Raw genomic sequence first — 72,089 nt, 5'->3', positions numbered from 1 at the left:
TACCTTACCCCTTCTAGAACTGTTACGGTAACCTACTGTGTTAGGGGGGTCCCTACCCTAGGTTTCACTGACAACACATTACTGCCAAGAACGTATGAAAGAGTTTATTGCTTCCATAATGGAAGTGTCTGGGGAGGGCAGGGAAGGCCTCTTAAGCAGGTGGGAAGTGCCTTGACAGAACAAGGAAAGGAGCCTGGCCTGAGATTTTTGTTTTTTGTTTTTTTAATTTTTATTGGAATATAGTTGATTTATAATGTTGTGTTAGTTTCTGCTGTACAGCAAAGTGAATCAATTATACATAAACGTATATCCACTCTTTTTTAGATTCTTTTCCCATATAGGTCATTACAGAGTGCTGAGTAGTGTTCCCTGTGCTATATAGTAGGTCCTTATTCGTTATCTATTTTATTTATTTTAATCTAAAGAAAAAATTTGGCCGCACCACGCAGCACATGGGATCTTAGTTCCCAGACCAGGGATTGAACCTGTGCCTCCTGCATTGGAAGTGGAGAGTCTTAACCACTGGACCACCAGGGAAGTCCCTCTATTTTATATGTTAGTGTGTATATGTCAATCCCAATCTCCCAATTTAACCTTCCCCACCCTCTTTTCCCTTCAGTAACCATGTTTGTTTTTCACATCTGTGACTCTATTTCTGTTTTGTAAATAAGTTCATTTGTGCCATTTTTTTAGATTCCACATATAAGCGATATAATATGATATTTGTCTTTCTCTGTCTGACTTATTTCACTCAGTATGAGAATCTCTAGGTCCATCCATGTTGCTGCAAATTTTGCCCTGAGGTTTTTGTTTGTTTGTTTGTTTGTTTTAATTGAGATTAGGAGGTGGGCTAGTGTGAGATTTTGCACACAAAGGCAGGGGCTACAAAGAATTTAATCTCTTACCAGCACCAAAGAAGCAAGCACCCAGGGCTTCTTGTCATCTTGTACAGATGTGGGGCACCAGGAGAAGGAAGGATGAGGCTTTAAAAGTTGTCAGCAGTCAAACATTAAAAAATGGAGTCAGACTTCTAGATTCTCATTTGGCATTTAAGAGCTTAGAAGGTCACATTCCTATAATCCTCACCAGAAAAAAGCAAACAAACTTAAAATTAACGACTCGGATCTATCAAACCATTAATCACAGGGCTGACTGTTGTCTCCAAAATTGGAGAGACAGTAAAATAGCGATTTTGAAATATGCCCACAATATTCTGCTCTTAACAATGCCTGTCCTCAAAAGGTTCTGTTTTACCAGTGCCTAACTGACATGGTGGGAGGGTGAAGTAGGAGATAGATGGGCCCCTGGGCCAGACAGCTGGTGTTTGTCAAGTAGAGCAAAACTGAAGTTTTGTCCTCAGCCAGACAAGAATGATGCCCGTTTCCATTCCTCCACTGAGATGGAGGGAATGAACTAGCAGTGGGGAGTTTGTTGCAGCAAAAATAGAAATGAAGTTTTTCCCCTCCTGAGAACAAGGAAAGTAAAGGGAACAGTGATCAGGCTACAGAAGAAACAAACAGGCCTGAAAGAGTTAATCACTCCTAGCTATATTTTAACTGTTACTAATCTGTAGTGTCTGTAACTACATTTGTCTTTCACAAAGCTAACCTATCACTACCTGACACTATGTGAATTACATCCTGCACTTATCACCCCCTAACTCTGTGTGATGTAAATTACATCCCGCACCTGGTGTTTAAGCTCCCTGCACTCCCTTGTAACAAGTCACCACTTGTCGCTTTTTGCATTTCAGAAAGAAGGTCACAGGCCAGTAAACCAGAGACAAACAGGCCCAGTTACTGGGCCGGGCCGCGCCGCCTGATGCCAGCTGTGACTGTTTTGAAATAATGCAAGAAGAAGAAAAATGCAAGACCTTCATGACTTCGATCCTTATCATACACCCCTGGATTTCCCCAGACTTAGAGCCCCACCTATAACATCTCCTCTGATTCCTTGGGAAGTGAGGGCACAGTTCTTGAGGCGCTAGCCTGCTGTGTTTTCCGCTTTGCCTGGCAAAGAATTAAAAGCTATCTTTCTTTTCCTCCAAAAACTGTCTCCATATTCCTGTCCAGCATCAGTGCACAGAGAGCCAAGGTCTTTTGGGCAACAGGGGAAATTGCTAACTTGAGTCCCCTCTAGCCTTTCTGCCTGACCTAAGTTGAGGGAGAGAGAGACCTCAGAAAGACTTTTGAGGTTGAGAGTTTTGTTTTGTTTAAACCCCAACAGCAAACACGTGGTGTTTTTTTCTGAAACCACTTCACCAGCTCTCCAATTCCAACTGGGTGGCTTACAACTCAGTTCTGCCACTAACCAAAGTTAACATCAGATTCCACAGTTGAAGGGCCCAGTCCTGTTGGGGGAACCTCTGACCGTAACTGCCCACCCTGGCTAGACACGATAGTAACCACTTGCAATGAGTTACCTTACAACAGGAGGTTCTGGTAAGGAATGCAGAACTAACAAGCTACCACCAACCGTAAGAATTCGCGAAAGGTCAAAAGGAGAGAAGAGATGCCAGTCCGTATATCTTACCAACCTCCCAGAATCCTTCTCACTGGAATCCATCTTGGCTGAGGGATGGGCGTGCCACCAGGAAGGACCCTGAGTCAGAATGATCGGCCAGAGACAACCCAGAAACGAATCCCATTACTATAAAACATGAGACTTTGAGCCATGTGGAAGAGCAGTTCTTCCGGGTTCCCTTACCCTGCTGCTCTCCAGCTGGGCGCCCCTTCCCAATGAAATCTCTCGCTTTGTCAGCACGTGTGTCTCCTTGGACAATTCATTTCTGAGTGTTAGACAAGAGCCCATTCTCAGGCCCAGGAAGGGCTCCCCCTTCCTGCAACACCACAAGACTGCCCCCATGTCAGATGCCAGCTGCAAATGCAAGGCCCAGGCCACACACATTTCTGGATGGCTGACTACAAATTCAGAAGTTCCCTATAAACCCTCATGTTTGTTAATTTGATAGAACGACTATTAGAACTAAGAAAAATGCTTTACTCATTATTATCAGTTTATTTTAAAAGATACAAGTCAGGAACAGCCAAATGGAAAGGGTGCACAGGGCAAAGTAGGGGAACAGGGGTAGGAAGGTTCCATGCCCTCTCCTGGCATGACAGCCTCCCAGCACAGTGATGTGTTCACCAACTCAGATATCTCTGAATCCCGAAGTTTAGGGGTTTTGATGGAGTTTTCAACACTGGGGGCTTGAGGGTGGGCTGGGCTGAAAGTTCAAAGCCTCTAATCATAGCTTGTTCTTCCTGGTAACCATCCCCCATCATGAAATCATCTATGGGTCTGGAAACAGTTGCCTCATTAGAACGTAAGATGCTACTATCACCCTTATCACATGGGAAATTCCAAGGGCTTTAGGAGGTCTTTGCTAAGAACCATGGACAAAGACCAAATATCTTTCTTATACCACAGAAGGTCACAGTCCATGGTCACATACTGAGACCCAATCATGGGACTATAAAACATTTCCTTTCCACCCAAAACGTACCACCACATCAAGAAGACACCTAGGGCTTCCCTGGTGGCGCAGTGGTTGGGAGTCCGCCTGCTGATGCAGGGGACACGGGTTCGTGCCCCTTTCCCGGAGGATCCCACATGCCGCGGAGCGGCTGGGCCCACGAGCCATCGCCGCGGAGCCTGTGTGTCCGGAGCCTGTGCTCCGCAGCGGGAGAGGCCACAGCAGTGAGAGGCCCGCGTACAGCAAAAAAAAAAAAAAAAAAAAAAAAGAAGAAGACACCTAATAACAGTATAAAACACTGAAAGAACTGTATGTTTCAGGACTTATTTACAAGTCTCTATAGTACTCCTAAAGATGACATGGGAGACAAAAGCAAGGATACCTGAAGATATTTTAGCCTCTGACAGCCACAGCAAATAATAAATCCAAACCCTAGTCAGATAAACCTAAAATCTCATACTACAGGCCTAAAAACCTCAGTTCCTTTTCATGGTACGTCATGTCTGGTATTCAACAAAAGATTAAAAGGCACAATAAAAGACTTAAAAAACACGTCTCCGGGCCTCCCTGGTGGCGCAAGTGGTTGAGAGTCCGCCTGCCGATGCAGGGGATACGGGTTCGTGCCCCGGTCTGGGAGGATCCCATATGCCGCGGAGCGGCTGGGCCCGTGAGCCATGGCCGCTGAGCCTGCGCGTCCGGAGCCTGCGCGTCCGGAGCCTGTGCTCCGCAACGGGGGAGGCCACAACAGTGAGAGGCCCGCATACCGCAAAAAAAAAAAAAAAAAAAAACACGTCTCCTAAAAAAATAACAAAAAAGAGGGAGGGAAGAGAAAAAAAAACACCCCAACACATCTCCAGGATTAGGACAAGCAAAAAAACCTGATTCAGATGTAGCAGATATGCTGGAATTATCAGACCAGTAATTTAAAGCAACCATGATTCATATGCTCAGTGCTCTAATGGAAATAATGGATGACCTGCAAGAACAGATAGGTAACATGTGCAGAGCTGGAAACTCTAAAAAAGAACCAAAGGGAAATCAAAGAAATTTTTTTTCAAAAAAAAACAAAAGAACAGAACAAAAATAAAGAATTCCTTTTGGGGGGACCTTATCATTACAGTGGAAATGTGTGACAAAAAAAGAATCGGCAACCTTGAGGAGCTGTCACTAGAACCGTCAGAACTGAAATGCAAAGATAAGAAAAGGGTAAAAAGACAGAACAGAAATCCAAGGGCTTTGGGACAATTAAAAAAGGTATAACATATACAAAATGGGAATACATGAAGGAGAAGAAATAAACAGGATACGTAAAACAATAATGAGTGGGATTTTCCCCCAGATTAATAATGGATACCAAAATACAGATGTAGGCAGCTCAGAGGTCACCAAACAGGATAAAAACCCTAAAAATGCACCCATAGAAATATATATTCAAATTCAAGAAAAATCAAAAACAAAAAAAATCTTGAAAGAAGTCGGGGGAAAAAAACCTTAGTTACAGAGAAACAAGGATAAGAAGTAAATTGGACTTTTCTTTTCAGAAACCATGCAAGTAGGAAGAGAGTTTTGTGAAACACAGTGTTGAAAGAGAAACCACCCAACTAGAATTTTGTGTCAAGCAAAATTATCTATCAAGTGAGGGAGAAATAAAGACTTCCAAAAAAATTGAGGGAATTTGTCACCAATAACCCTGCTTTGCAAAAAAAGTTAAAAGAAATTCATCAGGAAGAAGGTAAATGATAAAGGTTAAGTGTTAGAGAAGGAACAAATGAGGGTAATAATAAAATCATTAGTTTTTGTTATTCTTAATTAATCTGACATAACATTCTGTTGAAAATAATAATAGCAGCAACATATTCAGTAATTATAGCTTTTGGATGAGTGACAGAAATGTTACAAGGGACAAGGGAGAGAATTTGCACATCTAGTGAAATGCTATGGTATTACTTCAGAGAGGAGTTGCGTTAGTTGTAAATGTATACTACAAACTCAAGGGCAATGACCAAAAATGTAAAAAAAAAAAAAAAAAAGTTATAATGATATGCTAAGAGAAGAGAAAAAATGGAATCAAGTAAAATGTCCCCTAAAAGGTAGAGAAGACAGAAGAGAACTGGAAGACAAAAAAGAAACAAAGAACAAGGGCAACAAAAAATGGTAAAAATATGGCAGATATTAATCCAGCTACATCAATAATCACTTTAAACATCAGTGGTCTAAATACAATAAGTGAAACAAAAAAAACCTGCCACAGTAGATTAAAAAACAAAACAAAACTGGGCTTCCCTGGTGGCGCAGTGGTTAAGAATCCACCTGCCAACGCAGGGGACATGGGTTCAAGCCCTGGTCTGGGAAGATCCTACATGTCATGGAGCAGCTAAGCCCGTGCGCCATAACTACTGAGCCTGCGCTCTAGAGCCCGCAAGCCACAACTACTGAAGTCTCCGTGCCCTAGAGCCAGTGCTCCACAGAAGCCACCGCAATAAGAAGCTCACACACTGCAATGAGGAGTAGCCCCCACTCGCCGCAACTAGAGAAAGCCCGCATGCAGCAAAGAAGACCCAACGCAGCCATAAATAAATAGATAGAGAGATGATAGATAGATAGACAGACAGACAGACAGATAGAGTACCAAGGGGGTCAGCATGGATGAGTGGCTGGAAGGCTGGTACCAGGAAGTCATAAGGACTCACACCAACCAGGGCTTGGAAATCCAAAAAAGGGCTGCAGACCCTACTAATTGCTCGCTGAATCAATCAGGAGCCTTGCACACCAGCTGCTTGGGATACTCTGCCTGAAGACACTTCCAACTGGCCATGGGCACACCCAATGCTCCATATACGTCAACCCCCACCCTATGTCTGGCTCCTCACTTGACCCTCAGATGAGGAGCGCAAGACTGCACAGTAAGCACATACATGTAGCTCATAAGCACACACATGTAGCCTGCTTGACTTGGTGGGATTAGGAGCACATACAAACGTGAGCATTTCAGGGGAAGCAAACACAGCACCCAGCCTGGATGTGAGGGATCAAGGAAAGGCATAGAATTTTAAGAATTCTGTCCAAAAGAGGGAACAAGAGGCAGGAAGTGGGCATCCACAGAAAAAGCCTGAGAGAAGCTCAGAATATCCATCTGGGTTGAATGGTGAAGGTGTTTCTCTCTGAAAGCCAGTCAGTAAAAACTGGAGGAGGTGACTGTTTCTTCAAATGCAAAGACAGCAACACAACAGTTCATGAAAAATGAAGAAGGAAAAAAAAATGAAGATTGTAAGGCATTCTGTTAGCTCAACAAGAAAAGCCACAAGTATCTATTGATTCCAGAAAATAATGATGTTGGTTATTATTTCCATGACAAGAAACTGTTTTGTAAACAATCATACCTGAGCACTTCTGCTCTGCAAGCTTAAGCCCTGGAATTACTGATACATTCGAAAGCATCCAAAAGTAAGCTATAGACTTCAGAAACACCCACTAAGGGCAGGAAAAAAGGGAAACAAATTTGAACACAGGCATTGTACTAATGTTATATTTTACTTTTCTGAAATTCACCTCTTTCTTTAGTTTACAGTTACTGTAAAACGGTGACTAAAAAGTGAATAAAACTTTTTAGGCTGACAAACCCATGGAGAAGCAGGAACATTTCTCAAGCGGTAGCTACACCCAAGGGCTTCCCATGGGATACAGGATGTCTGTGCCCAGGAAAGACTCTGGGGGGAGACACCCAAGGGTTTCACACAGCCTAGATACTGGTGGTTATTCTCTGCTCTCCTCTCATGGTAAAGTATCCACAAACCAAAAACTACACCTTTAAACATGAGCCATTCACTGGCTGTGAGAAAATGACAAAATTCTGCATCCCCCTCTGCCAAAGAGTGGCTGTGGGACCCTGTGTAAGGATTTAAATTCTTGGATCCTTCAATGTTTGCTTCTAAAAACTGAGCTTAATATTTACTACGTGTTAGGATTCAATGAGATCTGTGTAAGGTGTTTGCACAGTCCCTGATATATGGTGAGCATTAAATAACTTTTATTTCCATTAATAATACTATTGATTTTATTATTAAATAAATGAACGCATAAATTTTCTGCCCTGTAAAGAAAAATACCGCGTCTGTTTGACATGCACCACGGAGGACAAATAGTTGATAATGATGTTGTGAATTAGAGACGCAGTTGGCTTTGGGAAGGCGGGGAGGGACCTGGAATTTATGGATTTAATGCCAGCCCTAGGAAGAGCTAGGCTGGGGCGACAGGTTCGTGGATTTGAGACTCTGCTTCCCCAAACATTTGGAAAACTCAGGAGAAAACGGGTCCTCTTGGGGAGAAAGGTAGCACTGGGGTCCCCACAGACTAAAGCTCCACCCACACTTAAAGACCAGACACAGAGTCTGAAGACTCTACACGAGGTCAATGCACAATCTGAGGAGAGACGGGTTGCGGGTGCAGAGCTGCCCAGAGAGGCTCCGGGCCCAAAGTCACCACGCACAGTGATGGGACAGGACGCCCGAAGTCTCGGCTGCTGGCCCAGCCCCCGCGCTGAGAGCTGGAGGGGGCTTAGGTCTGAGCCGAGCCCCGGGCGGACTTGGGTCTGCAGACTCCGGAGTTGACCGCAGCAGGGTCCGGGTCCCACAGTGGCAGGTTCCGACTCAACCCCTCCTCCCCGTCCTGGGACACGTGGCCCCTCAACTCACCATTTCCTGGCTTCTGGGGTCCCCCTGCGGACCTCCGTTCCACTCTTGCCGCCTCTGCGGTTCACAGCATCATATACGCTGCAGAGAGACACCTGGGACCCGGCAGAGCCGATGAAACTTGACGCTGAGCACCTACAGGAGCCTCTAAGTGGTCGGTTACGTGTTGCCCCACCCACCTTCACGTGCTGCGCCCCTGATTGGACAGTTCATGAGACCCCACCCCCTTTCCCTGAGTGACAACAGGCGAGAAGGTCACGTGGTTGAACATAATGAGTTTCAGCCAGTGGGCTGGAACTTGCCCCCTCCAGAGAAGTTTGCTTTTAAACAAGACTGTTTCATAGGTGTTCCTAACCAATATTATGCGTAATCACACAGTGAAAGCCACAGGGCTTATGGGGAAAATGGGATTGGGTGGGGTTCAACACTCAAAACTTGTCACTGACATTAAAAAAAAAAGGAATCTAATAAAACAGCATCTTACATATATTGAACGGTTAAGAAATACAAAAGCACTACAAGAAACAGAGCACTTTACCTTGAAAGAGGCCCGTCCTTTGCTTGTAGAAGTGATCATCAGAAGGATTGACACTTGTGAGTTTTAATGAAGAGTTGGAAGGAGTTACCTAAAATCACACAGAAAGTCAGAACCCGGATGGATATGGGGATCCCTCATAACACCTGAGAGGCACTGAATGAGCTGGCAGTGTCTTGAGCTGTGCGCATGTGTTCTGTGTATTTCTGAGCAGCTAGGTTCACCTGGGTGCAGTTTTCTGCAGTTAACCCCTGTGTCTCTTGTGTGCCTTGCAGATGAAATTGCACATAAGCAAACATGAAATTTACATTATGTTCAAATTGTTTCCAAATTTATCAATACCTAGAAAAATATCATGTTTTCAAACAAGCATTATAGCAGAACTGACTGCATGTTGATGTAGATATAATTTTTTTCTGAACCATTTGAAAGTTGAAAATATCATGACACTTCACCATTAAATATTTCAGCATGAATCACCCAGAATCAGGACATTGTCCTGTGTAATCATAATACCAATATCACGCTTCAAAAGTTGAGACTATTTTGGTATCATCTAATATTCAGTCCATATCAAACCAAGCAGAACCCATGGGGACTTTACAGGGGACAGACCGCTGTATCCCCCACCTGATGTTTATATTGTAGAAAATCTTTAGCCTCCTAGGCCTTCCCGGAGTTCCAAAGAGCAAATTTAATAAGAGAAGGGGGAGAATGCTGAAACAAAGGAAAAGTGTCAAGCAAGACAAAATAATAATAGTTTAGCCAGAAAAAGTCAAGGACCTGAGTTCCTCCTCAAGGGTATATATAATAATCTGAGCTGTATCTTTGAGTTGTTTTTCTGATAATAAAACTCCCAACAGGTGGAAGAAGTTAACTGTATGCTGACCACAAACACATGGACACCAGAGTGGCTGGAACCAGAAAGTTGATGCTGTTAACTCCTGAAATACCACCCTGTTACGTCACCATCCACCAATTAGAGAATTGTGCAGCGTGACCCTCTTCCTCACTTTGTCTATAAAACATTTCCCTTAAAGCCACTGGGGAGTCCAATTTGTTGATAAGTCCAACAAAGTTAGCCTAGGTACCCAACTAACACAATCGGCTATATAGTACTGTACTGTAATAGATTTATAATACTTTTCACACAAATAATACATAAAAAACATCTTTTTGCCTCCACTCTCTCAATTATTTTCATTTTTTTCCCATTTTTATCCCTTGGTGCTTCTTCACTGTACCAGCTACATCACTGCTGCTTTTACGCTTGCTTCCAGACATCTGGGCTTGAAATAAAGATGCTGTGCTACTGTACTCTATACGGTACTGTACAGTAAAGTACACAAAAGCACAACCACTTGTAGAGGATGCACGCACGTGACAATGTATGCCAGACACGTGAACTAACTTACATGATTGGACATGCGAACCCATGTTCGCGTCTTTGAAAGTTCTCAACTTCAAGTTTCGTGTGTAGGGGACTTACTGTATTCCAACTGTCTTCAAATATTTCCTTTTTGTAGGTGGCTTTTTTCAAACTAGGATTCAATCCACTTTCCTATATCAGTTAGGTTATTGACTTTTTACTGTCTTTGATTTAGTCCTACTCAGAACCTCACCTCCCTCCCGCTGTGTTTTTTATTATGACATTGACTCTCAAAGACGCCAGAACAGTATCTGGCTTTGTCTTCTTGCTTTTAATATACTCTTGAATAAAGCTATACTTGAAAGGAATTATTCATAGAGTACGTCTTATTAAATGAGAAAATTGGTAAATTGGAAAAAAATGTTAGTGGGCAAATTGCTCCTTCAGGCAAGTTCTCAAATGAGGCATTGAAGGATAAACGTGCCCAAGAGTGTCCTCAAAGTGCCCTGGTAGGAGGAAGAAACGGGCTCAAGCCAAGACTAGTTTTTCTTCCTGACTACCTATTTCTCACATGTTCCCATGCCAATCCAACCCAGCATGAGGGTTTTGAAAGATTTCAGGGTTGAGCAAGAAAAAAGATATGACCAAACACAAGGTGGCAGTAGCCCACACAAGCTTTACGAGGCAACACTTGGACGAGTATGCATGCGGGGGAGGTACCTGGGAGCACGACATCTTGAAGAGGTTATGGCACGGAAATCACTACTCAGAAGGGTAGAAGGGCAAGGGAACTCTCACTAGAGAGAGGGGAGGTGGTCAGTGAGGAAACGTACATGTCTAGTTGATGTGACTCAGCAGCCTCGTGGGGATCTCTGGTTTAGACTGCTCTAAAGGACATCAGGGATTAAGGCATTTTACAGCCACAGGGTTTATATCTTTTTTATGGCATCACATGTTGTGTGCAGTTTCAAAGGGTATGCAAAGCAGGCAGGTTCTAAACGAAATGGCAACTTTATCAAACAGTAAGCCTCTATATTAACAAGGGATTGATTCTAGAGCCTCTGTATTCTTATTCAATATTTTGGTTTTTTCCTCTGATAATGAACTCTGGAGATTATTTTGGTATATTACTATTTTTCATATTCTCTCTCATGTTCCCCCACCTAAAATGTCTTAGTTCTCCTTGAAAAATTCCCTTCCTTGTGAATTTGAGAATCAACATCTTTACTTTCTAAAAATTACATTATGGTTTTAACTATATTACATTAAATCAAATACTTTGGGTGAAAATCAGCTCTTTCCAATATTGTAACCATTGATAAAGATGGTATGTCTCTACTTAATCAGGGATTTTATTTCCTGTCATATTACTTCATCATAATGTGTTTCCTTTTCTCTATTGTATTAGTTAATTTATTTAAAAAATATTTATTTATTTGGTTGCTGAGTCTTAGTTGCAGCAAGTGGGCTCCTTAGTTGCAGAGGTGGGCTCCTTAGTTGTGGCTCCAGGTCTCCTTAGTTGCAGCTCCAAGTCTCCTCAGTTGCAGCAAATGGGCTCCCCAGTTGTGACATGCAAACTCTTAGCTGTGGCATGCATGTGGGATCTAGTTTCCTGACCAGGGATTGAACCCGGGCTCCCTGCATTGGGAGAACAGAGTCCTTACCTGTTGTGCCACCAGGGAAGTCCCTGTTGTATTTGTTTAGAATTCATTGATTTGTCATTATTTTTATGATTACCTTCCTTCCATTCCTCCAGATTTACTCTCCTCTTCTTTTTAAAATTTCCTGAGGCGGGGCTTCCCTGGTGGCACAGTGGTTGACAGTCCGCCTGCCGATGCAGGGGACATGGGTTCATGCCCCGGTCCGGGAAGATCCCACATGCCACGGAGCGGCAAGGCCCGTGAGCCATGGCCGCTGAGCCTGCGCGTCCGGAGCCTGTGCTCTGCAATGGGAGAGGCCACAACAGTGAGAGGCTCACGTAGCACAAAAAAAAAAAAAAAAATTTCCTGAGGCGGAGCTCAGATTATTGATTTCAGACATTTCTTCTCTTCTAACATAAGCATATAGTGCAATAAGTTTCCCTCTCGGCACTATTTTATTTCCATTCTACAAACTTTGAAGTGCTGTATTTTCATGTTCATTACTTTTGTCTATTTAAAAAAAATTTTGAGGCTTTCAATTTTTACCATACATTATTTATAAGTGTGTTGAATAATTTCCAATTATTTGGAGATTTTCTAGTCATTTTTATGTTATTGCTTTGAAATTGGTTCCATCATGGTCAGTGAACATCCTCCGTATGATTTCAATTCTTTTATATTTCTTGAGTGATTTTTTAATGGCCCAGAATATGTTCTATTTTGGTGGATGTTTTATGGGGGCTTGACAGTAACATGTATTCTGATGTTGAATGGAGTGTAGTATAAATTTCAACCCAGTGTTCTATAAATGTCAACATGATACTGATGTTTGTTAGTTGCTCAGTTTTTCTATATTCTTGCTGACTTTTTGTTGAGTAACACTGTCACTTCCTGAGGGGGGGTACTGAAGTCCCCAGTTATAATTTTGGACTACTCTATTTTTACTTTCAGTTATGTCAGTTATTTTTTTAGATTTTGATTTTATCGTGAATATTTTCATAAGTACAGAAAACCTCAAAGAATTTAGGTGAACACGTGCATACTCACAACATAGATTTTACCATTTTTAATACTTGCTTTGTCTCATAGCTATGAACAATATATCAATGAAACCATGTTATGTTTTGATGTGTCTCACGCTTTTTTTCCAGCTTTATTAAGGTAGGATTGACAAATTAAAATTATAGTACTTAGTTTGTACAATGTGGTTTCTTTTCTCTTTAAGATGCACAATATCACGACGTATTATTTTTTGTTTCATGTATTGGGTTGGCCGTTCGTTCAGGCTTTTCCATAAGAGCATACAGAAACCCGAAGGAACTTTTTGGCCAAACCAATATTTTGATTCTCTGTTGTAATCACTATGTTCTTGGTGGATTGATATTTTATCATCAGGTAATGTGCTTTTTTGTCCCTAGTACTTTTTTGGATACAAAATATACTTTATTTCATGGATACAGATACTCGGGATTTTATTTTTACTATTGGGTTGACCAAAAAGTGACTTCGGTTTTTAAGTAAAAATGAAAGGCACATTTTTCGTTTTCACCAAGGACTTTATTAAACAATGTATTCACCTTTTTGTTCCACTACCCTCTGCCATTTTCAGGCAATTTCATAATTTCATCTTCCCAAAACTTTTTATCGTTTTGAGCAAAGAACTGTTCCAGGTGCATTTTACAGTCTTCCAGGAAATTGAAATTTTTTCCATTAAGAGAATTTTGTAAAGATCGAAATAAATGGAAATCCAAAGGTGTAATGTCTGGTGAATACGGTGGATGAATCAGAACTTCCCAGCCAAGCTGTAACAGTTTTTGCCTGGTCATCAAAGAAACTTGTGGTCTTGCGTTATCCTGATGGAAGATTATGCGTTTACTGTTGACTAATTCTGGATGATTTTCGACAAGTGCTGCTTTAAGTTGGTCTACTTGGGAGCAGTACTTGTTGGAATTAATCGTTTGGTTTTTCAGAAGGAGCTCATAATAGCGGACTCCCTTACAATCCCACCATATGCACAACATCACCTTCTTTGGATGAAGACCAGCTTTTGGTGTGGTTGGTTCATTTCACTTGCTCCATGATCTCTTCCATTCCATGTTATTGTACAGTATCCATTTTTCATCACCTGTCACAATCTGTTTTAAAAACGGAACATTTTCATTATGTTTAAGTAGAGAATCGCATGTGGAAATACTGTCAAGAAGGTTTTTTTGATTAACTTATGTGGAACCCAAACATCAAAGTGATGAATATATAACCAAGCTGGTGCAAATGATTTTCAATGCGTGATTTGGATATTTTGAGTATGTCGGCTATCTCCTGTGTGGTATAACATTGATTGTTCTCAATTAATGTCTTGATTTGATCGCTCTCAACTTCAACTGGTCTACCCAGCCTTGGAGCATCATCCAGTGAGAAATCTCCAGCACAAAACTTTGCAAACCACTTTTGACATGTTCATTCAGTCACAGCACCTTCTCCATATATTGAACAAATCTTTTTTGCATTTCAGTTGCTTTTTTACCTTTCTTGAAATATTAAAGCACAATATGCTGAAAATGTTGCTTTTTTCTTCCATCTTCAATATTAAAATGGCTACACAAAGATTCACCAATTTTGATGTTTTTTTTGAATGCACACTAATATAACAGCTACAATCTAACAAAACTGTTTCAAATGAAGCTAAAGACAACCAAGTGCTACTAGAGCCATCTTATGGAAAAAACAGAATGAACATATTGGTCAATCCAATATTATTATTGTTTACATGTTATAACTTTTCCAATACATACAGTAAATTTACACTTGTTAAAATTGAAATTAGATTTAAAGAAAACCATGTTCCATTTATTTTTGAGGGGTATCCCCCTGTAGTAACGGGTCCTGTTGATTATCCATTCATGCAGTGAAGGATGTTGGAGTACCATCCAGATTTTGGCAATTATAAATTGAGCTTCTAAGAAGCATTTCTACCTGCAGTTTTTCATGAGTGTAAGTTTTTATTCCTGAAAAGCAACTATCTTGGGTGGAAAAGTTGCATCAATTGTTGTGTGATATAATAGTATAAAAGAAAATACTGCACTGATATCTCAAGTGATTGTATTATTTTGCACTCCCACCAGCAATGGATGAGAGATCCAGTTGTTGCACAGCTTAAACAGCCTTTAGTATCATCAGCAATTTTCACTGTGGCCATTTTTATGGGTATGTATTATGAAATTAATGTGCTTCTAATATGGAAGTTTGAAGGCATAAATAATATAATTATTCCATCCAGCAATCCCACTCCTGGGCATATATCTGGACAAAACTATAATTCAAAAGGACACATGTACCCCAATGATCATAGCAGCACTATTCACAATATCCAAGACATGGAAGTAACCTAAATGTCCATTCACAGACAAATGGATAAAGAAGATGTGGTACAAATATACAATGGAATACTTCTCAGCCATAAAAAGGAATGAAATAATGCCATTTGCAGCAACATGGACGGACCTAGAGATTATCATACTAAGCGAAGTCAGTCAGAAAGGGAAAGACAAATACCATATGATATCACTTATATGTGGAATCTAAAATATGACACAAATGAACTTATCTGGGAAACAGAAGCAGACTCACAGACATAGAAAAGAGACTTGCAGACTTGTGGTTGCCAAGGAGAAGTGGGTGTGAGGGAGGGATGGATTGGGAGTTGTGGATTAGCAGATGCAAACTATCATATAGAGAATGGATAAACAATGTAAAACACAGCCAACTATTGAATATATTCAATATCCTGTAATAAACCATAAGGAAAAGAATATGAAAAACAATATATATATATATATATGTATAACTGAACCACTTTGCTGTACAGCAGAAATTAACACAATATTGTATATCAACTGTACTTCAATAAAATAAAAAGAACATAATGATTCTACATAAAAAAGGAAGATAGGATAATATATTTTGAATGTTTCTATTTGTGAACAGCAAGGAACTGTAAAACTGTCAGAAATTCCTAAAATTAAAAAACTGCAATGAATGTAGAAGGACGTGCTCTCACTCCCTCTTGTGAGAACACCAGAATCACAACTAACTGCGGGACAATCATCGACAGGAAGACACTGGAACTCACCAGAAAAGATACCCCACATCCAAAGACAAAGGAGAAGCTACAGTGAGACGGTAGGAGGGGTGCAATCACAGTAAAATCAAATCCCATAATTGGTGGGTGGCTGACTCACAGACTGGAGAACACTTATACCACAGAAGTCCACCCACTGGAGTGAAGGTTCTGAGCCCCACGTCAAGCTTCCCAACATGGGGGTCTGGCAACAGGAGGAGGCATTCCTAGAGAATCAGACTTTGAAGCCTAGTGGGAATTGATTGCAGGACGTCGACAGGACTGGGGGAAACAGAGACTCCACGCTTGGAGGGCACACATAAAGTAGTGTGCGCATAGGGACCCAGGGGAAGGAGCAGTGACCCCGGGGGAGACTGAACCAGACCTACCTGCTAGTGTTGGAGGGTATCCTGCAGAGGTGGAGGGTGGCTCTCTTTCACTATGGGGACAAGGACACTGGCAGCAGAAGTTCTGGGAAGTACTCCTTGGCGTGAGCCCTCCCAGAGTCTGTCATTAGCCCCACCAAAGAGCCCAAGTAGGCTCCAGTGTTGGGTTGCCTCAGGCCAAACAACCACCAGGGTGGGAACCCAGCCCCACCCATCAGCAGTCTAGTGGATTAAAGTTTTACTGAGCTCTGCCCAGCAGAGCAACAGTCAGCTCTACCCACCACCAGTCCCTCCCATCAAGCCTCTTAGATAGCCTCATCCATGAGAGGGCAGACAGCAGAAGCAAGAACTACAATTCTGCAGCCTGTGGAACAAAAACCACATTCACAGAAAGATAGACAAGATGAAAAGGCAGAGGACTGTGTATCAGATGAAAGAACAAGATAAAAACCCAGAAAAACAAATAAATGAAGTGGAGATAGGCAGCCTTCCAGAAAAAGAATTCAGAATAATGATAGTGAAGATGATCCAGAACCTCAGAAAATGAATGGAGGCAAGATCAAGAAGATGCAAGAAATGTTTAACAAAGACCTAGAAGAAATAAAGAACAAACAGACATGAACAATCCAATAACTGAAATGAAAAATACACTAGAAGGAATCAATATCAGAATACCTGAGGCAGAAGAATAGACAAGTGACCTGGAAGACAGAATGGTGGAATTCACTGCTGTGGAACAGAATAAAGAAAAAAGAATGAAAAGAAATGAAGACAGCCTAAGAGACCAATGGGATAACATTAAACACAACAACATTTGCATTATAGCAGTCCCTGAAGGAGAAGAGAGAGAGAAAGGACCAGAGAAAATATTTGAAGAGATTATAGTCGAAAACTTCCCTAACGTGGGAAAGGAAATAGCCACCCAAGTCCAGGAAGCACAGAGAGTCCCATACAGGATAAACCCAAGGAGAAACACGCTGAGACACATAGTAATCAAACTGGCAAAAATTAAAGAAAAAGAAAAATTATTGAAAGCAGCAAGGGAAAAATGACAAATAACATACAAGGGACTCCCATAAGGTTAACAGATGATTTCTCAGCAGAAACTCTACAAGCCAGAAGGGAGTGGCATGATATGCTTAAAGTGATGAAAGGGAAGAACCTACAACCAAGATTACTCTACCCAGCAAGGATCTCATTCACATTCTATGGAGAAATCAAAAGCTTTACAGACAAGCAAAAGCTAAGAGAATTCAGCACCACCAAACCAGCTCTACAACAAATGCCAAAGGAACTTCTCTAAGTGGGAAACACAAGAGAAGAAAAGGACCTACAAAAACAAACTCAAAAAAATTAAGAAAATAGTCATAAGACCATACATATCAATATTTACCTTAACCGTGAAGGGATTAAATGCTCCAACCAAAAGACACAGCCTTGCTGAATGGATACGAAAACAAGACCCATATATATGCTGTCTACAAGAGACCCACTTCAGACCTAGAGACACATACAGACTGAAAGTGAGGGGACGGAAAAAGATATTCCATGCAAATGGAAATAAAAAGAAAGCTGGAGTAGCAATACTCATATCAGATAAAATAGACGTTAAAATAAAGAATGTTACAAGAGACAAGGAAGGGCACTACATAATTATCAAGGCATCAATCCCAGAAGAAGATATAACAATTATAAATATATATGCACCCAACATAGAAGCACCTCAATACATTCGGCAACTGCTAACAGCTATAAAAGAGGAAATCGACAGTTACACAATAATAGTGAGGGACTTTAACACCTCACTTACACCAATGGACAGATCATGCAAAAAGAAAATGAATAGGAAACACAAATGACACAATAGACCAGATAGATTTAATTGATATTTATAGGACATTCCATCTAAAAACAGCAGATTACACTTTCTTCTCAAGTGTGCATGGAACATTCTCCAAGATAGATCACATTTTGGGTCACAGATCAAGCCTCAGTAAATTGAAGAAAACTGAAATCATATCAAGCATCTTCTCTGACCACAAGGCTATGAGATTAGAAATAAATAACATTTCTAATGTTATTAGAACGTAATAACACATGAAACGTAAATAACACAAACACATGGAGGCTAAACAATACGTTACTAAATAACCAAGACATCACTGAAGAAATCAAAGAGGAAATCAAAAAAAACCTAGAGACAAATGACAATGAAAACACGACGGCCCAAAACCTATGGGATGCAGCAAAAGCAGTTCTAAGAGGGAAGTTTATAGCTATACAAGCCTACCTCAAGAAACAAGAAAAATCTCAAATAAACAATCTAACCTTACACCTAAAGGAACTAGAGAAAGAAGAACAAACAAAACCCAAAGTTAGCAGAAGGAAAGAAATCATAAAGATCAGAGCAGAAATAAATGAAAAAGAAACAAAGAAAACTATAGCAAAGATCAATAAAACTAAAAGCTGGTTCTTTGAGAAGACAAATAAAATTGATAAACCATTAGCCAGACTCATCAAGAAAAGAGGGAGAGGACTCAAATCAATAAAATTAGAAATGAAAAAGGAGAAGTCACAACAGACCCCGCGGAAATACAAAGCATCCTAAGATACTACTACAAGAAACTTTATGCCAATAAAATGGACAACCTGGAAGAAATGGACAAATTCTTACAAAGGTATAACCTTCCAAGACTGAACCAGGAAGAAATGGAATATATGAACAGACCAATCACAAGTAATGAAATTGAAACTGTGGTTAAAAATCTTCCAACAAACCAAACCCAGAGCCAGATGGTTTCACAGGGTAATTCAATCAAACATTTAGGGAAGAGTTAACACCTATCCTTCTCAAACTCTTCCAAATATAGCAGAGGGAGGAACACTCCCAAACTCATTCTATGAGGCCACCATCACCCTGATACCAAAACCAGATAAACATTTAACGAAAATAGAAAACTACAGGACAATATCACTGATGAACATAGATGCAAAAATCCTCAACAAAATATTAGCAAACAGAATCCAACAGCACATTAAAAGGATTGTACACCATGATCAAGTGGGGTTTATCCCAGGAATGCAAGGATTCTTCAATATATGCAAATCAATCTATGTGATACACCATATTATCAAACTGATAAATAAAAACCATATGTATCATCTCAATAGGTGCAGGAAAAGCTTTTGACAAAATCCAACACCTATTTATGATAAAAACTCTACAGAAAGTAGGCATAGAGGGAACCTACCTCAACAGAACAAAAGCCATATATGACAAACCCACAGCCAACATCTTTCTCAATGGTGAAAAACTGAAAGCATTTCCTCTAAGATCAGGAACAAGGCAAGCTTGCCCACTCTCACTACTATTATTCAACATAGTTTGGGGGGTTTTAGCCACAGCAATCAGAGAGTAAAAAGAAACAAAAGGAATCCAAATCAGAAAGGAAGTAAAGCTGTCACTGTTTGCAGTAACATGATACTATACACAGAGAATCCTAAAGATGCTACCAGAAAACTATTAGAGCTAATCAATGAACTTGGTAAAGTAGCAGGATACAAAATTAATACACAGAAATCTCTTGCATTCGTATACACTAATGATGAAAAATCTGAAAGAGAAATTAAGGAAACACTTCCATTTATCACTGCAACTAAAAGAATAAAATACCTAGGAATAAACCTACCTAAGGAAACAAAAGACCTGTATGCAGAAAACTATAAGACACTGAAGAAAGAAATTAAGGATGATACAAACAGATGGAGAGATATACCATGTTCTTGGATTGGAAGAATCAACATTGTGAAGATGACTATACTACCCAAAGTAATCTACAGATTCAATGCAATCCCTATCAAACTACCAATGGCATTTTCCCCAGAACTAGAACAAAACGTTTCACAATTTGTATGGAGACACAAAAGACCCCGAATAGCCAAAGCAATCTTGAGGGAAAAAAAAAAAACACGGAGCTGGTGGAATCAGCGCCCTGACATCAGACTCTGCTACAAACAAAGCTCCAGTAATTAAGATAATATGGTACTGGCACAGAAATAGAAATATAGATCAGTGTAAAAGGATAGCAAACCCAGAGATAAACCCACGCATATATGGTCACCTTATCTTTGATAAAGGAGGCAAGAATATACAATGGACAAAAGACAGCCTCTTCAATATGTGGTGCTGGGAAAACTGGACAGCTACAGGTAAAAGTATGAAATTAGAACACTCCCTAACACCATATACAAAAATAAACTCAAAATGGATTAAAGACCTGAAATGTAAGGGCAGACACTAAAACTCTTAGAGGAAAACATAGGCAGAACAATCAATGACATAAATCACAGCAAGATCTTTTTTGACCCACCTCCTAGAGAAATGGAAATAAAAACAAAAATAAACAAATGGGACCTAATGAAACTTCAAAGCTCTTGCACAGCAAAGGAAACCATAAACAAGTCGAAGAGACAACCCTCAGAATGGGAGAAAATATTTGCTAATGAAGCAACTGACAAGGATTAATCTCCAAAATTATAAAAGCAGGTCATGCAGCTCAATATCAAAAAAACAAACAACCCAACCCCAAAAATGGGCAGAAGACCTAAATAGACATTTCTCCAAGAAGATATACAGATTGCCAATAAACACATGAAGGATGCTCAACATCACTAATCATTAGAGAAATGCAAATCAAAACTGCAATGAGGTATCACCTCACGCTGGTCAGAATGGCCATTATCAAAAAATCTACAAACAATAAATGCTAGAGAGGGTGTGGAGAAAAGGGAATCCTCCTGCACTGTTGGAGGGAATGTAAATTGATACAGCCACTATGGAGAACAGTATGGAGGTCCCTTAAAAACTATAAATAGAACTACCATATGACCCAGCAATCCCACTCCTGGGCATATACCCTGAGAAAACCATAATTCAAAAAGAGACATGTACCACAATGTTCACTGCAGCACTGTTTACAATAGCCAGGACATGGAAGCAACCAAGTGTCGATCAACAGATGAATGGATAAAGAAGATGTGGCACATATGTACAATGGAATATTACTCAGCCATAAAAAGAAATGAAATTGAGTTATTTTTTAGTGAGGTGGATGGACCTAGAGTCTGTCGTACAGAGTGAAGTAAGTCAGAAAAAGCAAACAAATACCGTATGCTAACACATACATATGGAATCTTAAAAAAAGAAAGAAAGAAAGAAAAAAGGGTTCTGATGAACCTAGGAGCAGGACAGGAAAAAAGGCACAGATGTAGAGAATGGACTTGTGGACACAGGGAGGGGGAAGCATAAGCTGGGACGAAGTGAGAGCATAGCATTGACATATATACACTACCAAATATTAAATAGATAGCTAGTGGGAAGCAGCTGCATAGCACAGGGAGATCAGCTCGGTGCTTTGTGACCACCTAGAGGGGTGGGATAGGGAGGCTGGGAGGGAGACGTACGCAAGAGGGGATATGGGGATATATGTATACATATAGCTGATTCACTTTGTTATACAGTAGAATCTAACACAACATTGTAAAGCAATTATACTCCAATAAAGATGTAAAAAATAAAATTAAAAAAAAGAATAAACTGCTGACAATGTGACAAAGGTAAATTTCATGGGTACTGTATTAAGTGAAAACACCAGACACAAGAGGGCATACTGTGTGGTTCTATTTCTCTGAACAGGAAAAACAGATTTATGGTGATAGAAGTCAGAATACTGGTTACCTCTGATGATGGGGTTTATTGACTGGGCTAGGGCCCAAGGGAAACTTCCAGGGAGATAAAATATTTTATATTTGATGTGGCTTGTATAGACGTATATAAAATTCATTAAGGTATACACTAAAACTTATGAAATTTTACCTAAGTTTTTCCTCAATTAAAGAACTTTAAAACACAAAAATAGAATCATGTGAGTACAGATTAAAATGGAGAATGGCCCCCTGGGGTGAAGCTCTGTAGAGAGAGCCAGACTCTGTCACTTACCACCTTGCATACCTCTGTAAACTCACCTCAACTTTCCAGGCCTCAGTTTCCTCATCTGTGAATTGGGGATAATAACAAGTACCTTCCTGAAAGTCTGTGAGGACTAAATAACCTAAAAGATGCGAAGTTTAGGGTAGTAGCTACTATCTAGTAATAATAAGCACTAAATAATTATTTGCTAGTATGATGATGAATGGTTGAATATTCATTGCTAGGGAGAAAGATGGTCACTATAAGAATAAAAGGAACAATTATCTGGAAACTTATAAAATGTCAAAAATCTTTTCATTTAATTCCATTTCTTCAGAATATATGAAACTTAAAATTGACAGAATTACAAGACTTATTCAGTAATCCATACTTAGGGTGGGAGAGTTTAATGTAGCTTTCTCAGTATATGATAGATCAGAAACTGCTAAGGACTGAATGTTCGTGCTCCCCAAAATTCACATGCTGAAGCCTCAGCCCCAAGAGGCCGGTATTAAGAGGTGGGGCCCTTGGGAGGTAACTAGGTCATGGGGATGCAGCCTTCATGAATGGGATCAGTGCCCTTATTTATATAGAGACCCCAGAGAGCTCTCTTGCTCCCCTTCTGCCACAAGAGGACACAGTGAGAATATGGCCATCCTATGAACCAGGAAGTGGGCCCTCACCAGACGTCAAATCTACCAGCCTTGATCTTGGACTTCCAGCCTCCAGGACTGTGAGAAATGAATTTCTGTTGTTTATTAGTTACCCAGTCAACAGTATTTTTGTTATAGCAGCCTGAGCTAAGACAGAGACCAATATTTTAAAATGTGTAAAAGACTTTTAAACACAAATAATATGCTCCATCTAGTGAATATATGTAGAATACATTGATTTCAACTACCCACGAAGCATTTATAAAAATTGACCATATACTAAGTGCATCAGTTAGAGACTGCATTCAGCCATAATAAACCCATCCCTGCCTTCCCCCAGACTCCCCCGCAAAAAAGACAATGTCATGTACCAGTAAGAAGTACATCTTATTCATGTAACAGAATGTCCAGAAATAAACAATCCAGGGCTGGTACAGCCATACAAGGACACCAACTGGGGAACCAGGATGGTTGTGACTTCTGGCCACACTCTCTTTAGCCTGTGGCTTTCACCCTCATGGTCACAGGATGGCTCCTCTAGCCCTGGACATGGTGTCTGCTTGTACAGAAGAAGGAGAGGGATCTGGCTAAATGAAACCACTCCTTTGCAACACCTTTCCCAGGACTCACACCCAGTGATGTCTCATACTGGCCAGGACTGGAGGATGTGGCCTCGCCTGGCAGCAAGAAGGACAGGAAGATGGAGGTGTTTTAATAGTGCACATTCCCTGATGGTGTTGTGGTTTGAATGATGCCCCCACAAAAGATATGTCCACCTGGCAACTATGGATGTGATCTGATTTGGAAAAGGGTCTTTGCAGATGTAATTAAAGATCTCGAGATGAGACCATCCTGGATATCTGGGTGGACCCTAAATCCAATGACAAGTGTCCTTATAAGAGACAGAAGAGGAGAAGACACAGACACACAGAGGAGAAGCCCATTTGAAAATGGAGGCAGCGATGGAAGAGATGCTGCCACAAGGCAAGGAACACCTGGAGCCACCAAAAGTTGGAAGAGGCAAGGAAGGAACCTCCCCTAGAGCATTTAGAGGGAGTGTGGTCCTGCAGACACTTTGATTTCAACTTCTGCCCTCCAGAACTGTGAAAGAATAAAATTCTGTTGTTTTAAGCCACAAAAAAAAAATAGTGCACAGTCCCAATCTGAACAACAACAAAAAAACCTAAGTGCTTTTGTAAGCAAGAAGGGGCAATTTTGGTAGGCAACTAACAGGACGTGCCACACTAGACCTAAAAGCAAATCTCCACAAATACTTAACATTCAACAACATAAAGACCACACACCCTGCTAAGAGTGTAATTAAATTAGAAACCAACAACAAAAAGGCAACTAAAAAGAAACACCCATATATATGCAGGAACTTTCCAGGACGACAGAAACAGTCTATATCCTGAGTATTGATTACATACAAATATACATCTGTCAAACTCATCCAAATGTACACTTAAGATTTATGCATTTCACTGCAGTTATACCTCTATAAAAATATACCCACGTACTTTTATTTAAAAACCTAATTCCATTTAACTCGTGTGTCAAAGAGTAAGTGGTAAAAGGAACTAAGACAATATGGAGAATTAAACCAAAATGAAAATATTATACATCAAAACATGGGATGTTGCTTAACGAGTACTATAAGAGATGATCACAGCTTTGGATGTTTATGTTTTTACAAATTGGAAGTTAATCAGCATGGGGCCCACCGTACGCAAGAGACACTGATAAAGGCAGGCCGCCAGTCCTGACGTTTTCTCTCCTGGCATGAGTCCTTTTATGCACAGTAAGTGAAGAGCTGTGCCTGAAGGCTTTCTCACACTGATTACATTCATAGGGTCTCCCTGCAGTGTGGGTTCTCACATGTACGATAAGGTGTGAAGACTGGCCAAAGGCTCGCCCACACTCCTGACACGCGTAGGGCTTCTTGCCGGTGTGGGTCCTCGAGTGTTTCCTGAGGGATGAGGGCTCACTGAAGGCTCGCCCACACTCCTGACATGCGTAGGGCTTCTCTCCCGTGTGGGTCCGCATGTGACTCTTAAGGGTTGAGAGACGACTCAAGACCTGCCCACATGTGGCGCACTCATAAAGCTTCTCCCCTGTGTGGATCCTCTTATGTACGTTCAGGTGAGTGCTTGTCCGGAAGGGCTTCCCACACTGGTTACATTCATACGGTTTCTCTCTGGTGTGGGTCCGCAGGTGTGTCTTCAGCGATGAGTGTTCCCTGAAGGCTTTCCCGCACTGGCCGCATTCAAAAGGCTTCTCTCCGGTGTGAGTTCTCACGTGGCTCCTCAGAGAGGACGGCTGGTTGAAAGCTTTCCCACAGTCCTTACATTCGTAGGGCTTCTCGCCCGTGTGGTTTCTCTGGTGCAAGATCAGGTTAAAGTTCCTCGTGAAGGTTTTCCCACACTGACTGCACTCGAAGGGTTTCTCTCCAGTGTGAGTTCTCATGTGCCGCCGCAGATTCGAGGAATACTTGAAGGCCTGCCTGCACTCCTGACACTCGAAGCACTTCTCCACAGTGTGAGTCTTCTCGTGCCTGATGAGATCGGAGCTGTATCTGAACGATTTTTCACATTTGTTACACGCATAGGTTTTATCCCCGCTATGGATTTTCTCAGGCATGATTAGGTGAGCGGGGTTCCCTCCTGCAGGAATTCTCTGGTACTGAAAAAGTGGTTTGATGCTGTTAAAAGGTTTCCCTAGTACATTGCATTTATAGAGTTTTTCTCCAGTCTGAGGTTGCTCCTGTCAATTGAGGAAAATGGGAAGACCAGAGGCTTTATTGCATTCACAGATATTCTCCCCCAAGTGAACTGAGTGTAGGAAAGAGACATTCCTATAGCTGAAGATTTTACCATTTTAGTGTATCTATACCATTTCTACCCTGAGTTCCTTCAAGCAGATACTCTGCCACAAAGAGCTATCTTTTTCATTACTTTCATGGGGCTTCTTAGATGTAGACTTTTTCTGAATTGTGTAAGACTAAATTAAGTTTTAAATGCTCTACATCTGTGTCAGATTTACGAAAATGGTTAGCTTTGGGAACTGTGTAAAGCCACATCTTGATCTACATTTTGAGTTTTTCCCCAATTCATGACATTCACAGACTCTCTCCCAAGAAACTGCTTTCTCCTAGGTGAGTACCACTTGCCTTGAATCTCTCTCTGGGTTTCTTGTGTTTCTAACCTACAGAACCCCCATACATTTCCTACTGTAGAGGAACAAGAATAATCCCTTTATGCCTTACCCTTTTCGTGCCAATGGATGGAATCTCTGCAAAAATATCTTGGTTAGGAATTGAGTCTTGAGGTTGAAGTTGAGGTTCTGGAATGAATTAAGGGGAGGAAATATTAAGCGCATAGAGAAGGAAACTGGGATCAAGATGACAAAAAAAGCTAGGCATGTGCAGATTTTTTTTTAATACTGATCCTAAATATGGGAAGAAACTATGAATAAGAGGAATGTATCAGAGAGTAAAGGAAAATTTTAAGGTGTTTGGCTATGTGAGGAGTTACATAATCATAGGAACAAGGAATGGAAATAGTAGATAATTTACTAAGAAGGGATTCTATGAAGATTGGGACTGATGTTGAGAGAAAGTATTAGTAAGAACATACAGTGGGGAGGAACTGGATGAAATATACACATGGAAGTGCTAAATGTGAAAAGGAGGTAGGATAAATCTTTCTATGAAGCCAAAGTAAAGCATTAGAGATAAAAAGGGAAGGGAAAGAGGAAAGAAAGTGGAATTTACTGAGGGAGCTCAACCCAACAGCCTTCCCCATCAAGGGCACTAAGCACCCCTAATCTGGCTGGTGCTCACCTAAGTGGGTTCCTGGGAAGATCCCTCTCTCAGTGACACACAGCTCTTCTCTTTGCTTCAAATGGGAAAATGTACTGGCTTTGCAGAGTTGATCTCCTGCTCATGGGAAAAGATGCAGGGTATGAGCAACTGTGCCTGCCATGCAACGGGAGCTGATATTCTGAAGTCTTTAGGGTCACTGGAGATGGGAACAGCAAAATGGGTGCACCTATATTCTGATGGCACGGCTGAGCTCTTTCACTAAGGAACCAAAGTACAAGCTCCCTCACTGGGTCCCGAAGGACAGCGGGACTCTCCAGTCCCCAAAACCCGGCGCCTGGCTCAGGGACACACTTGAGAAGACAAGAAACAATGGACAGATCTTCATTTCCAAGAGGAAACCACTAGACTATAAGCACGATGAAGGCAGGACCTTCCTGTCTCTTCAGCTCTTGATTTCCGAAACCAGCACAGTTCTGGGAAACCACAGTAGCTGCGCAAGTGTGTGGATGAAGCAGCGAGGCCAGCCTTACCCACAGAGGCCAGGTTCCTATAGTTCTCCAGCATCACATCTCTGTACAGGCTTCTCTGAGCAGAGTCTAGAAACAGCCATTCTTCCGGTGTGAACATCACGGCCACATCCGCAAAGGTGACTGGTTCCTAAAACGCACACCCATACCTGCTCAGCCAGGGGCCACCCCGACCAATACTCAAGAGGACAGTGGGGGGCTTGCAGGCCTGGGAAAGGGACACCTCCATGTAGAGGATGTTCAGACACAGTTCTGAGGTCTCTCTGCTCAGGCCTCAGAACTAGAACTCTTCTCCATCTACTCTTCCCTCCCTAAATGACAGCATCCCAAGGGGTGGCAGAAAAGGACCTCAACTTCATGACAGGACTTAGTTATTAACAACTAGCTGGGAAGCCCTTCCCCTCTAGCCCCAGGGTCCAGCAGACCTGATCGCGTTACAGGCAAGAGAAAAATGTTTGGTAAATGACAACTGTTTGCTCTTGGGAGACCATGATGACTATAAGACAAGGACAGCTCACGTCCTCGCCCTGCTTTCCCTCCTGACATTCAGCTGAACATGGCCCTTGATAACCGGGGGAAGGCCTGAATGAGGGAGTGGGGTCACTGCCCACCCACCGCTAGAGGCCCAGTGCCTGGAAGCCTGGAGACCAGTCCTCTGGGGTCAAGAAACTCCCAGACAGGGGAAGGGGACAAGGAGGCAAAGCAAGAAGAAGAAAAAGTATTTGTTACTTACCTGCAGACAAGTGTTCAGTGTCCCAGGAGCCACGGCTTCTTCCTCTGTGCTCTCCTCCCGGAGCCAGGTGGGGTCCTGAGCAGGCACTGGTGCAGGAGAAGAGGGGAGCCATGAGGGTCTGGGCCTGGCCTAGTGACCCCACTTGCAGGGCCAAGGGCTGCCCACCCTGTGAATGACCGCATGTGCACACACATATGCACATACTCCCAGGGACACACACATGTAATGTACACAGAGAGATGCATGTACATATGCTTGCACACACTCCCGGCTGCTTGGGCACACATGTACACTCACACACACCAGTACACACGCATGCACACACTCACACAAATATTTACATACACACAGACACACCACGCATACACAGTATGCACATACCCACACTGACAAGCACACACACAAACACACAGAAACATACAGACATACACACAGACACACATGCACACACACATGCACACATGCACACACACGTTTCCTCTGTTCCAAATCTCTGGAGCCACAGTCTCAATTCACCAACAGACTCTGAAGTTTCTGGGGCACTCCTTTCTCCCCCTTGATTCAGCCCTGGGTCAGCTATTCCACCTTAGCTGCTGGGCCCCTTCCTCTGCCCCAATTCCGCAGGGCCGATAGCACCCCAGGACTTACCACAAGTAGGGAACAGAAAAACCGCTACCTCCCTATGTGCCTGAGAAGGAAACATCCTTCCTTTCCTGCCTTCAAATCAATAACACCCCTCATACGCACCAAGCCTCCTCACTCTGGCCTGTTACAGAGGAGCAAGTGATTCCCCAGCCAACCCTTGTCTCCCTGCACCCTCACCTCCCCTCTTGATGGGACCTTTTCCCTTGGTAATTAAACCTGAATCACGTCCAATCCCTGACCCCATGTCATTAGTTTCCCGGGGCTGCTGTAACAAAATACCACAACTGGGTGGCTTAAAGCAACAGAAATGTATTCTCTCAGAGTTCTGGAGGCCAGAAGCCCAAAATCAAGGTGTGGGCAGGGTCACACTCTCTCTGAGACTCTGGGTAGAGTCCTTCCTTGCCTCTTCTTGGCTTCTGGTGGTGAAGGTCAATCCTGGGCTTGTAACTGCATGTCCCTCCAATCTCTGCCTCTGTCATCACATGGTTGTCCTCCCCACTGTGTGTCCCTGTCTTCACATGGCATTTTCTCCTTCTTACGAGGGCACCATTCATATTAGGTTAGGGCCCACCAACATGACCTCATCTTAACTTGACAGCATCTACAAAGACCCTATTTCCAAATAAGGTCACATTCACAGGTACTGAGGGTTAGGACTTCAATATAGCTTTTGTGGGGGGGGTAGGCTGTTACAATTCAAGATGTAATACTCCACACTTCCCTCTAGCTACTGTTCTACCTCTCTGTTCCCCATCGTGGGCAATCTCTGTATCTATTTTCTCACCTCCTACTCACTTCCCAACATCACCATTCCAAGGACCAGCACCTCACTAGGATCATCTGTGACCTCCATCCAGAGTGGGGATCTAGTTGACATATTCAGTCATCTAATCCCTCCATCTTAAAACCCACCCCCCTGGGCTTCAGTGCCCACCCTCCCCCCCCAGCCTTCCTCCCGGTTTCCTGTATAGGCTCCTTCTCCATCACTTGCTGGTGTCCCCATGGCGCACACCTTCCTCTTCTCACCTTGTAGTCTCCGCCTCGGAAGGCACCGTCCCCGGCTCTGGGCGTCAATTCCCAACTACCTGACAGGGCCCAAATCTCCAGGCTGACCCTCACATCTGCACTCCAGACCCATATACCCAACCATTGGCTCCGATATCTCCACTCATCTACCTGGGGGAATACGAATGAAACATCCAAAATGAGCTAGAGGGGGGGGGCTTCTTGCCCCAGCAGGTGGAGGACAGAGATTCAAGCCACAGAGGATCATTCTCAGGCTTTGAACTTGCCCTGCTGGGTTTCAAATTTATGTGAGACCCAGGACCCTTGTTTCCTCTCCCTTTGGGAACAGGAATGTCTATCCAATGCCTGCCCCACCATTGTATTTTGGAAGCAGAGAACCTGTTTTCTGGTTTTACCAATTTACAGATGGAGAGGAATTATGCCCCCAGGATGGATCACACCCCCAGTCTCACCATACCTGATTTAGATTATTTAGATGACAAGACTTGGGACATTTTGAGTCAATATCTACATGAGATTTTAGACAGAGTTGATGTTGGAATGGGTAAAAACTTTGGGGATGTTGGGATCATGTGACTGTATTTTGCATGTAAGGAGGATATGAATTTGGGGGGTCCAGAGAGCAGACTGTTATGAGTTGAACTGTGTCCTCCCAAAAAATAACAAGTCCTAACCCCCAGTACCTCAGAATATGACCTTACTTGGAAATAGGGTTTTTGCAGATGTTAAGATAAAGTTATGGTGGAGTAGGGGGCCCTTAATCCAATACAAATGGTGTCCTTATAAGAGGAGAAGAGATACCGAATGAGGGGAGAAAGCCACGTGGCAAGGCAGGGAGAGATGGGAGCGATGCACCCACAAGCCAAGGAATACCAAGGCTTACAGCAACCACCAGAAGCTAGGAAGAGGCAAGAAAGATTATTTCCCTACAGGTTTCACAGGAAGCATGGCCTTGCCGACACCTTGATTTCAGACTTCTGACCTCAGAACTGTGAGACAGAAATTTCTGTTGTTTCATCTACTCCATCCCCCCCCCAAAAAATGCACTCATCACCTTCTTCTCAAAGCCTGTCCTTCTTCCAATGTCCCTGTTCTCAGATGAGCAATCCCACCCCCTCTGACCCCAACAATCAGTCAAAAAAAAAATCAGTGATGACATTTCTACACCCACTCCACCCACCCCATTCCCCTTCCTCCCACCCTGTCCCTGACATGGGGAAAGCCTATATCATACTTCTCATTTGGACCCACTTAAGTGTCACTCCTTCGGAGAGTCTCTCCTCCCCATTACCCTTCTTTTCTCTAAAAAGACCCTCTCCTTTCTTCACAGCCCTTACCTATCTATAACCAGCTACATTTTTTTTTTTTTTTTTTTGCTTCCTTAGGTGATTATCTTCCTCTCCCCCAATGGACTGACAGCTTCGGAAGAACAAGCCTGGAGTCCTTTTCCTTTTGCTACACCCTCACCCCCCAACCGTGCTTGGCACATAAAAATGCCCTGGAATGTCTGGTAAACGAATGCACACATGACTCACCAAACTATCTCAACTCGACCTCCTGTGTACATCTTACATGGTTCCTAGCTTACCTGCTGTGAAGACAAGAGTTAACACAGCAGGCCTGACTGCTCTCCTCAGCAAGGCCTGCCAGCAAGGCTGACCCTCAGCTGGCCTCTGGGAACTTGGATTTCGAGAGGGTTCCCACCACGCTAACTGATAAGAGGGTCTCACTCTCTGATTACACTGTTTGTACAAACAGTGCGGTTTAGGCTGAATGCCCGTTTTCCTTCTGGAAGTCTGGAATTTAGGTATGTGCTGGGCAGAGGGTGCCTACATGACCAGCCCCCAGGGAAAACCCTGGGCTCTGAGTCTCTAATGAACTTCCCTGTAGATAACACTGCACACATGTTGTCACAGCTTGTTGCTGGAGGAATTAAGCATGTCCCATGTGACTCCCTTGGGAGAGGACTCTAGAAGCTTGTGCCTGAATTCCTCCAGACTTCACCCCGTGAGCCTTTTCCCTTTGCTGATTTTGCTTTGCATCCCTTCAATGGACTAAATCATAGCCATGAGTACAACTGTAAGCTAAGTCCTGAGTCCTCCTAGCAAATCGTCAAATCTGGGAGTGGTCTTAGGGACCCCGACACATCTACTCCACACTCACCCCCAAGTCTAGGCCACCACCATCCTTTTCCTAACTGCCTCCACCCACCACTCGTATCCTCCCGAGGCCCATCCTCCTCCCAGGTGCTGAAAGACCAGGCTCTTCTTCCCCGGTGCCCAGTGGATTTTACAGATGCCATTCCTAGGCCTGAACTCCTCTCCCCAAACCTCCAAACAGACCAACATCTAAATGATACAGTAATTATTATGGTCTTAAGCCACCCCAGTCCCCAGAGGTCAGGTGGCAGTGTCTAGTATCTTAGCTCGGGCAGCTGTAACAAAATACCACAGACTGGGTGGCTTAAACAACAGAAATTTATTTTCTCACAGTTCTGGAGGCTGGAAGTCTGAGATCAGGGTGCCAGCATGGTCCGGCTCTGGTGAGAATGCTCTTCCTGGCTGGCAGACATCTGCCTTCTCACTGTGTCCTCACACGGTGGAGAACTCTGCTTTTTCTCTTCCTGTTCTTATAAAGACACCAGTTCTATGGGATCAGGGCTCCACCCTTAAGACCTCGTTTAACCCTAACAACCTCCTTAAAGGCCCTGTCTCCAACACAGCCACATGGGAGGTTACAGCATCAACATACGCATTAGAGGGGGACAATCCACAGCACCCGAAGACGTCTTTGGTCATCATGACTAGGGTATTATGGGCTGAATTGTGTCCCTCCAAAGATTCGTATGTTGAAGTCCTAACCCCTGGAATCTCAGAATATAACTGTATTTGGACATAGGGTCTTTTCAGAGGTCATTAAATTAAAATGAGGTCAGTAGGATGGGTCCTAATCCAATGTAATTGGTGGAAATTTGGACACGGACACATAGAGGGGAAATGCAGGAAGAAGATGGACATCAACAAGCCAAAGAACAGATCACGGCCCTCAGGAGAAATCATCCCTGCCAGCATCTTGATCTTGGACCTCTGTCCTCCAAAACTGTGAGAAAACAAAGTTGTGTTGTTTAAGCCACCCAGCCTGTGGTACTTTGTTATGGGAGCCCTAGCAAACTAATACAGGGGGAGGTGGTACTGCCAGCTAGTGAGTGGCGGCCAGGGATGCTGCTAAACATCCTACAACACGCAGGACGGTCCCCACCACAGAGATCCAGCCCCTGTGTCAGGAGTGCTGGAGTTGAGAAACTAGGTCTAAACTTAAATTTCCCAGAGCTCCTCTCTGCCCCCCAAGATAAAGCCCTCCTGTTATACGCTTCCATTGCATTCCAGTCTCCATTTAAAAATCTGACCACTAAGCCAGACTGTGAACTCCATGGGGGAGGGCCTCAGGGTTTGGTCTGCAATTGTTTCCCAGTGCCCATCTCACCACAGGATGACATCAGTGAGTACTTCAAGAGTACCTTCCGGAGCACTTCAAAAGCACAGAGCACACCAAGTACTTCAACAGTACTTTATGGCACAGATGGCCAAAAAGCACAGGAAAAGATGCTCAACATCACTAATTATTAGAGAAATGTAAATCAAAACTATAATGAGGTATCACTTCACACAGGTCAGAACGGCCATCATTAAAAAGTCTACAAACGATAAATGCTGGAAAGGGTGTGGAGAAAAGGGAACCCTCCTACACTGCTGGTGGGAATGTAAATTGGTACAGCCACTAAGGAGAACAGTAGGGAGGTTCCTTAAAAAGCTAAAAATAGAGCTACCATATGATCCTGCAATCCTGCTCCTGGGCATATACCCAAAGAAAACTATAATTTGAAAAGATACGTGCACCCCAGTGTTCACTGCAGCACTATTTACAATAGCTAGGACATGGAACCAACCTAAATATCCATCGACAGAGGAATGGATAAAGAAGATGTGGTATATATATACAATGGAATATTACTCGGCCATAAAAAAAGAACGAAATAATGCCATTTGCAGCAACATGGATGGACCTAGAGATTGTCATACTGAGTGAAGTAAGTCAGACAGAGAAGGACAAATATCATATGATATCACTTATATGTGGAATCTAAAGAAATGGTACAAATGAAGTTATTGACAAAATAGAAATAGAGTCACAGATGTAGAAAACAATCTTATGGTTACCAGGAGGGAAAGCGGGGAGGGATAAATTGGGAGACTGGGATTGACATATACACACTACTATATATAAAATAGATAACTAATAAGGACCTACTGTATAGCACAGGGAACTCTATTCAATATTCTGTAATGACCTATAAGGGAAAGGAATCTAAGAAAGAGTGGATATATGGATATATGTAACTGATTCACTTTTCTGTACAGCAGAAAGTAACACAACATTGTAAATCAACTATACTCTAATAAAAAATTTAAAAAAAAACAAAAATAAAATGAGTACATTATGGCAGAGCCTGGCCCAGAAGGCGTACCAAAAATATATAGAACAACAACATATAACCCAAATCTAAGAATTAATTCCTGTCAGTGGCATAATACAGATTCCAAATGTAAGACTGGATGATATGATTAATAAACAAAATTTATTATTCTTACAATAAGGCAAGATGGAAGGAAACAAACGCCTTGCAGTTCAAGCTACAATGTTATTTGTCCTCCAGAATTAATTTTTTCCCCCACTTCTCAGGAGATGTGGCTTTTAGCCTCATTTTTTAAAAGCTCAGTTCAAACATGTGCCATTTATAGTAAACTCAACTGTAACCTTCAGCATCGACATGCTTGCGCAGTGGAGAATTTAACCGTGCCCCAAAAGAGGTCTGGCCTTTGCCATAGTTGAGTGGGGACTGCTCTTCCATAACAGAAAGATCTGAGACCAAAAAAACAAAAAAAGAATCCCAGCCCACAATCCCTAGAAAGTGCCTTTCCCCTTGCATATGTAAATAATGAGAGATTGCCTCATATATTCTCGCCTTATGGCAACGACTGCAGTCAGAGGAAAAGGCGGCGGATGCAAGTTCCCAGACACAACACAGCACAGCGGGGCCCTCTGGCTGTCAATTCCACCCAGCTCTCACTCACCAGAACCCCCAGCCCCCAACAGGTTGAGGAGGCGCAGCGCAGGCTCCGGCGTGGCCACCCTCTGAATCTGCACAGCCACCTTCAGCCCCTGGACAGAGTGACGGGAACATATTAGTCACACAGTCGGTGGGATCCACTCACACCTGCTCACCCAGACTGAATTGGCATGACTGGCCCTGCTTTGGGGAACACACTGAACATACAGGGACAGGCCCTGTTCCCCTGTCCAGCTTTACAATTCTTCAGTATAAAGTTAACCACTGTCGTGGAATTTCAACTCCAAGATGGGATGGAGAGAGGGGGCCTGGGTAAGGGAGGCTTCCTCTGAGCAGCCTCCGGTAGTGGGGGAAATGCTGGAGCAAAGAGGGGCAGTGGATGGCCAGCAGATTGAGGGGTAGAGGGAGGATGCAGAGGTGGACCTCTGCAAATGAGGGGACATTAGTAAACTATTCCGGAGGGGAAGCCCTGCTGTGGGAGAAAGGACCTGAACTCTCCTCTACCGACAGCCACTCCCTTGGGAAGGGTATTTGAACTGACTTGCATTTCTAAGGGATGCCTCTGGCCTCGGTGTCCAGGGTGACGCCCAGTGGCAGCAGGAGCCTGTCAGGAGCAGTTCCCGGGGGTCCAGGAGAAATAACGGTGGCTCTGGGCAGGGTGGTGGCACCAGGAACAGAAGGAGCAGTCAGAGGTAGGTTTATATTTTGGAGGAAAAGTTCGTAGGACTTGGTGGTGGATGGGAAGTCAATGTGGCAGGTCCCTCAGGGCAGGTGATGGGCAGGGACAGGTGAGAGGAGGCCCCTCCTCCTCAGCGCGGGGCTCATAGCACACCTTAAAGTGTCCTTCTCTGTAACTCTGTCCACCTCAGTACCAAAACACAAGGCCCTGAGCCAAGAGCTTGGTTACCGGCCTGGACACTCTTCACACAGCCCTTGGACCCACTCATTCCTGTAGGTTTCCTGGCCATGGACAGGGTGGGAATGAGGGTGGAAGGACTGGACGAAGAAAGGCTGGACCCAGAGAGGCAGGGCCTGGACCCTAGTTGCTAGCCCCTCCCCTAGGACTGCTCTGGGCCTGACATCACACTAGGGATATTTACATTCAATGCAGAAACGCCATGGCGTGTACAGCAGTTCCTACCAGGAGGTAAGCCTGGGCCTCCAGCATGTTCCCAGTTCCCCCAACAGTTGGCAGTTGGCCCTAGATTCGTCCCTCCCTCCTGCCTCCCCACCTAACAAAACTCCTGAACCCCAGGCTTTCCTGGCTGGGGCTGGGGCCCTCCCAGCAAACCACTTCCCAGGCTTACTGTGTCCTCAGAAGACCAAGGTGACTCCTGGAGAGCTGACCGGTCCCCTGGAGTCAGAGGTGTCCCCCTCTCTCCCATCATAGGCTTGATCTGCATCCTCAGGTCCAGCCCCAGCCCCTGGGAAAAGGCATGGAGGGTGCTGAGCAGGGCAGAGGCGGTATGCAGGCTGTTCTCACCCTCAGAGACCCTAAGTTTGGGACTAGTGCCAACAGAATTTGGGGAACGTGGGCCTGGTAGTTTCAGACCTGGTGATTCCCCCTATTGCACTGTGGGCCCCTGCCACCCATGAGGACTGATCATGCCAGAGACTTGGAGACAGACCTGACCCCTTTCTGGTTCTGGAGAGGCCCTGTCTGGAGGATAGGCCACAAGCACTTGGAGGCACTACAAGATATTTTACTAGAAAGGTTTCTATAGAAAGGCTGGGAGCCCTTGGCTCTGAATATGAACTTCATTCTATGTTTTCTTAGAGTCCATATTTGTCTACCTGGCATCCATCAATCATGGGGCCAAACTAATGGCCACAGTTGTTTACATCTCCCGTGTGATCCACAGCTCGTACTCCGAACCACCTCCTTTATCTAGTTCTCACACACCAAGCCAACATTCCCCCTGCCCTAAATCACCAAGGCCAGTTACCAGACAACTGGGGACAGCCCCCGTGCCTCAAGATCCCCCAGAATTATTACTCAAACTCACCAATCCTAAGCTGTTTACCCTGCCCTGCCTTGCCTTTCCTACAGAAAACCAATAAAGGCTCTGGCCTAGAGTCTCTCCTCACTCCTGTCAGCCTCCTGACTGATGCTGGTGCTTCCTTGTGTGGCCCTGTGTGGTGTGGCCAGCCCCCTCCTCTCAAGAAATGTAAGTCGCTGTCACTGGCCTCTCCATGTCATCACTCAGTCACCTCTGTAAATTGAAATCCCGGGGGGTACCATTTTGAGACAAATGTTTTAATCAGAATAATTCTGATATAGATCACTCTTCTTGAAGGTTTTTAGGAGTTCCGCCTATTTGCTCATCACATACTTATTGAGCACTGCTAGTACAGGCACTGTGGATCCAGCAGAAAACAAAAGAGGTGAAACCACAGCCTTGAGGAGCTGGGAGTTGTGCAGGAGAGGTGGCGTGGGTGGCCCTGGGACAGTAGGAAGGCTTAGCCTGGAGATGCCCATTCTTTGGGGCTACAGGGCCTTGGTCTGTCCCTGGCCACCAGCACTTATTCACACGTGACCTAAGAGCTGCCGTAAGGGGCCCCAGTGATTGTGACAAGGCTCAGTGACACCCACATGGCCTAGAAGGGATAACCAAAGGTTCAGCCACATCGACCAAGTATCAGGATGTGCGATCCTCAAGCAGAAGACCCTGGTGACTAAGACAGCAGTCTCTAGAGACAGGCCTGGATTTGACTCACAGCCTCACATATGCTGGACCACTTAGGGGCATATTCAGGGATGAACTGCTTGATTCCTCTACACAGAAGGAACTGTAGTGGGATTCCTCTATATAAAAGGAAGTGGACCACTTATGCCCACTCAGAACATTCTGTGACTGCCTGTGTTTCCAGATGCAGCAGAAGCCCCTCCTCTCCCACACTCAGTACTCACTACTGAGCTGGCAGTGAAGTTCTGTGGAAAGTGCTGGAACCCCATACTGAGAGGAAAGAGCCCACAGAAACCACAGAGGACACCCGTCCCTCATGGCCCGTACTCCCTCCCTCACACGGTCCATCTGCTGATTGAGGCACGGTGCCGGTAGGGGCCTGGAGCCATCTTTACCAGCACCCATCTGTTCACTCCTTCATTCAACAGGCATCAATCGAGAGCTCTATAATGGCGCACAGAACACTCTATAATGGGGTTACTGCAACAACGACATCAGATGAGGCCCCTGGGATCCAGCAGCTCCAGTAAGACATTTGCAGATCTTAAGGTCTCAAAAGCCAGCGCCCTTTCCCAAGCAGCTAGTGGAGGATGTTCTCTTCTGAAACAAGAGTGTAAACCAAGGACAAGGAGGATCTGGGCACTAAGGAGAGGGCTCGGCTGCCCTGGGGTCTGATGCCAGCCATGCAGGGGCGAGAGTTTCAGCTGCCTGGCAGCCCACTCCTCACGAGGCTGTGCAGGGTTGAGGCTCCGTGTTCTCAGGGCACAGGAATGGAAAAGGGGTCTCTACTACCCCGGCCTCCCCACCCCATTCACTGTGCCAGTGTCTCTGACACTCTGAGGCTGACACCATCCGTGATAGAGGTGGAGAGGCACATATTGAGGGAAGCTAGATATCTCATTGGCTCTGGGACAAAGAGGCCCAGCCTGGGGGTGAAGCTGGGCTCTGTATGTACCTCTATCCAAATCTTAGCCCTAACCCTAAGCTTCAAAACCCCAAGAATGGGAACTCAAACTTGGAGGCTCGGTAGTTTAAGAAGGCAGGAATTCAGGGTCAAAGCGGGGATGGCAGGACTCCGCATTTTCTCACGCACCATACTGTGCAAGCTGGTTCTGAATGATTTTCCACTCTTTGACAAGGGCTTCCTTCCAGTGTGGGGTCTCAACTTGTCTCCCTAGGGGTGTGGGACCCCTGACAACTTTCCCACATTCTTTACAATCAGAGTGGCCCTCTCCTGCAGGTCCTCTTGTTCAGATCCAAGTTATAATTCCTCCAGGAGCCTTTCTCACCACTGTTAAATCAGCAGGTGGCTTCTGCCCAGGGGGAGGTTGCTCCTGACAAGCAGTAGATGATGACAAAAAAGTCACCCAGGGATGCTCCTTGTCAGGGGCACGTTTGCAGCATTTTCAAAGGTGCGCCTTGTTCAGACAGGTCGAGTTCTTCCAGGATGTTGCAGGTTCCACCACTAGGCTTTCTCACATCCTGAACTTCCATGGGCATCTCTAACAGACAGCGTGTTTCTGATCACTGTTGAAGAGTAAATCACACTGCATACAATCGATGTCTGACTCTCAATGATGGACATGTTTACTCAGGGGAACTTTCTAAGAAGAAAGAATTTTAAGGGATAGGTGGGATTTGCCCAAATTCATGGGTCATGGATGCTCCCTCCAGACACTTCATGCCCTTGAGGAAAAGCCCTGGCTCAAATATCTGCCTGGCCCTGGTGTGCGTGTCACGTATTCCTCAACTTTTTCTATGAGAGGGAGTAAAGAATCATCACACGTGAATCTTACCATTTGCAAATCATGGGATGACTTTTCCTCCAAAATATCCTGCAGAGGAGTAGACTCTTTGGGTTTAAGTTGAGATTCCCAGTCTAAAATGAATTGGAAAAAAAATTACCTTCTTTCAGAAAGTAGTGGCATGATATTGACACACACAACATGTTTTTTTTTTTAATATTGACCCTAAACTTGGGTCAGTACTGAAATGGAAGAAGGTATCAGTGAGAAAGTGAGGCTCTAAGAGTAGGAATTGGGCAGTGATGGGAATGAGGTGGAAATGAGAGACTTTTTCCCCAGCAAAGGAATCCGTGGAGATTGAAAGTGATGTTATCAGACAGTATTATCAGGCAAACAAGTAAGAAGCAATTAGACAAGGAACACACAAAGAAATGTTTGGTTTAAAGAGGAATTGGACAATAATTGTTTGTATGATATGGAGAAATTGGAACCCTCATGCGTCGCTGGTGGGAAGGTAAAATAGTGTGACTATTCTAGAAAGCAGTTGGACAGTTTTTCAAAAAGTTTAAAAAATGACCCAGCAATTCCACTTCTAAGAATATACTCAAGAGAAATGAAAACATATCCACATAAATTTTTTTTAATTTTTGAATTTTATTTATTTTTTTATACAGCAGGTTCTTATTAGTCACCAATTTTATACACATCAGGGTATACATGTCAATCCCAATCGCCCAATTCAGCACACACCCACACCCACCACCCCTGTGGCTTTCCCCCCTTGGTGTCCATAGGTTTGTTCTCTACATCTGTGTCTCAATTTCTGCCCTGCAAACCGGTTCATCTGTACCATTTTTCTAGGTTCCACATACATGTGTTAATATGCAATATTTGTTTTTCTCTTTCTGACTTACTTCACTCTGTATGACAGTCTCTAGATCAATCCACATCTCAACAAATGACTCAGTTTCGTTCCTTTTTATGGTTGAGTAATATTCCATTGTATATATGTACCACATCTTCTTTATCCATTCCTCTGTTGATGGGCATTTAGGTTGCTTCCATGACCTGGCTATTGTAAATAGTGCTTCAGTGAACACTGGGGTGCATCTGTCTTTTGAATTATGGTTTTCTCTGGGTATATGCCCAGTAGTGGGATTGCTGGATCATATGGTAATTCTATTTTTAGTTTTTTAAGGAACCTCCATACTGTTCTCCACAGTGGCTGTATCAATTTACATTCCCACCAACAGTGCAAGAGGGTTCCCTTTTCTCCACACCCTCTCCAGCATTTGCTATTCGTAGATTTTCTGATGATGTCCATCTTAACTGGTGTGAGGTGATACCTCATTGTAGTTTTGATTTGCATTTCTCTAATAATTAGTGACGTTGTGCAGCTTTTCATGTGCTTCCTGACCATCTGTATGTCTTCTTTGGGAAAATGTCTATTTAGGTCTTCTGCCCATTTTTGGATTGGGTTTTTTGTTCCTTTAATACTGAGCTGCATAAGCTGTTTATATATTTTGGAGATTAATCCTTTGTCCATTGATTCCTTTGAAAATATTTTCTCCCACTCTGAGGGTCGTCTTTTTGTCGTGTTTATGGTTTCCTTTGCTGTGCAACAGCTTTGAAGTTTCGTTAGGTCCCATTTGTTTTTGTTTTTATTTCCATTTCTCTAGGAGGTGGGTCAAAAAAGATCTTGCTGTGATTTATGTCAAAGAGTGTTCTTCCTATGTTTTCCTCTAAGAGTTTTATAGTGTCCGGTCTTACATTTAGGTCTCGAATCCATTTTGAGTTTATTCTTGTGTATGGTGTTAGGGAGTGTTCTGATTTCATTCTTTTACATGTAGCTGTCCAGTTTTCCCAGCACCACTTATTGAAGAGACTGTCTTTTCTCCATTGTATATCCTTGCCTCCTTTGTCATAGATTAGTTGACCATAGGTTTGTGGGTTTATCTCTGGGCTTTCTATCTTGTTCCGTTGATCTCTGTTTCTGTTTTTGTGCCAGTACCATGTTGTTGTGATTACTATAGCTTTGTAGTATACTCCGTTTTTTTCCCTCAAGACTGCTTTGGCTATTCGGGGTCTTCTGTGTCTCCATACAAATTTTCAGATCTTTTGTTTTAGTTCCATAAAAAATGCCATTGGTAATTTGGTAGGGATTGCATTGAATCTGTAGATTGCTTTGGGGAGTATAGTCATTTTCACAACATTGATTCTTCCAATACAAGAACATGGTATATCTCCCCATCTGTTGGTATCATCTTTAATTTCTTTCATCAGTGTCTTATAGTTTTCTACATACAGGTCTTTTGTCTCCCTAGGTAGGTTTATTCCCAGGTATTTTATTCTTTTTGTTGCAGTGGTAAATGGGAGTGTTTCCTTAATTTCTCTTTCAGATTTTTCATCATTAGTGTATAGGAATGCAAGAGATTTCCGTGCATTAATTTTGTATCCTGCAACTTTACCAAATTCATTGATTAGCTCTAGTAGTTTTCTGGTGGCATCTTTAGGATTCTCTATGTATACTATCATGTCATCTGCAAACAGTGACAGTTTTACTTCTCCTTTTCCAATTTGTATTCCTTTTATTTCGTTTTCTTCTCTGATTGCCGTGGCTAGGACTTCTAAAACTATGTTGAATAATAGTGGTGAGTGGACATCCTTGTCTTGTTCCTGATCTTAGAAGAAATGCTTTCAGTTTTTCACCATTGAGAATGATGTTTGCTTCACATAAATTCTTATACATGAATGTTCAGAGTAGTACTACTCCCAACAACCACAAAGTGGAAACAAGCTAGATGGCCATGATCTTATGAAGATGAACAGAATGTGGTGCATCCACACAATGGAATATCACTCAGCCTTAAAAAGGAATGAAGCATTTCATGCTACTACATGGAAGAACCTCAAAAACATGATGTTGAGTGAAAGAAGACATATACAGATGTATGATTCCATTTATATGAGATGTCCAGAACAGGCAAATCCACAGAGACAGAAAGTGAATTAGTGGTTCCTGGGGGCTGCAGGAAGGGGGATGGGGGACTGCTAATAAGTATAGGGTTTCTTTTGAAGGTGATAGAAATGTTCTGGAAATAGATAGTGGTGATGGTTGCACAACTCTGTGAATATACAAAAAACCTCTGAATTGTACACTTTAAAAGGGTGAATTTTACAGTACATATCTCAAATTTTTTTAAAAAAAAGAGAAATCGGAACAGATCTTTTTCTGAAACCAACAAAAAGGAAGAGAGTTTAAAAGTGAAAAAAGGGACTTCCAGGGAAGATGGCAGAAGAGTAAGACATGGAGATCACCTTTCTCCCCAGATACAACAGAAATACATCTACACGTGGAACACTCCTACAGAACACCTACTGAATGCTGGCAGAAGACCTCAGACCTCGCAAAAGGCAAGAAACTCCCCATGTACCTGGGTAGGGCAAAAGAAAAAAGAATAAACAGAGACAAAAGGATAGGGACGGGACCCGCACCAGTGGGAGGGAGCCTTGAAGGAAGAAATGTTTCCACACACTAGGAAGCCCCTTCGCGGGTGGAGATTGAGGGTGGCGGAGTGGGAAAGCTTTGGAGTCGCGGAAGAGAGCACAGCAACAGGGGTGCAGAGGGCAAAGCGGAGAGATTCAAACACAGAGGATCGGTGCCGACCGGCACTGACCAGCCCGAGAGGCTTGTCTGCTCGCCCGCCGGGGCGGGCGGGGCTGGGAAGTGAGGCTCGAGCTTCGGTCGGAGTGCAGGGAGAGAACTGGGGTTGGTGGCGTAAACACAGCCTGCAGGGGGTTAGTGTGCCACGGCTAGCCAGGAAGGAGTCTGGGAAAAAGTCTGGACCTGCCGAAGAGGCAAGAGACATTTTCTTCCCTCTTTGTTTCCTGGTGCGCGAGGAGAGGGGATTAAGAGCACTGCTTAAAGGAGCTCCAGAGATGGGCACAAGCCGTGGCTAAAAGCGCGGACCCCAGAGATGGGCGTGGGACACTGGGGCTGCTGTTGCCGCCCCCAAGAGGCCTGTGTGCGGGCACAGGTCACTGTCCACGCCCCCCTTCCCGGTAGCCTGTGCAGCCCGCCACTGCCGGGGTCCCAGGATCCAGGGACGGCTTCCCCGTGAGAGCGCATGGCGCGCCTCAGGCTGGTGCAATGTCACGCCGGCCTCTGCCACCGCAGGCTCGCCACGCACTCCGTACCCCTCCCTCCCCCCGGCCTCAGTGAGCCAGAGTCCCCGAAGCGGCTGTTACTTTAACCCCGGCCTGTCTGAGCGAAGAACAGACACCCTCCGGCGACCTACATGCAGAGGCGGGGCCAAATCCAAAGCTGAGACCCAGGAGCTGTGAGAACAAAGAAGAGAAAGGGAAACCTCTCCCAGCAGCCTCAGAAGCAGCGGATTAAAGCTCCACAATCAACTTGATGTACCCTGCATCTGTGGAATACATGAATAGACAATGAATCATCCCAAATTGAGGAGGTGGACTTTGAGAGCAAGATTTATGATTTTTTTCCCTTTTCCTCTTTTTCTGAGTGTGTATGTGCACGTTTCTCTGTGAGATTTTGTCTGTATAGCTTTGCTTCCACCATTTCTCCCAGGGCTCTATCCATCCATTTTTTGTTTTTTTGGTTTTTTGGGGTTTTTTAAATTTTTTTCTTAATAATTATTTTTTATTTTAATAACTTTATTATATTTTATCATACTTTATTTTATTTCACTTTACCTTCTTTCTTTTTTTCCTACCTTCCCTCCATCCTCCCCCCTTCTTTCTTTCTTTCTTTTTCTTTCTTCCTTCCTCCCCTTCCCTTTCCCCTTCTTCTACTTCTACTAGCTCTTTCTTTCTAATTTTTCTATTTTTTATTCTGAGCCGGGTGGATGAAAGGCTCTTCGTGCTGCAGCCAGGAGTCAGTGCTGTGCCTCTGAGGTGGGAGAGCCAACTTCAGGACACTGGTCCACAAGAGACCTCCCAGCTCCACGTAATATCAAACAGCGAAAATCTCCCAGAGATATCCATCTCAACAACAGCACCCAGCTTCACTCAACGACCAGCAAGCTACAGTGCTGGACACCCTGTGCCAAACAACTAGCAAGACAGGAACACAACCCCACCCATTAGCAGAGAGGCTGCCAAAAATATAATAAGTCCACAGACACTCCAAAACACACCACCAGATGTGGACCTGCCCACCAGAAAGACAAGATCCAGCCTCATCCACCAGAACACAGGCACTAGTCCTCTCCACCAGGAAGCCTACACAACCCACTGAACCAACCTTAGTCACTGGGGACAGACACCAAAAACAACGGGAACTATGAACCTGCAGCCTGCAAAAAGGAAACCCCAAACACAGTAAGATAAGCAAAATGAGAAGACAGAAAAACACACAGCAGGTGAAAGAGCAAGATAAAAACCTACCAGACCTAACAAATGAAGAGGAAATAGGCAGTCTACCTGAAAAAGAATTCAGAATAATTATAGTAAAGATGATCCAAAATCTTGGAAATAGAATAGAAAAAATGCAAGAAACATTTAACGAGGACCTAGAAGAAGCAAAGATGAAACAAACAATGATGAACAACACAATAAATGAAATTAAAAATAGTCTAGAAGGGATCAATAGCAGAATAACTGAGGCAGAAGAATGGATAAGTGACCTGGAAGATAAAATAGTGGAAATAACTACTACAGAGCAGAATAAAGAAAAAAGAATGCAAAGAACTGAGGACAGTTTCAGAGACCTCTGGGACAACATTAAACACACCAACATTCGAATTATAGGGGTTCCAGAAGAAGAAGAGAAAAAGAAAGGGACTGAGAAAATATTTGAAGAGATTAGAGTTGAAAAATTCCCTGATATGGAAAAGGTAATAGTTATTCAAGTCCAGGAGGCATAGAGAGTCCCATACTGGATAAATCCAAGGAGGAATATACCAAGACACATATTAATCAAACTGTCAAAAATTAAACACAAAGAAATCATATTAAAAGCAGCAAGGGAAAAACAACAAATAACACACAAGGGAATCCCCATAAGGTTAACACCTGATCTTTCAGCAGAAACCCTGCAAGCCAGAAGGGACTGGCAGGACATATTTAAAGTGATGAAGGAGAAAAACCTGCAATCAAGATTACTCTACCCAGCAAGGATCTCATTCAGATTTAATAGAGAAATTAAAACCTTTACAGACAAGCAAAAGCTGAGAGTTCAGCACCACCAAACCAGCTTTACAACAAATGCTAAAGGAACTTCTCTAGGCAAGAAACGCAACAGAAGGAAAGGACCTACAATAACGAACCCAAAACAATTAAGAAAATGGGAAGAGGAACATACATATCGATAATTACCTTCAATGTAAATGGACTAAATGCTCCCACCAAAAGTCACAGACTGGCTGAATGGATACAAACACAAGACCCATATATATGCTGTCTACAAGAGACCCCCTTCAGACCTAGAGACACATACAGACTGAAAGTAAGGGGATGGAAAAAGATATTCCATGCAAATGGAAACTAAAAGAAAGCTGGAGTAGCAATTCTCATATCAGACAAAACAGACTTTAAAATAAAAACTATTAGAAGAGACAAAGAAGGACACTACATAATGATCAAGGGATTGATCCAAGAAGAAGATATAACAATTGTAAAAATTTATGCACCCAACATAGGAGCACCTCAATACATAAGGCAAATACTAACAGCCATAAAAGGGGAAATAGACAGTAACACATTCAGAGTAGGGGACTTTAACACCCCACTCTCACCAATGGACAGATCATCCAAAATGAAAATAAATAAGGAAACACAAGCTTTAAATGATACATAAAACAAGATGGACTTACTTGATATTTATAGGACATTCCATCCAAAAACAACAGAATACACATTTTTCTCAAGTGCTCATGGAACATTCTCCAGGATAGATCATATCTTGGGTCACAAATCAAGCCTTGGTAAATTTAAGAAAATGGAAATTGTATCAAGTATCTTTTCCGACAACAACGCTATGAGACTAGATATTAATTACAGGAAAAGACCTGTAAAAATACAAACACATGGAGGATAAACAATACACTACTTAATAACGAAGTGATCACTGAAGAAATCAAAGAGGAAATAAAAAAATACCTAGAAACAAATGACAATGGAGACACGATGACCCAAAACTTATGGCATGCAGCAAAAGCATTTCTAAGAGGGAAGTTTATAGCAATACAATCCTACCTTACGAAACAGGAAACATCTCGAATAAACAACCTGACCTTGCACCTAAAGCACTTAGAGAAAGAAGAACCAAAAAACCCCAAAGTTAGCAGAAGGAAAGAAATAATAAAAATCAGATCAGAAATAAATGAAAAAGAAATGAAGGAAGCGATAGCAAAGATAAATAAAACTAAAAGCTGGTTCTTTGAGAAGATAAACAAAATTGATAAACCATTAGCCAGACTCATCAAGAAAAAAGGGAGAAGACTCAAATCAATATAATTAGAAATAAAAAAGGAGAAGTAACAACTGACACTGCAGAAATACAAAAGATCATGAGAGATTACTACAAGCAACTCTATGCCAATAAAATGGACAACATGGAAGAAATGGACAAATTCTTAGAAATGCACAACCTGCCAAGACTGAATCAGGAAAAAATAGAAAATATGAACAGACAAATCACAAGCACTGAAATTGAAACTGTTATTAAAAATCTTCCAACAAACAAAAGCCCAAAACCAGATGGATTCACAGGTGAATTTTATCAAACATTTAGAGAAGAGCTAACACCTATCCTTCTCAAACTCTTCCAAAATATAGCAGAGGGAGGAACACTCCCAAACTCATTCTACGAGGCAACCATCACCTTCATACCAAAAGCAGACAAGGATGTCACAAAGAAAGAAAACTACAGGCCAATATCACTGATGAACATAGATGCAAAAATCCTCAACAAAATACTAGCAAACAGAATCCAACAGCACATTAAAAGGATCATACACCATGATCAAGTGGGGTTTATTCCAGGAATGCAAGGATTCTTCAATATACGCAAATCAATCAACGTGATACACCATATTAACAAATTGAAGGAGAAAAACCATGATCATCTCAACAGATACAGAGAAAGCTTTTGACAAAATTCAACACCCATTTATGATAAAAACCCTGCAGAAAGTAGGCATAGAGGGAACTTTCCTCTACATAATAAAGGCCATATATGACAAACCCATAGCCAACATCGTCCTCAATAGTGAAACACTGAAAGCATTTCCACTAAGATCAGGAACAAGACAAGGTTGCCCACTCTCACCACTCTTATTCAACATAGTTTTGGAAGTTGTAGCCACAGCATTCAGAGAAGAAAAGGAAATAAAAGGAATCCAAATCGGAAAAGAAGAAGTAAAGCTGTCACTGTTTGCAGATGACATGATATTATACATAGAGAATCCTAAAGATGCTACCAGAAAACTAATAGAGCTAATCAATGAATTTGGTAAAGGAGCAGGATACAAAATTAATGCACACAAATCTCTGGCATTCCTATGCACTAATGATGAAACTCTGAAAGTGAAATCAAGAAAACACTCCCATTTACCACTACAGCAAAAAGAATAAAATATCTAGGAATAAACCTACCTAAGGAGACAAAAGACCTGTATGCGGAAATTATAAGACACTGATTAAAGATATTAAAGATGATACAAATAGATGGAGAGATATACCATGTTCTTGGATTGGAAGAATCAACATTGTGAAAATGACTCTACTACCCAAAGCAATCTACAGATTCAATGCAATCCCTATCAAACTACCACTGGCATTTTTCACAGAACTAGAACAAAACATTTCACAATTTGTATGGAAACACAAAAAACCCCGAACAGTCAAAGCAATCTTCAGAACGAAAAATGGAGCTGGAGGAGTCAGGCTCCCTGACTTCAGACTACACTACAAAGCTACAGTAATCAAGACAGTATGGTACTGGCACAACAACAGAAATATAGATCAATGGAACAGGATAGAAAGCCCAGAGATAAACCCACGCACATATGGTCACCTTATCTTTGATAAAGGAGGCAGGAAGGTACAGGGGAGAAAGGACAGCCTCTTCAACAAGTGGTGCTGGGAAAACTGGACAGGGACATGTGAAAGTATGAGATTAGATCACTCCCTAACACCATACACAAAAATAAGCTCAAAATGGATTAAAGACCTAAATGTAAGGCCAGAAACTATCAGACTCTTAGAGGAAAACATAGGCAGAACACTCTATGACATAAATCACAGCAAGACCCTTTTTGACCCACCTTCTAGAGAAATGGAAATAAAAACAAAAATAAACACATGGGACCTAATGAAACTTAAAAGCTTTTGCACAGCAAAGGAAACCATAAACAAGACCAAAAGACAACCCTCAGAATGGGAGAAAATATTTGCAAATGAAGCAACTGACAAAGGATTAATCTCCAAAATTTACAAGCAGCTCATGCAGCTCAATAACAAAAAACAAACAACCCCATCCAAGAATGGGCAGAAGACCTAAATAGACATTTCTCCAAAGAAGATACACAAATTGCCAACAAACACATGAAAGAATGCTGAACATCATTATTCATTAGAGAAATGCAAATCAAAACTACAATGAGACAGACGGGCGCGAGCTGCAGCAGAAAGCGCGGAGCCCAGAGACGGGCGTGGGATGCTGGGGCTGCTGCTGCCGCCGCCAAGAGGCCTGTGTGCGAGCGCAGGTCACTGTCCACGCCGCCCTTCCGGGAGCCTGTACAGCCCGTCACTGCCGGGGTCCCGGGATCCAGAGACGGCTTCCCTGGGAGAACGCACGGCGCGCCTCGGGCTGGTGCAACGTCACGCCGGCCTCTGCCGCACAGGCTCGCCCCACATCCGTACCCCTCCCTCCCCCCCGGCCTGAGTGAGCCAGAGTCCCCGAAGCGGCTGCTCCCTTAACCCTGTCCTGTCTGAGCGAAGAACAGACGCCCTCCAGCGACCTACACGCAGAGGCGGGGCCAAATTCAAAGCTGGGACCCGGGAGCTGTGGGAACAAAGAAGAGAAAGGGAAATCTCTCCCAGCAGCCTCAGAAACAGTGGATTAAATCTCCACAATCAACTTGATGTACCCTGCATCTGTGGAATACATGAATAGACAACAAATCATCCCAAATTGAGGAGCCAGGAGTCAGTGCTGTGCCTCTGAGGTGGGAGAGCCAACTTCAGGACACTGGTCCACAAGAGACCTCCCAGCTCCACATAATATCAAACAGCGAAAATCTTCCAGAGATATCCATCTCAACACCAGCACCCAGCTTCACTCAACGACCAGCAACCTACAGTGCTGGACACCCTATGCCAAACAACTAGCAAGACAGGAACACAACGCCACCCATTAGCAGAGAGGCTGCCTAAAATCATAAAAATTCCGCAGACACCCCAAAACACACCACCAGACGTGGACCTGCCCACCAGAAAGACAAGATCCAGCCTCATCCACCAGAACACAGGCACTAGTCCCCTCCACCAGGAAGCCTACACAACCCACTAAACCAACCTTAGCCACTAGGGACAGACACCAAAAACAACGGGAACTACGAACCTGCAGCCTGCAAAAAGGAGATCCCAAACACAGTAACATAAGCAAAATGAGATGACAGAAAAACACACAGCAGGAGAAGGAGCAAGATAAAAACCCACCAGACCTAACAAATGAAGAGGTAATAGGCAGTCTACCTGAAAAAGAATTCAGAATAAGGATAGTAAAGATGATCCAAGATTTTATTTCCATGATCCATAATCTTGGAAATAGAATAGAAAAAATACAAGAAACAGTTAACAAGGACCTAGAAGAACTAAAGATGAATCAAGCATTGATTAAAAATACAATAAATGAAATGAAAAATACTCTAGATGGGATCAATAGCAGAATAACTGAGGTAGAAGAATGGATAAGTGACCTGGAAGATAAAATAGTGGAAATAACTGATGCAGAGCAAAATAAAGAAAAAAGACTGAAAAGAACAGAGGACAGTCTCAGAGACCTCTGGGACAACATTAAACGCACCAACATTCGAATTATAGGGGTTCCAGAAGAAGAAGAGAAAAAGAAAGGGACTGAGAAAATATTTGAAGAGATTATAGTTGAAAACTTCCCTAATATGGGAAAGGAAATAGTTAATCAAGTCCAGGAGGCACAGAGAGTCCCATACAGAATAAATCCAAGGAGAAATATGCCAAGACACATATTAATCAAACTGTCAAAAATTAAACACAAAGAAATCATATTAAAAGCAGCAAGGGAAAAACAACAAATAACACACAAGGGAATCCCCATCAGGATAACAGTTGATCTCTCAGCAGAAACTGTACAAGCCAGAAGGGACTGGTAGGACATAATTAAAGTGATGAAGGAGAAAAACCTGCAACCAAGATTACTCTACCCAGCAAGGATCTCATTCAGATTTGATGAAGAAATTAAAACGTTTACAGACAAGCAAAAGCTGAGAGAGTTCAGCACCACCAAACCAGCTTTACAACAAATGCTAAAGGAACTTCTCTAGGCAAGAAACACAGCAGAAGGAAAAGACCTACAATAACGAACCCAAAACAATTAAGAAAATGGGAATAGGAACATACATATCGATAATTACCTTCAATGTAAATGGACTAAATGCTCCCACCAAAAGACACAGATTGGCTGAATGAATACAAAAACAAGACCCACATATATGCTGTCTACAAGAGACCCACTTCAGACCTAGAGACACATACAGACTGAAAGTAAGGGGATGGAAAAAGATATTCCATGCAAATGGAAATCAAAAGAAAGCTGGAGTAGCAATTCTCATATCAGACAAAATAGACTTTAAAATAAAGACTATTAGAAGAGACAAAGAAGGACACTACATAATGATCAAGGGATTGATCCAAGAAGAAGATATAACAATTGTAAATATTTATGCACCCAACACAGGAGCACCTCAATACATAAGGCAAATACTAACAGCCATAAAAGGAGAAATCGACAGTAACACAATCATAGTAGGGGACTTTAACACCCCACTTTCACCAATGGAAGATCATCCAAAATGAAAATAAATAAGGAAACACAAGCTTTAAATGATACATTAAACAAGATGGACTTAATTGATATTTATAGGACATTCCATCCAAAAACAACAGAATACACATTTTTCTCAAGTGCTCATGGAACATTCTCCAGGATAGATCATATCTTGGGTCACAAATCAAGCTTGGTAAATTTAAGAAAATGGAAATTGTATCAAGTATCTTTTCTGACCACAATGCTATGAGACTAGATATCAATTACAGGAAAAGATCTGTAAAAAATACAAACACATGGAGGCTAAACTATACACTACTTAATAACGAAGTGATCACTGAAGAAATCAAAAAGGAAATTAAAAAATACCTAGAAACAAATGACAATGGAGACACGACGACCCAAAACCTATGGGATGCAGCAAAAGCAGTTCTAAGAGGGAAGTTTATAGCAATACAATCCTACCTTAAGAAACAGGAAACATCTCAAATAAACAACCTAACCTTGCACCTAAAGCAATTAGAGAAAGAAGAACAAAAACATCCCAAAGTTAGCAGAAGGAAAGAAATCATAAAAATCAGATCAGAAATAACTGAAAAAGAAATGAAGGAAACGATAGCAAAGATCAATAAAACTAAAAGCTGGTTCTTTGAAAAGATAAACAAAATTGATAAACCATTAGCCAGACTCACCAAGAAAAAAAGGGAGAAGACTCAAATCAATAGAATTAGAAATGAAAAAGGAGAAGTAACAACTGACACTGAAGAAATACAAAAGATCATGAGAGATTATTACAAGCAACTCTATGCCAATAAAATGGACAACATGGAAGAAATGGACAAATTCTTAGAAATGCACAACCTGCCAAGACTGAATCAGGAAGAAACAGAAAATATGAACAGACCAATCACAAGCACTGAAATTGAAACTGTGATAAAAAATCTTCCAACAAACAAAAGCCCAGGACCAGATTGCTTCACAGGCGAATTCTATCAAGCATTTAGAGAAGAGCTAACACCCATCCTTCTCAAACTCTTCCAAAATATAGCAGAGGGAGGAACACTCCCAAACTCATTCTACGAGGCCACCATCACCTTCATACCAAAAGCAGACAAGGATGTCACAAAGAAAGAAAACTACAGGCCAATATCACTGATGAACATAGATGCAAAAATCCTCAACAAAATACTAGCAAACAGAATCCAACAGCACATTAAAAGGATCATACACCATGATCAAGTGGGGTTTATTCCAGGAATGCAAGGATTCTTCAATATACGCAAATCAATCAATGTGATACACCATATTAACAAATTGAAGGAGAAAAACCATATGATCATCTCAATAGATGCAGAGAAAGCTTTCGACAAAATTCAACACCCATTTATGATAAAAACCCTGCAGAAAGTAGGCATAGAGGGAACTTTCCTCAACATAATAAAGGCCACATATGACAAACCCACAGCCAGCATCGCCCTCAATGGTGAAAAACTGAAACCATTTCCACTAAGATCAGGAACAAGACAAGGTTGCACACTCTCACCACTCTTATTCAACATAGTTTTGGAAGTTGTAGCCACAGCAATCAGAGAAGAAAAGGAAATAAAAGGAATCCAAATCGGAAAAGAAGAAGTAAAGCTGTCACTGTTTGCAGATGACATGATACTATACTTAGAGAATCCTAAAGATGCTACCAGAAAACTACTAGAGCTAATCAATGAATTTGGTAAAGTAGCAGGATACAAAATTAATGCACAGAAATCTCTGGCATTCCTATATACTAATGATGAAAAATCTGAACGTGAAATCAAGGAAACACTCCCATTTACCATTGCAACAAAAAGAATAAAATATCTAGGAATAAACCTACCTAAGGAGACAAGACCTGTATGCAGAAAATAATAAGACACTGATGAAAGAAATTAAAGATGATACAAATAGATGGAGAGATATACCATGCTCCTGGATTGGAAGAATCAATATTGTGAAAATGACTCTACTACCCAAAGCAATCTACAGATTCAATGCAATCCCTATCAAACTACCACTGGCATTTTTCACAGAACTAGAACAAAACATTTCACAATTTGTATGGAAACACAAAAAACCCCGAACAGCCAAAGCAATCTTCAGAACGAAAAATGGAGCTGGAGGAATCAGGCTCCCTGACTTCAGACTATACTACAAAGCTACAGTAATCAAGACAGTGTGCTACTGGCACAAAAACAGAAAGATAGATCAATGGAACAGGATAGAAAGCCCAGAGATAAACCCACGCACATATGGTCACCTTATCTTTGATAAAGGAGGCAGGAATGTACAGTGGAGAAAGGACAGTCTCTTCAATAAGTGGTGCTGGGAAAACTGGACAGGGACATGTAAAAGTATGAGATTAGATCACTCCCTAACACCATACACAAAAATAAGCTCAAAATGGATTAAAGACCTAAATGTAAGGCCAGACACTATCAGACTCTTAGAGGAAAACATAGGCAGAACACTCTATGACATAAATCACAGCAAGATCCTTTTTGACCCACCTCCTAGAGTAATGGAAATAAAGACAAAAATAAACACATGGGACCTAATGAAACTTAAAAGCTTTTGCACAGCAAAGGAAACCATAAACAAGACCAAAAGACAACCCTCAGAATGGGAGAAAATATTTGCAAATGAAGCAACTGACAAAGGATTAATCTCCAAAATTTATAAGCAGCTCATGCAGCTCAAAAACAAAAAACAAACAACCCAATCCAAAAATGGGCAGAAGACCTAAATAGACATTTCTCCACAGAAGATATACAGACTGCCAACAAACACATGAAAGGATGCTCAACGTCTTTACTCATTAGAGAAATGTAAATCAAAACTACAATGAGATATCATCTCACACCAGTCAGAATGGCCATCATCAACAAATCTAGAAACAATAAATGCTGGAGAGGGTGTGGAAAAAAGGGAACACTCTTGCACTGCTGGTGGGAATGTGAATTGGTACAGCCACTATGGAGAACGGTATGGAGGTTCCTTAAAAAACTACAAATAGAACTACCATATGACCCAGCAATCCCACTACTGGGCATATACCCTGAGAAAACCATAATTCAAAAAGAGTCATGTACCAAAATGTTCATAGCAGCCCTATTTACAATAGCCCGGAGATGGAAACAACCTATGTGTCCATCATCGGATGAATGGATAAAGATGTGGCACATATATACAATGGAATATTACTCAGCGATAAAAAGAAACGAAATTGAGCTATTTGTAATGAGGTGGATGGACCTAGAGTCTGTCATACAGAGTGAAGTAAGTCAGAAAGAGAAAGACAAATACTGTATGCTGACACATATATATGGAATTTAAGAAAAAAAATGTCATGAAGAACATAGGGGTAAGACAGGAATAAAGACACAGATCTACTAGAGAATGGACTTGAGGATATGGGAAGGGGGAAGGGTAAGCTGTGACAAAGTGAAAGAGTGGCATGGACATATATACACTACCAAATGTAAGGTAGATAGCTAGTGGGAAGCAGCCGCATAGCACAGGGAGATCAGCTCGGTGCTTTGTGACCGCCTGGAGGGGTGGGATAGGGAGGGCGGGAGGGAGACGCAAAAGGGAGGGGATATGGGAACATATGTATATGTATAACTGATATCATCTCACACCAGTCAGAATGGCCATCATCAAAAAATCTAGAAACAATAAATGTTGGAGAGGGTGTGGAGAAAAGGGAACACTCTTGCACTGCTGGTGGGAATGTGAATTGGTACAGCCACTATGGAGAACAGTATGGAGGTTCCTTAAAAAACTACAAATAGAACTACCATGTGACCCAGCAATCCCACTACTGGGCATATATCCTGAGAAAAACATAATTTAAAAAGAGTCATGTACCAAAATGTTCATTGCAGCTCTATTTACAATAGCCCGGAGATGGAAACAACCTAAGTGTCCATCATTGGATGAATGGATAAAGAAGATGTGGCACATATATACAATGGAATATTACTCAGCCATAAAAAGAAACAATATTGAGCTATTTGTAATGATGTGGATGGACCTAGAGTCTGTCATACAGAGTGAAGTAAGTCAGAAAGAGAAAGACAAATACCGTATGCTAACTCATATATATGGAATTTAAGAAAAAAAATGTCATGAAGAACCTAGGGGTAAAACAGGAATAAAGACACAGACCTACTGAGAATGGACTTGAGGATATGGGGAGGGGGAAGGGTAAGCTGTGACAAAGAGAGAGAGAGGCATGGACATATATACACTACCAAACGTAAGGTAGATAGCTAGTGGGAAGCAGCCGCACAGGGAGATCAGCTAGGTGCTTTGTGACCGCCTGGAGGGGTGGGGTAGGGAGGGTGGGAGGGATGGAGACGCAAGAGGGAAGGGATATGGGAACAGGTGTATATGTATAACTGATTCACTTTGTTATAAAGCAGAAACTAACACACCATTGTGAAGCAATTATACTCCAATAAAGTTGTAAAAAAAAAAAAAGTGAAAAAAGAAGAGCTAAAGGAACTTACCCCAAACAACCTTATTTCCCCTCAGAATAAAGAACCTTAAAAATGCCCTCAGACTGACACTTCCCAGCAGCACCCACCCTCAAGTCCCGGTCTGGATTGGTCACAATATGCTATGCCCCCTGGTACTCACCCACACCCGTGGCACAGAGAATGCCTTGTTCTGCTGTCATCAGCTCTTCTCTTGGCCCCACCTGGGAGACCAGACAGGCTTTGCAGGGTGAAGTCCCTGCTGGTGGAGAAAAACACGTGCTGAGGGAAGGGAGGGTTTGCAGAGGAAAATAAATGCTTCCCCTGCCTGCCCGCCCTCCACCTGGACCTCAGCTCCTGACCCCGAGCAAGTACGCAGGGTACCTAAGTGATCACATCCAGTTTTTAATGAACTCAGTGAGGTTCTTTCGCAAGGGCCCAAACCACAAACGCTCCCTCTCTGCCCCATGGAACTGAGGTTCTCTAAGTCCCAAAGCCCAAGGTCAAGGTCAGTGAGACCCACACGAGTGACTGGAGAGAATTAAGTAAAAGCAATGCATGGAGCTGTTATCCTGTGGAAGCCCACGAACTGGAAACCCACACTACATCACTGTGGTCATGTGGCAGGCGCTTAAAAAGCATTTGCATACAGGAAGGACCGGAGTAGCACCAGCCTTACCCCGGGGGGCCAGGGTCCTGCAGTTGTCCAGCAGCACGTATCTGCACAGGTTCCTCCGAGCGTCATCCAGCAACGCCCACTCCTGGATGAGCCCCACTGCCACATCCTCCAAGGTGACTGATTCCTAAGACAGTACACATATTCCGGCTCAGCAAGGACCACCCTCACCATTCTGCAGGACGAGGGGTTATCCCTGGGGAAGGTAGACCCAGTGCAAGAACATTCAGACAGTGTTCTCTCCAAAGCAGGGCTTAGCAAACCCAGCCTGCCTCCTGTTTGTCTGAATAAAGTTTTACTGGCAAACAGCCACACCCGTTTGTTTATCTCTACGGCAGTTTTTGTGCTACAAGGGCAGAATTGAGGAGTTGCTGGGACAGAGCTCATATGGCACACCCAGCAGAAAATATTGACTTTCTTTTAACATTTGGACAGATCCAAAAGTATAAGCTTTGGCTGTCACTCCACTAACCAGTGATGGCAGAGCCTGTTCTTCTCACCTTCACAGAGCTTTTCCTAAACTCCTTATTTACGACATCAAAAGTTTGGGTTTGATCTTTTAATTTTCATGAAGTCCCTAGGACGCCGCCCAAGACACAGATAAGCATTTAGTCATTTTTTATGCTTGTTAAAATAGGACTTCCATTGCATCCGAGAAACTTGATGGCCTTTTAATCTCAGAATTCTCTACAACAGCACTGACTGGTAAAGCTCACTGTGATGATGGGAATGTTCTATGTCTGCACTTTCCAAAAAGAAAGCCACTGGCACGTGTGGCTACTGAGCACTTGAGAAATGTACTTTGGGTGACTGAGTAACTGAGGTTTTAATTTTGTTGGATTTTAATTAATTTTAATTTTACTGTATAGAGCCATGTGTTTTTGGTAGGTCTCACGAGCGATGGCAGGGATGGCCCTGGAGCTCTGCTGCTCCCGGCTCTAAATGAGACCCACACTGCAGTCAGACTCTGGAATTAGGCACAGAACCCCAGGGTCGCGTTGGGAACCCTCCACCCAAACCAGTTCCCTCCGGAGGTCATGTACTGAAAGAGGTTGCCAGGTCCTGGGGACGGGGCTAAAGATGTTCCACACTTCCCTCTTCTTTTTTCTTCAGTTAGGAGGCAGGCAGAGAGGAGACAGGGCTCAGAGTACATAACTATTCCCCCCACCAACCATCCTAACCACCCCCTTCCCCCTCACCATGACACCAGCGCCAGGGTTTAAAGTTTCAGTAGGTGTCCTTCCTGCAATAAGAGAGACAGAGGTAAAAGAAGAAATGAGAGTGGAAGCAGAACACCAAGCAGGGGTTTGGCCCAGGTAATTCCATTTCTGTGGACCACCAGCAGGGCGGCCAAGCGAAACATGCTTACCCGGAAATTATCTCAATAAGGAACATATGGGGCCCCGAGCCACCTTTCACACCACTGGCCCTGACCATTTCTACTGTCTCCAGTCACCTAATAAAAGCATCATTTCTCCTCTTATCCTCCCTCAAAACACCTCTAACATCCTCTACGTTTCCTCCACTGCCCTTATCAAGTTGCGATTTTTAAATATGTATCTGTATAGGTAAGTTTGCCTCTCTCTCTCCAACCACGATGTAAACTCTCGAAGCACAGACCTGTGTCCACTTTTTTCAGGACTGCAAATCCTGCCACCAGAACAGCACTTGATAAGTACTCAGTACTTTATGTACTAGGGGTTGGCAAACTTTCTGTAAAAGACCAGACAGTAAATATCTTAAAATTTGTGGGCCACATGTATGGCAACTATTTAACTGTGGTTATAGCATAGAAACAGCCACAGGGAACACATAAACACGTGTTCCAATAAAACCTTATTAATAGAAACCAGCACTGGGGCAGATTTGCCCACAGGCCACAGTTTGTCAAGCCCTACTCTATATCACGTGGTGGAGAGAATACATCGATCATCAAATTCTCTCAGTTCTACCTCTTATGCATCGCAAACATTCCAACTTTTTCAATTCCACGATCACCACCAAGCCCCAACTTTTCCAACTCCACAATCGTCTGAGTCCTGAACTAACCCAAGCTGCTATATGTGTGGACTTTGCATTCATTCTTGTCCATCCTAAACACCATGCTCAACCCAGGAGTTGGTGGCTTGTTTAAATCACAAACAAAATCATATTACTCCTTACTTAAAACTCTGATTCAGTGGCTTCCCATTGGCCTTAGAACAAGGTCCAGAGTTTACCATGGTCTTCAGGGCCCTGCCCTCCTCTCCTCCCGGCTCATCCATTCCGTACTTTGTCTTCTGTGTTTTAGCTTTCCCTATCTTTTCTCAGCTCCTGGAATACACCAGTCTTTGTACTGCCTGAGGGATTACGCATCCACCGTTCTTTCAAATCTCCTCCCCACTCCGACTCCACAGCCTGACCCCTGTCTAGCTACACAAAACTCATCTTTTAAGTTCAAACATTTGTCCCGTTTAAGATATTTTTGCTGATCTCCTCCTCAAGTTCCCCTGTCCTGTGTTTCTACATCACCCTTGTCATTATTAATTTAAAATCTGTCTTCCCAGCTAGAATAAAACCTCCACAGGGGCAAGCACTAAATCTATTTCAGTCACATTGTTTCCCCTGTACAGTGCCCGGTTCACTGAGGGCACCCCCAATGAAAATGTGCCAAACAATCAACACTCCTCAAGAATAATTCAATATAGTTAGGCTAAGAAGGCATGCGCCCGCATGCACACTCACACACACACACACACAAACACATAAGACAACACCACAAGTCAAAAATAAAAATGACTTAAAATGCCTGTTCATATAACAAAAATCACAACACTGGATTTCAGCTGTCTTTAAGAAACGTTAATTCTTTCTAAAAACACAAAGCGGGACATGAATCCTCTCTAAAAACAAAGACCACATTCATCAAATTGAAATCTGATGCTTAATTTTTCTCCAGAATTAATTTTTTCCCCATTTCTCATTAGAAGTGAGTCTTAACCCTATGATTTAAAAAAGACATCCCATTTACTGCCAACTCAATTTCAATTCCCGGTACTAACAAAGCTTATGTTCTTTTTCCTGGAGTCCCATCTTTTGAAGCCTTATGGCGATTTACAGGCTGGAGCCAACTTGAAAAGAACTGAATAGTCTTATTTTTCTTTGATGTCAATAAGACTTGTGACGTGAGAAATAGCTTTTATTAGGACATGCTCCCCTTACAGTTAAGAAAACTGATACAAAGTAAAAGTCAGAAGGGAGGGAGGGAGGGAGGGGAAAGGAAAGGGAAGGAAAAGGAAAAGAAAGCTAAGTTAACAGGTCCTAAGGTGAGCAAGTGCAAATTGTCAGTCACCAACTAATTCATCCCTTGATAGAGGGTACATTCCATTTTTTAAATTCACATGCCAAGTCACTCAAATCAGTTTGCACATGTAGACTCAGACCTAAATTTCCATTTGCAGAGCTAGATAACCTGAAACGTAATATGAAATAAAACGTTATTTATTAATAAACAGTTATCCTGCATATGGGAGATACGGTAGGCCTACAAATCGGGGAAGACGGGTGAGTGCTGGGGCCGGCTGGTGTCACCACTTCTTAGCTGCGGGACCTGGGCTGTACTTCGTGACCTCCCCTTCAATAGGCGGATGACAGTCCTGTTGGCCCGAACAAGGGGTACCTGAGAGCGACAGACCTAACAGGGGGAGCCCGGCTGCAGAGCCGAGCTGTGCGGGCCCCATCCCGGCCCCGGGGTTACCGCGGGGAGGAAGCACCTCGGCCCGGGCAGCCGTCCTAGGCCCTCCGGCCCCTCCCCGCGCCCGCCGAGCCTCCCCGCCCTCCCCAGGGGCCTGGCCGCACCTGCAGAACCGCCGGAGACACTCCCACCGCAGCGCGCCGCGCGGCCCCGTACAGCCGCCACCATCCGCCGCCGCTGCGCACTTCTGCTTCCGGTGTCAGGGCCGCCGGGAGCGGAAGTAGTCGGGGCACCGGCCCTCAGGGCCAGTGGCGGAAAGGTTGACTCCTTCACCCAACCTTGGAGGAAGAATTCTTGTTTCCTTCCCCAGGGCTGCGGGCGAGGTTAAGCTCTCGGGTGGGGCCTGACCGGACCTAAAGAGTGGGGTTGGAGCGGGGTGTATGCCGACTGGTCGGGGCTAAGGACAGAGCTGAAGCCCGATGGGCGGGGATTGGGGCAGGGCCTGGGCTTGGTGGGCGGGATAGAGGCGGGGCCTCGCTGGCTCTTTGGCATGCTCGATGTTCTACTTTCCTCTCCCCCTTCCTTCCCCCCAACCCTGCCCCGCCTTGCCTTTCTCCTATTCCTTAACCCAAGTCCCTGCAAAAACATACCCATAAGTAAGATTTTTTTGTTCAGAATTTCTGATTTCTTCTAAAAATAAGATTATATATTCTACTTCTACAATTTGCCTTTCTCACTAAAAATAAGATGTGAAAATCTATTCAAGACAATAGAGAGATCTGACTGTTCTTTTTAAAATTATGTATTTGTATGTCGTACAGATAATACATACATACAGGAAAAGTTCAAATGGGGGATCTCCCTCCATCCCTAAGTTTTCCTCCCCAGAAACAACCACTGTGACCAGTTCCCTGATATCGTTTATATTTCAAGCACTGCGTGTATTATTTCTCTCAATAAGTAACCTACAGAGCATCGGTTGATTGCTACATACTAAGGTTACAAAGCCTTTTCCTGCAAGGGTGCTACAAGTGGAGGATTGGAGGGAAGATGTGGAGAGAGAGATGAGGTTGATCCATTCCAATAAAACTAACTCAACACATTGTCATATGTGATGTATTAGCAGAATTTTTTTAACTGATAAGGAGATGTGGAAGAGAAATAAAGAAATTTGGCATAGTTGATTGAAAGCAGATCTTAAAGGATGAATATCAAGTCATGGAGAATGGTTAGTGCACTGGGTGAGAAATGTTGCAACTTGGGGGTATAGTGTGAGCAAAAACACAGAGGCAAGGGGGAAATACATGTTCTGGGAACACTGAGTAATGAGTTATGGCTAGAGATTAAAGCTCTTTGTGTGTGTTACTGTCACAGGAATACACAAATAGATCAAAGAAACAATAGCTCAGAAGCAGACTCAAGCATGTATGGACTTTTAGTATGGGTTAGGGGGTAGTATTTCAAATCAATGGGGAAAGGAGGCAATTGGGAAAATTGGCTAACGGATTAAGTTCTTAGATCCCCATTTCACATCATTCACAACAATAAATTCCAGGCGGACTGACTCAAACTTTAAAAAGAACTTTAAGATATTAGATGAAAGTGTAGGAATAGTATTCCTAACAGATTTTGCTTTATATTTTTCAAAGTTATGGTATCAGTTGTATAATCCAATGGTTAAGAGTACTGGTTTTTGATACTTACTAGCCAACCTGTGACCTACCTAATTTCTCTGTGCCTCAAGTTTCCTAAACTGTTGAGTGGGGGCAATAATGAGATTGCACTGAGGATTGGATGATATAATGCCTGTATGCAAAACACTTATCATAATGCCTGACATGTTATAAGTGCTCAATAAATATTGGCTACTATCATTATAGTTTTTCATGACATAACCTTATATCAGTATAAAATCTCCCCCTCTTCCCTTTTTAAAATTGGCCTTTAATTTTAGTCTAACATTGCCATAACATCTTCTTGCTCTTGCTGTTAGTATTTGTCTGATATGTCTCTTGTTTTCAACCTCTTTGTTATTTTCTCTTAATTGATGTTTTTTAATAAATAGTACATAGCTGAAGAAACAAAAGAAAAAGAAAAAAGAAATAGTACGTAGCTGGATTTTGTTTTTTAACAGTCTGAAAGTAACTCTCTTCTAACAGGGGAACTTAATCCACTTATATTTCATGTGATTATTCATATGTTTAATGTACTTTTGCCACCTTATTTTACATTTATCTTATGTTTTCTATTTATCATGTGTGTCTGTTGTATGTTGATTGAGCCAGTTCTCTTTTTTTCATAATTTTATTTATTTTTTTATACAGCAGGTCCTTATTAGTCATCAATTTTATACACATCAGGGTATACATGTCAATCCCAATCGCCCAATTCATCACACCACCACCCCCACCACCCCCGCCGCTTTCCCCACTTGGTGTCGATACGTTTCTTCTCTACATCTGTGTCTCAATTTCTGCCCTGCAAACCAGTTCATCTGTACCATTTTTCTAGGTTGCAAATATATGCGTTAATATACGATATTTGTTTTTCTCTTTCTGACTTACTTCACTCTGTGTGACACTCTCTAGATCCATCCACATCTCTACAAATGACCCAATTTCGTTCCTTTTTATGGCAGAGTGATATTCCATTGTATATATGTACCACATCTTCTTTATCCATTCGTCTGTCAATGGGCATTTAGGTTGCTTCCATGACCTGGCTATTGTAAATAGTGCTGCAATGAATATTGGGGTGCATGTGTCTTTTTGAATTATGGTTTTCTCTGGGTATATGCCCAGTAGTGGGATTGCTGGATCATATAGTAATTCTATTTTTAGTTTTTTAAGGAACATCCATACTGTTCTCCATAGTGGCTGTATCAATTTACATTCCCACCAACAGTGCAAGAGGGTTCCCTTTTCTCCACACCCTCTCCAGCATTTGTTGTTTCTAGATTTTCTGATGATCCCCATTCTAACTGGTGTGAGGTGATACCTCATTGTAGTTTTGATTTTCATTTCTCTAATAATTAGTGATGTTGTGCAGCTTTTCATGTGCTTCTTGACCATCTGTATGTCTTCTTTGGAGAAATGTCTATTTAGGTCTTCTGCCCAATTTTGGACTGGGTTGTTTGTTTTTTTAATATTGAGCTGCATAAACTGTTTATATATTTTGGAGATTAATCCTTTGTCCATTGATTCGTTTGCAAATATTTTCTCCCATTCTGGGGATTGTCTTTTCATCTTGTTTATGGTTTCCTTTGCTGTGCAAAAGCTTTGAAGTTTCATTAGGTCCCATTTGTTTATTTTTGTTTTTATTTCCATTATTCTAGGAGGTGGATCAAAAAAGATCTTGCTGTGATTTATGTCAAAGAGTGTTCTTCCTATGTTTCCCTCTAAGAGTTTTATAGTGTCCGGTCTTACATTTAGCTCTCGAATCCATTTTGAGTTTATTTTTCTGTATGGTGTTAGGGAGTGTTCTGATTTCATTCTTTTACATGTAGCTGTCCAGTTTTCCCAGCACCACTTACTGAAAAGACTGTCTTTTCTCCATTGTATATCCTTGCCTCCTTTGTCATAGATTAGTTGACCATAGGTTTGTGGGTTTATCTCTGGGCTTTCTATCTTTTTCCATTGATCTCTGTTTCTGTTTTTGTGCCAGTACCATATTGTCTTGATGACTGTAGCTTTGTAGTATAGTCTGAAGTCAGGGAGTCTGATTCCTCCAGCTCCGTTTTTTTCCCTCAAGACTGCTTTGGCTATTCGGGGTCTTTTTTGTCTCCATACAAATTTTAAGATCTTTTATTCTAGTTCCATAAAAAATACCATTGGTAATTTGATAGGGATTGCATTGAATCTGTAGATTGCTTTGGGTAGTATACTCATTTTCACAATATTGATTCTTCCATCCAAGAACACGGTATATCTCTCCATCTGTTGGTATCATCTTTAATTTCTTTCATCAGTGTCTTATAGTTTTCTACATACAGGTCTTTTGTCTCCCTAGGTAGGTTTATTCCCAGGTATTTTATTCTTTTTGTTGCAATGGTAAATGGGAGTGTTTCCTTAATTTCTCTTTCAGATTTTTCATCATTAGTGTATAGGAATGCAAGAGATTTCTGTGCATTAATTTTGTATCCTGCATCTTTACCAAATTCATTGATTAGCTCTAGTAGTTTTCTGGTGGCATCTTTAGGATTCTCTATGTATACTATCATGTCATCTGCAAACAGTGACAGTTTTACTTCTTCTTTTCCAATTTGTATTTCTTTTTCTTCTCTGATTGCCATGGCTAGGACCTCCAAAACTATGTTGAATAATAGTGGCGAGAATGGACATCCTTGTCTTGTTCCTGATCTTAGAGGAAATGCTTTCAGTTTTTCACCATTGAGAATGATGTTTCCTGTGGGTGTGTCGTGTATGGCCTTTGTTATGTTGAGGTTGGTTCCCTCTATGCCCACTTTCTGGAGAGTTTTTATCATAAATGGGTGTTGAATTTTGTTTAAAGCTGTTTCTGCATCTATTGAGATGATCATATGGTTTTTATTCTTCAATTTGTTAATATGGTGTATCACATTGATTGATTTGCGTATATTGAAGAATCCTTGCATCCCTGGGATAAATCCCACTTGATCATGATGTATGATCCTTTTAATGTGTTGTTGGATTCTGTTTGTGAGTATTTTGTTGAGGATTTTTGCATCTATATTCATTAGTGTTATTGGTCTGTAATTTTCTTTTTTTGTAGTATGTTTGTCTGGTTTTGGTATCAGGATGATGGTGGCCTCATGGAATGAGTTTGGGAATGTTCCTTCCTCCACAATTTTTTGGAATAATTTGAGAAGGATGGGTGTTAGCTCTTCTCTAAATGTTTGATAGAATTCACCTGTGAAGCCATCTGGTCCTGGACTTTTGTTTGCTGGAAGATTTTTAATCACAGTTTCAATTTCATTACTTGTGATTGGTCTGTTCATATTTTCTATTTCTTCCTGGTTCAGTCTTGGAAGGTTATACCTTTCTAAGAATTTGTCCATTTCTTCCAAGTTGTCCATTTTATTGGCATAAAGTTGCTTGTAGTAATCTCTTAGGATGCTTTGTATTTCTGCGGTGTCTCTTGTAACTTCTCCTGTTTCATTTCTAATTTTATTGATTTGAGTCCTCTCCCTCTTTTTCTTGATGAGTCTGGCTAATGGTTTATCAATTTTGTTTATCTTCTCAAAGAACCAACTTTTAGTTTTATTGATTTTTGCTATCGTTTCCTTCATTTCTTTTTCATTTATTTCTGATCTGATATTTATGATTTCTTTCCTTCTGCTAACTTTGGGTTTTGTTTGCTCTTCTTTCTCTAGTTCCTTTAGGTGTAAGGTTAGATTGTTTATTTGAGATTTTTCTTGTTCCTTGAGGTAGGCTTGTATAGCTATAAACTTCCCTCTTAGAACTGCTTTTGCTGCATCCGATAGGTTTTGGGCCATCGTGTTTTCATTGTCATTTGTCTCTAGGTATTTTTTGATTTCCTCTTTGATTTCTTCAGTGGTCTCCTGGTTATTTAGTAACATATTGTTTAGCCTCCATGTGTTTGTGTTTTTTCATTTTTCCCCTGTTATTCATTTCTAATCTCATAGCATTGTGGTCAGAAAGATGCTTGATATGATTTCAATTTTCTTAAATTTACTGTGGCTTGATTTGTGATCCAAGTTGTGATCTATCTTGGAGAATGTTCCATGTGCACTTGAGAAGAAAGTGTAATGAGCTTATTTGGATGAAATGTCCTATAAACATCAATTAAATCTATCTGGTCTGTTGTGTCATTTAAAGCTTCTGTTTCCTTATTTATTTTCATTTTGGATGATCTGTCCATTGGTGTAAGTGAGGTGTTAAAATCCCCCACTATTATTGTGTTACTGTCGATTTCCTCTTTTATAGCTGTTAGCAGTTGCCTTATGTATTGAGGTGCTCCTATGTTGGGTGCATATATATTTATAATTGTTATATCTTCTTCTTGGATTGATGCCTTGATCATTATGTAGTGTCCTTCCTTGTCTCATGTAACATTCTTTATTTTAAAGTCTATTTTATCTGATATGAATATTGCTAGTCCAGCTTTCTTTTGATTTCCATTTGCATAGAATATGTTTTTCCATCCCCTCACTTTCAGTGTGTATGTGTCCCTAGGTCTGAAGTGGGTCTCTTGTAGACAGCATATAGGTGCGTCTTGGTTTTGTATCCATACAGCAAGCCTGTGTCTTTTTGTTGGAGCATTTAGTCCTTTCATGTTTAAGGTAATTACCAATATGTATGTTCCTATGACCATTTTCTTAATTGTTCTGGGTTTCTCTTTGTAGGTCCTTTTCTTCTCTTGTGTTTCCCTCTTAGAGAAGTTCCTTTAGCATTTGTTGTAGGGCTGGTTTGGTGGTGCTGAATTCTCTTAGCTTTTGCTTGTCTATAAAGATTTTGATTTCTCCATCAAATCTGAATGAGATCCTTGCCATGTAGAGTAATCTTCGTTGTAGGTTCTTCCCTTTCATCTCTTAAAATATTTTCTCGGGTCCTTTCTCTCTGTCTTCTCCTCTGGGACCCCTATAATGCGAATGCTGTTGTGTTCAATGTTGTCCCAGATGTCTCTTAGGCTATCTTCATTTCTTTTCATTCTTTTTTCTTTATTCTGTTCTGCAGCAGTGAATTCCACCATTCTGTCTTCCAGGTCACTTATCTGTTCTTCTGCCTCAGTTATTCTGCTATTGATTCCTTCTAGTGTAATTTTCATTTGAGTTATTGTATGTTCATCTCTGTTTGTTTGTTCTTTAATTCTTCTAGGTCTTTGTTAAACATTTCTTGCATTTTCTCGATCTTTGCCTCCATTCTTTTTCCGAGGCCCTGGATCATTTTCATTATCATTATTCTGAATTCTTTTTCTGGAAGGTTGCCTATCTCCATTTCACTTAGTTGTTTTTCCAGGGTTTTCCCTTGTTCCTTCCTCTGGTACATAGCCCTCTGCCTTTTCATCTTGTCTATCTTTCTGTGAGTGTGGGTTTTGTCCCACAGGCTGTAGGATTGTAGTTCATCTTGCTTCTGCTGTCTGCCCTGTGGTGGATGAGGCTATCTAAGAGGCTTGTGCAAGTTTCCTGATGGGAGGGACTGGTGGTGGGTGAGCCAGTTCTCTTCACTCTTCTCAATTTGCTCCAACTTTTCTTCAGTATGTTAATTTGTAAAAGTACAAGTTATGGTCAAAATTAAGAGTATTATTTGGTGTTGTTTCCTGATTATCAATTATTTTGTCCTTTTCTGCCTTGTTTTGTATTTATATTATTAAAATCATCCATGTTATTCAATACTTATTTTTTTAATATATCACAAAGAAAAACACTGATGGATTTAATAGACTTAAATTATAACATTCTCTATATTAAACAAGAGTAAAGAGTAAATGATAAGTGATAAACTTGGAGATATATTCCTAACATAAAGAGAAGATTATATCCTCAGTAGAGTTCTTGCCACACCAACAATACAATCACGAATAACACCCAACAGGAATTGACAAAAAAAAATGCCCCATAGAACAGAAACGGTTATGACAACTTAAAGTCATCCATGTTACTTATTTTAAAATGTTATATATTATGGGAAATATAAAGAAATAGAAAAAATAATTTCTTTATATACTACATGTTCCAAAATTTCACTGTTTACTCAGTAGGCTTCTTTGATCTGGAAATTCATGTCTTTCAGCTCTGGGAAAGTATTTTATATTATTTTCTTAGATAACATGTTCCTTTTGGATATTTTTTCCTTTTTGTTTCTTTCTTTCTAAAACTCCTCAGACTCTTTATCTTTTTGGTCTCCTTTCTTGCAGAGTGTCACCACTTTATATCTAATCCTTTTATTGAATTTTCTTGTTGGCTTCCATAATTTTAATTTCTTAAAGCTCTGTCTTATTCTTTTCTTACTTGCAAGTATTCTTGTTTTATCTTTTTGAAGATACAAATTAAAAGTGTTCTTAAGAGTTTACTTGTTCCCAGAGATGATTTTAGGACAGTATGGAGTCTCCTTAACACAAACACTATCACAATTGGGAATCCACTGAGGCTGTGAGTTTATCTGTAGCTGTAATTCTGCTACCTGCAAGATAAAACTTTAAGGTTAGCTTTAGACTATTTCAGCCTGAGGATGTAGGAAATAAGATATTCTTTTAGTAAAGTAAGATAAAGTCCCTGATTCCCTGACAAGTGACTTGAGCAAATATTTTAGGACTTTGAGCTTGTCATTCTTTTTTTTTAAACTCCCCATCACATATAGAAGCAACCAACTGGCCTTGCAGTCCTCGAATTCCTCACTTGCTCCTTGGACTTCAATGCCAGTGACCAAAAGCATATGTCATTGTCCAGGGCACCTTCTGGCTGGGGACCCCTTGCTCAAACCTCAGCTCTGTCCTCAACAGCAGCAGGGAAGCCTGACTGGGCAAAAGGAAGGAGACAAGACATACGAACATTGTGTACCCTAGAACTCAGCATGGTCTGTCCACTCACACACCTAAGTGTGTTACTCCATCTATCCTCTTGTTCCTCACTGTGTTTTAAGTTGATTTAGTAAACCATGTGATTTAAGTATTTCAGTTTGGCCTGTGAACTTTTCTATGCTGTGACCTCCAGCATGGCTTGCCTGGTGATATAGTTGGAGCCTGTCATTGCATTAAGGTAATTTCCCACGTGGCAGGCACAGACACCAAAACCCAGACACTGATGTGACCAACCCTGGGTGCTGGATGCTAACTCTTGATCCTCTGGCACTGGTAACCCCAGAAAACCTTGTATAGCTGCTGCTACTGTTACCAGAAGAGGAGGTCCAGCTGCTTGCTGTTCAAAAGCCAATAAAGAGGCAAGGTTGGTGGAAAGGAAACTTTGCTTTATCCTGGACAACAGCAACTAGTGGGAGGGCAGACTCCTGTCCAAAGGCTGACTCCCTCCCCCACTGACAATCAGTGGGCAAGAGCTTTTATAGATGGAGGGAGGGGGCTACATGCAGAAACAGCACAGTCAGCTCTGACAGTCATCTTGAAATTGGTCATCAGTGGTCTGAGCAGCATCATTTTGATTGTTTTAAGTACAGTTAATCTTCACTTCCAGGGTTGGTTTCTTCCCATTTCCTTGAGGCCAATTCTTGGAATTGTGCCTGAGAGGTGAGCTTTTACATTATTCATTGTTTTATTCCTTATACTTGACCTTATTGTTTGGGAGGTGTGGTGTAAGGCCTAAAATTAAGGTCCACTATTATGTGCTGCCTTGACATCTGGGGAAAACTGGGATGGTCTTGAATGGCCTACTGTAAGTTCACCTCCTCACTCTGCTCCCACAGAAATGATCCCCTAGCAAACAATCCTCCTTATCATGGGGACCAGGCGCAGTTCCTGCTGATCCCCGAATAGCGGGCTTCAGTGCCTTGCCAGCCTGCAGAATTATTCAAACAAGCCAGTCACATCTACCCATGGGAACGAGAGGGCACTTCATCCTCTTATCACTACACAGCCTGCCTCTGACAATGCCTGGTTATTCACTCTGTTGTGGAGTATAGCCCCCTGGAATCCTATGTGACACATGGCATCCTCCCACCCCCCAGGGCTATGAATATATGTGATATAAATAAATATAATAAAGTGCTGTCTATCCAGTATCAGATGTCATGTGTTCCACTATCCCCATAACAGTTGGGCAGGAATCCCTCCCTCATCCAAGAGGTGAAGAGGAGACAATCAAAGCAGGAGGGAATATAAATCATAAATCTTTTTAAAGCACCATTTAGAGAGAATAAGTCAGGATCTCAAATGTCTTTACCTTTTGACTCAGTTCCAACAAGTTACTCTGTAGAAATATTTGTGCAAGATCTCAGTGATAAAGCACATAAGGATGTTCATTGCAGTATTATTTGTTATAGGGTGAAAATGGAAGCAGCCTAAGTGTCTTGTCTATCAGTAGGGAATTGAATAAATAATTCCACACAATGCAATGTGGTGAAGTCATTAAAATTGAAGTGATATATAATTTACAATAGCTACACAAAATATGTCAGTGTTATGTGTTAACTACATAGCAACACCTTTATTTTAATCCCCTAGCATTTCTCTATTCCCAAACTCGCTCTGCACCAACTCTCTGATTTTATTACCTAGAACTATTTGCATGAAAATGCATTTTTTAACAAATAAAAGAAAGAAAATCAAATTTTGTTAGTGCCATGAATGTATTTCTTTCCCCTAAAGAGTAAATGGATTGGCATGATTAACCCCACTTGAAATATGAGAAAATTGAGATTGAGTAAAATTAATAACCCTGACATAAAATCACTGACCACAGAGAAGGTGTATCTTAAACATTTGTTGGATGAATGAGTAGATGATGGGTGAATGGATGGTGGATGATGAATGGATGAATGGGTGGGTGGATGGGTGGATGATGGGTGGGTAGGTGGAGGGATGAATAAAGTTCCTAACTCCTATTTTTATGCACTTGTTGCAAAATTTAGCTTATTAACTTAATGAGTATCTTTGAACCTGAATTTTCAAATGCAATAAGAACATATTAATAGATTTAAGGTGATATAAAAAGGCACTAGTTAATATTTCTGTAGGATTTGCTTCAGTTCCTCATATCCCAAAGATTTCGACCTGTTTCATAAACCCAGCACTTGAAGCTGCTTTGAATTTCTTATTCTGTAGGTTCCCCGGAAGGTGGCAGTATGGTGTAAGGACTAAGTACTCTAAGTTAAATAGGATTCAACCATCATCCTCATCATTATCAATAAAATAATATTAATAACAAGGGATCTTATTTGCACCCTGCCATGATCCAAGTACAGTGTTCATTGTTTTCCAAGCATAAATGTATATTTAAATGTTTACAGTAAATAAACATAAGAGAAGTTTTCCCCTATTTCCAAATAAGATAATGTTGAACTTACTTTATAATGAATTTTACACTTGACCTTATTTTTTTGGTAAATACTGTTGTGACAATTTAGTTACAGACTCTTTCTTTTAAAAAAATTCTCCCCTTGGGCTTCCCTGGTGGCGCAGTTGTTGAGAGTCCGCCTGCCGATGCGGGTTCGTGCCCCGGTCCGGGAAGATCCCACATGCCGTGGAGCGGCTGGGCCCGTGAGCCATGGCCGCTGAGCCTGCGTGTCCGGAGCCTGTGCTCCGCAACGGGAGAGGCCACAACAGTGAGAGGCCCACGTAACACAAAAAAAAAAAAAAAAAAAAAAAAAAAAATCTTGAAAAAGAAAAAAAGAAAAATCCCTTTGTTCTTGGGGGGGGGGGAATACACTCATGACATTAACAAAATTTTATTTTTTTCTTTTATTTTTTTTTTTAATATATTTTCATGGAACTAGTTCTAAGGAGTAGGCCAGGAAATGGGGCCAGGGGAGGTACTAACATCATCCTCTACACCAACACTTAACATGAATTAAGCCTGAGTGACATCATAATCCTTGAGACTGTAAAGAATTAAGAATTACGTGTAAGCTGCTCACCCCTGGCTTTATCATGTGATGATGCAACATGGTTTATGGGAAATCATTATTTTGAACACTTTAAAATGAAGAGGAAGTGACATTCATATTCTGTATAGCAACTTTTGAGGCAGTGGGTAAACATAACCAGACAAAGTTTTGAGCACTGTAGTGAACAGTCCTGGTGCTCTGTCCAGATCCCATTCATCACTTTGCCTGTCAAGTTATGTACACACCCCACCCCCAGAGGCAGCCCATAACCAATGACTGACTAAAACAGGGAGATGAAAGGCTTTGCCTCAAGGTGGATCATCTCCATGGTACCCACTCCAGAGCTCCCCCATGGAATTAGCTGGGACAACCCATATCCTCTCTAAAATAATCATGTGCATTCCAACCCCTTCTCCCCCTGCCCCCAATAAACCATGTACATCCCAACAATTACCCCCCAACAAATTATTTGCATGCTAACTGTTCCCCCAAATATATCACATGCAGTGTAACTGTTACCCTCCAAAAAAATCATTT

The 72,089-nt window shown here is 42.1% G+C and overlaps 1 protein-coding gene across 1 annotated transcript; it reads right to left on the bottom strand.

The window, feature by feature from the left end:
* Positions 1–23,022: 23,022 nt before the first annotated feature.
* Positions 23,023–60,427, bottom strand: ZNF333 (zinc finger protein 333). The gene is made up of 12 exons (XM_060094061.1): positions 60,225–60,427; positions 57,587–57,630; positions 56,391–56,514; positions 55,875–55,970; positions 39,197–39,279; positions 36,021–36,137; positions 34,718–34,805; positions 27,915–28,000; positions 27,185–27,311; positions 26,673–26,768; positions 26,097–26,173; positions 23,023–25,594 (listed from the first exon to the last, which is right to left on the bottom strand). The coding sequence occupies exons 1-12, from the start codon at positions 60,286–60,288 to the stop codon at positions 24,536–24,538; spliced, it is 2,061 nt and encodes a 686-aa protein (XP_059950044.1). The 5' UTR covers positions 60,289–60,427; the 3' UTR covers positions 23,023–24,535.
* Positions 60,428–72,089: the final 11,662 nt, after the last annotated feature.

This window comes from Mesoplodon densirostris, chromosome 3, assembly GCF_025265405.1.
Source record: "Mesoplodon densirostris isolate mMesDen1 chromosome 3, mMesDen1 primary haplotype, whole genome shotgun sequence".
Taxonomy (NCBI): Eukaryota; Metazoa; Chordata; class Mammalia; order Artiodactyla; family Ziphiidae; genus Mesoplodon; species Mesoplodon densirostris.
Note: the sequence above shows the minus strand (reverse complement) of the source record. Positions and strands in the feature narration are given on the sequence as shown.

What these genes read in the sequence shown, in the direction of transcription:
- ZNF333 (XM_060094061.1), bottom strand. Translation starts at nt 60,288, where the DNA reads ATGGTGGCGGCTGTACGGGGCCGCGCGGCGCGCTGCGGTGGGAGTGTC. An exon ending in TGTCTCCGGCGGTTCTGCAG is followed by an intron (nt 57,631 to 60,224) that starts GTGCGGCCAGGC and finishes CTCTTATTGCAG; the next exon opens with GAAGGACACCTACTGAAACT. An exon ending in CACTGAACACTTGTCTGCAG is followed by an intron (nt 27,312 to 27,914) that starts GTAAGTAACAAA and finishes TGTGCGTTTTAG; the next exon opens with GAACCAGTCACCTTTGCGGA.